The sequence below is a fragment of the Nicotiana tabacum genome, chromosome 4 (assembly GCF_000715075.1).
Source record: "Nicotiana tabacum cultivar K326 chromosome 4, ASM71507v2, whole genome shotgun sequence".
Lineage (NCBI taxonomy): Eukaryota > Viridiplantae > Streptophyta > Magnoliopsida > Solanales > Solanaceae > Nicotiana > Nicotiana tabacum.
Genome location: NC_134083.1, coordinates 79,098,512 through 79,170,600, shown reverse-complemented (window position 1 = coordinate 79,170,600; position 72,089 = coordinate 79,098,512). Strand labels below are relative to the sequence as shown.

General features: G+C 38.1%; 1 protein-coding gene and 1 pseudogene across 4 annotated transcripts; one reads left to right on the top strand and one right to left on the bottom strand.

Annotated features, from left to right (window-relative positions):
• The first annotated feature begins 37,172 nt into the window (after nt 1-37,172).
• Nucleotides 37,173-65,256, top strand: LOC107762027 (polycomb group protein EMBRYONIC FLOWER 2). 4 transcript variants are annotated; one of them, XM_075252066.1, is made up of 22 exons: nt 37,173-37,455; nt 44,020-44,102; nt 44,231-44,399; nt 44,860-44,915; nt 46,086-46,203; nt 46,288-46,447; nt 46,529-46,570; nt 47,659-47,798; nt 50,255-50,317; nt 50,427-50,548; nt 51,354-51,418; nt 52,189-52,241; nt 52,387-52,440; nt 52,526-52,585; nt 53,012-53,058; nt 53,161-53,282; nt 57,246-57,432; nt 58,506-58,554; nt 61,103-61,186; nt 63,100-63,179; nt 64,283-64,372; nt 64,875-65,256. In XM_075252066.1, the coding sequence occupies exons 2-22, from the start codon at nt 44,068-44,070 to the stop codon at nt 64,996-64,998; spliced, it is 1,920 nt and encodes a 639-aa protein (XP_075108167.1). In that variant the 5' UTR covers nt 37,173-37,455; nt 44,020-44,067; the 3' UTR covers nt 64,999-65,256. The 4 variants fall into 4 exon arrangements, with proteins under 4 accessions (XP_075108167.1, XP_075108168.1, XP_075108169.1 ...); XM_075252067.1 differs by having other exon boundaries at nt 64,862-65,256; XM_075252068.1 differs by lacking the exon at nt 44,020-44,102 and having other exon boundaries at nt 37,284-37,455.
• Nucleotides 65,257-65,535: 279 nt separating this feature from the next.
• On the bottom strand, nt 65,536-66,999 carry LOC107762028 (acyltransferase Pun1-like; annotated as a pseudogene).
• Between the last annotated feature and the right edge of the window lie 5,090 nt (nt 67,000-72,089).

Here is a 72,089-nt window from a genome sequence, read left to right as displayed (position 1 = left end):
TGGGAGTAGATTAAGATATCATCAATAAACACAACCACAAAGGAATCCAAGTAGGGTTTGAACACCCGGTTCATCAAATCCATGAATGCTGCTGGGGCATTTGTCAGCCCAAATGACATCATTAGAAATTCATAATGCCCATACCGAGTCCGAAAAGCTATCTTAGGAACATCGGATGCCCTAATCCTCAACTGATGGTAGCCAGATCTCAAATCAATCTTTGAAAACACCTTGGCACCCTGAAGCGGATCAAATAAATCATCAATCCTCGGCAATGGATATTTGTTCTTGATGGTGACTTTGTTCAACTGCCGATAATCTATACACATCCTCATCGATCCATATTTCTTCTTCACAAACAACACAGGTGCACCCCAGGGTAAGACACTAGGTCTAATGAAGCCCTTATCCAGCAAATCTTGCAACTGCTCCTTCAATTCTTTCAACTCTAGCGAGGCCATGCGATATGGCAGAATGAAAATAGGCTGAGTGCCCAAAGCCAAATCAATGCAGAAATCAATATCCCTGTCGGGTGGCATCCCCGGCAGGTCTGCAAGGAACACCTTTGGAAACTCACGAACAACCGGCACCGAATCTATGGAAGGAACCTCCGTACTAGAATCACGGACATAAGTCAAATAAGCTAGACACCCCTTCTCGACCATATGCCTAGCCTTCACATAAGAGATAACCCTGCTGGCAGAATGGCCAAGATTCCCTCTCCACTCTAATCAAGGCAACCCCTGCAAGGCTAAGGTCACCGTCTTGGCGTGACAATCTAATATAGCATGATAAGGTGACAACCAATCCATAACCCGTATGACATCAAAATCAACCATGTCGAGAAGTAGAAGATCTACATGAGTCTCAAGACTCCCAATGGTGACCACACACGAATGATAAACACGATCTACAATAATAGCATCTCCCACTGGTGTGGACACATACACAGGAGCACTCAAAGAATCACGGGACATAACCAAATAGGAAGCAAAATAGGATGACACATAGGAGTAAGTAGATCCCGGATCAAATAGAACTGAAGTATCTCTACTGCAAACTGAAACAATACCTGTCATAACAACGTCAGATGACTCAGCCTTAGGTCTGGCTGGGAAAGCATAACACAGGGGTTGGGCCCCACCACCCTGAACTACGTCCCTGGGACGGCCTCTAGCTGGCTGGTCTCCACCTCTAACGGACTGACCTTCACCTCTAACTGTCTGGCCCCTACCTCTGGCTGGCTGAGTAGGTGGTGCAGCAACTGGTGCCAGAACCATGGCACGAGAACTCTGATGTTGTGAGCTGCCCGTTGCCCGAGGGGAAAATCTAGCAATGTGCCTCGGATCACCACAAGTATAACATAACCTCGGCTGCTGTGACTGCTGACCCTGAAACTGACCCTGTCAACCTGAATAACCACCCTGATAACTCTGGAATGGAGGTGCGCTAATAGGGGCTAGTGGTGCACTGTAGGCTAGCTGGTCGGAATAATGCATCTGAGGGCCACGACCACCTGAGGCACCGTGGGATGCATGGAGCGCTGAATGAAAAAGCCTGGGAGGATGGTCTTTGCCAAAAGTACTCCTGCCTCTAGATGAGGCACCGCTGGACTCACCGGAATGACGAGGTCTCTTGTCAGACCCCTGACCTCCCTGAGTAAGAACCATTTCGACTCGTTTGGCGATATTAGCAGCTGCCTGAAAAGAAATGTCACTCCAGTCTCCTTAGCCATCTGCAATCTGATAGGCTGAGCAAGTCCATCAATAAACTTCCTCACCCCTCTCTCTCTCTCTCTCTCTCTCTCGGTGGGAAGCAAAAGAATAGCAAGATGGGCCAAATCCACAAAACGGGTCTCAGACTGAGTAATAGTCATACTGCCCTGCTGGAGATGCTCAAACTGACAGTGACGCTCCTCTCTCAATATGATAGGCAGAAACTTCTCTATGAAGAGCTGAGAGAACTGGTCCCAAGTAAGAGTAAGTGACCCAGCTAGTCTGGTTAACAAGTAATCTCTCCACCATTTTTTGGCGGAACCAGTCATCTAAAATGCAGCAAAATCGACCCCATTGGTTTCCACTATACCCATGTTCCGTAGAACCTCGTGACAGCTGTCAAGATACTCTTGGGGATCCTCTGAAGGAGCACCACTGAAGTGAACATGAAAGAGCTTGGTAAACCTGTCCAATCTCCATAAAGCCTCAGAAGACATAGTTGGCCCATCTCCGACCTGTGCCGCAATAACTGGCAGAACTAATCTGGCTGAGCTGCTGGAGCCTGATACTAGGTATCTATCTGCTCCGGAGCAGGAGTAGTGGGAGTCTGGGCTCCTCCTCCAGCGTGAGAGACTGCTGATGCCATGGGAAAGCGTCCTGAAGTACTGGGGTAGCAATGAACCCCTCCGGACCTGAGCTGGTCCGGCAGGAACAGTTTGGGCTGGAACCTCCTTATCAATCGCTATCTGAGGCTCCACTGCTGGGGCTACTGCTAGGGCCCTAGGCTGAGCCCTGCCCCTACCTCGACCTCTGGCACGACCTCGACCTCTGCCCCGCGTAGGAGATGCCACTGGAGGCTCTGGCTGCTGCTCAGCTGAGGAAGCGGTACGTGTTCTCTCCATCTGTGAGAGAATAAGAGTAGAAGAGTTCAATCAGTATTGAGAAAGCAAAATTGCACGACAGAGAAGAATAGAAGCGAAACTTGTTCCTAAACTTCATAGCCTCTGGAAGATAAGCACATACGTCTCTGTACCGATCCTACAGACTCTACTAAGCTTGCTCGTGAATCGTGAGACCTAGGCAACCTAGTGCTCTGATACCAACTGTCATGACCTGAAATTCCCTCCGTCGGGACCGTGATAGTGCCTAACATTTCACTTGTAGGCAAGCCAACGTTAGAGAATCATTAAACCAATCCTTATTCCATTAAGTAAATAACAACAATTAGCTAAGATGAAATATGGTGAGTGCGGAATAATATATAAAAAAACTGCATTAATTTCTACCACCCGGATCTGGAGTCACAATTCGCGAGCATTCTAGAATTTACTACAAGTAATAGTCTGAAAGAAATATAACTGTTTGAATGAAAGAAATAATAGAACATAATTGATAGATGGGGACTTCAAGGTCTGTGAACGCCGACAGATCTACCTTGAGTCTCCGGACAACGGACCAATAGCAAAATCTCGATCAACCCGAGCCGGTATCAAAATCTGCACAGAAAGTGCAGAGTGCAATATCAGTACAACCGACCCATATACTGGTAAGTGTCGAGTCTAACCTCGACGAAGTAGTGATGAGGCTAAGGCAAGGCACCTACAAATCAACATGTACAATTTAATAGTGTATACACAAATAACAGGAATGAAGAACTAAACAGGAAATGTTGAGAGAGGAACATACTGATGGGAATACAAGATAAAGAACTACAACAGAATGATCACCAGAGCAGTCAATATACCATGAATCAACAAGAATAGTGAATATAGTAATGAAAAATGCACGACATCACCCTTTGTGCTTTTACTCTCAATCTCACCATAAAATTAATAGAAACAACATGGCATCACCCTTCGTGCATTAACTCTCATATCATGGCATGACATCACCCTTTGTGCATTAACACTCACAATATGGCACGTCATCACTCTTCGTGCATTAACACTCACAATATGGCACAGCATCACCCTTCGTGCATTAACACTCTCCCTTACCATAATGCAATGCATAAATAACAACAGGGAGATAGAGTAATAAGTACAAACCTTACTTCAACATTTGGTTCCAAAATATCAATCTCAACTTTGAAATAAAAATTCAATTATCACCAGAAATTCCGTAAACATGATAAGAACGATAAATTGAACAACACTAGTATAACACGTAGCAATTTGCCATAGGAAAGAGGCAATATAAGAAAAACAGAGAAACATGAAAAACAGGTAAATTGGCGGCGCATAAGAACTTGTCACCTCACATATATGCCGCTCACATGAATTTCACTTAGCAAGTAATCTAAGGTTCCTAATTTCCTCAAGTCAGGGTTAGACACAACACTTATCTCGCTCCGAAGGCCACTTAATTCTCAATCACAGCTTTTTTTTTGGAATTCACCTCCAAACCACTCATATCTATTCAAAAATGACTCAATAATATCAAATATTGCTAAAGGAATCAATTATATTGCAGAAATTAAATTTTTCAAATTTTCCTCCAAAAAGTCGAAAAATCGACCCCGGGCCCGCTTGGTCAAAATTCGAGGTTCGGACCAAAATCCATTTACCCATTTACCCCCGAGCCCGAATATATAATTGATTTTGGAATCTGACCTCAAATTGAGGTCTAAATCCCCAAATTTCTGAAATTCTTAGTTTCTTCCCTAACCCCTAATTCTACCATGAAAACTCTAGATTTTAGGTTGATAATTCAAGAAATATAATGGGTAATTGAAAGAAAATGGTTTAGAGTCACCAACAACCTAGGGAAGAAATGACTCTTGAAAAATCGCCTCTCACCGTTTGATTTTTGAGAAAAATGAGTTTTTGGCTAAAATCCCGTTTTTGGATTCTGTTAAGTGCTGGGCGACAGTGTTCATCGCGTTCGCAAAGGGTACTGGCTGCCAAGCCTTCGCGTTCGCGAGGCATGGCTCGCGTTCGTGATGAAGGAACGACCAATTACCCCCCCCCCCCCAAGGTCCCCACATGCTTCGCGTTCGCGAAGGGTAAGTCCACCATCACTTAGCGTTCGCGACCAGGCCTTCGTGTTCGTGAAGAAGAAGTCTCAGGCTCATCAGTTTACTCTTCGCGTTCGCGAGAGGACCTTCGCGAACGCGAAGAAGGATATGCCAGACACCAGAATCTGTAGAAAACCAGATTTTTCAAAGTCCAAAATATCCCGTGGCCTATCCGAAACTCACCCGAGCCCTCGTGGCTCCAAACCAAATATGCACACAAGTCAAAAAACGTCATACGAACTTGCTCGCGCGATTAAATCGCCAAAATAACACCTAAAACTACGAATTTAGCACCAAATCAAATGAGACTCTCAAGAACACTTTAAAATTACTATTTGCTCAACTGGACGTCCGTATCACGTCAAATCAACTCCGTTTCTCACCAAATTTCACAGACATGTCTTAAATATCATAATGAACCTGTACCGGGCTCCGGAACCAAAATATGGACCCGGTACTAACAATGCCAAACATCGATCAATTCTTAAAAATAATTAATTTTTAGACTTTTAATTTTCATCAAAAATTCATAACTTGAGTCAGGGACCTTCGAATTCGATTCCGGGCATACGCACAGGTTCCATAATTCGATACAGACCCACCGAGACCATCAAAATATGAATTCGGGCCCGTTTACCAAAAATGTTGGACGAAGTCAACTAAAATTAACTTTTTAAGGTAAAAATTCTTATTTTCATTAGTTTTCAACATAAAAGCTTTGTGAAAACCTGCCCGGACTGTGCACGTAAAATCGAGGAGGGTAAAAATGAGATTTTTAAGGCTTAAGATCGCAGATTCGAGTTTTAAATCATAAGATGACCTTTTGGGTCATCACATGTCTCCTCATGGTGCGTCTGGTTTTACATGTCCGTGTCTTCTCACCACAACCCCATAGAACTCCAAACCAACGTTATGATTTAACTAGATAATTTGCCCGCGCTTCGCACAATTATAAAGGACCTTATTGAAATTACGAAATAATATTTCATAACGCATAAACAAAGAAATAAATTCTTGTAAAATCTCAAATATTGAGAATACTCCACACATAATTAAAAGGACCATAACACCCAACATGAGGAAGGAAATTGGGATAACATGGAAACATATTCATCCAATATAAATTTCCATCTAAAAAAGTGAAACATCTAGTGGCGTGAATGTGTGTGTGAATATATGTATACTACTTATTTAAGTTATAAATATGAAGTACACAAGATCTGACAAAGAAAAATATGAATTGCCTTCTCAATGTTTATTTATCTTTTATAATAATCAAGCAGCAATTTATTCTATTTTCTCTATTAAAATTATAAAACCTTCTACTTCATGATGTGATGGAACATCGTATTCGCATTCTCAAGAACTTCATTGATACGAAGTTCTCCAAAAATCAATTTCAATTCAAATTAATGATGAGTATACATAAGCAGGAGATCCAAACTTGTATTTGAGTGTCATTTGACTCATTTTTTAAATATGTACATATCAATTTCACCATAATTTGCAAGTGAGAATATTAAAGCTTAAATTTTTTCATGCATTAAATCCCCCTATCAAAACAAAGATAATATTATTCAAGAAAAAACATAAATATTGAGAGATAAAAATACATATACTTCATGCACCGCTTACACATACGAATATTCTGCTAATCGATTTGTTAATTCTTAGGAGTAGAATTACACACCGACAAAAATTCGTCGTGATATTCCGATCAATTTTTGTAGCCTTTTAAATACATGACCGGATAATATTTATATGATAAGCGGAGCTCTTCAATAAACCAGAATACCAAGGTAGATCACAAGGAAAAAGGAAAACAGACAGATCTGCATATACAAAATAACTGATGATGAATTCTCCTAATTATTTTTTCAAAATTTCATTACTGCAAAATGCCTAAAATCAAATAGATAATCATCAGTTAGTCAATTAATTTTTAAGAGAAATGCTAATAGAGTAATAGTTAACATATTCAGCAATAAAGAAATATACTTGATCAGTTTAAAAACTAAAGCATGTAAAATATAGAATCAAATAAAAAAAACAAAAGAAAGGAAAGTAAATAGATAGAGTTATTGAAATTCTCAATCTCTCCTACCCACGGCTGACGGATGTAATCCCTTGTCCTCCTATACTACTAAAAATAAGTAGAGAGAGCGTGCATCATTGTTAATCTTTTGTTAATAAGAATGCCCAAAAGCACTTTTCAAGATGTTCCACACCTTTCCGCATCATATAATATTTATTTATAATTAATAGGATGAACACACGTTCATGAGCCTAGTAGTATAGAAGAAAAATGAGGGAAAGAGAGAGAGATTTTATAGGAAAAAACAAAAATTATAACACAACATTATGGACGAATACGTAGGGTAAATTATAACACGTTTAAAACGGTTGTTTTTGGGAGATATGTGAAGCGGTGCATTACTTGTTTCTTTATCTATTAAAGTGATGCAGTTAAAGCTTTAATTATTTAGATGAATTGTTTGAAACGGTGCTTTAGCTGTAATTAAACCTTAATTTTTTAAATTTAATAATTGAGTATTGTAATAAAATGAGAGAAAAAAATTCAAAAAATTTAAAAATTAGATAAATACATTTTCTAGTTGATGAGAGGTGCTTAGTAGGTTAGCAAAACCCTCTATATATATATATATATATATATATATATATATATATATATATATATATATATATATAGAGAGAGAGAGAGAGAGAGAGAGAGAGAGTTTGTTTAAAAATAAAATTTACTTCTAGTTTGAATCATTTAGTACTAGTACCATTTAAGACATTAACAACTTTTGTGTTTTAATCTCAAATAAGATGGGTAAGTTATTTCTCTCTTCTTATGTTAGTTTACAATGCATACACTCAATCTTACTTGTACTTATCCCAAAATACTTATTCTCTAGAGTACTTTTTCATAATTCTTTGGTTGACAATCTAACCGGTACGATCAATTAGCACAATATCATCTGCAAATAGCATATACCATGCAATCTCATCTTGTAGAGTGTTGGATAGCTCATTTATAACTTATAAATAAATTGGGTTTCAATGAAACTGTCTAGTATGAACTCCGGTTATGAGAAACTCGTTTATATCTCATGATATTGATCTAACAGCAATGATAATTCTTTCATACATGTCTTAATGGAACATGTAAACATCTACTATATATATATATATGAAATTATTTTTAACCTTATATGTATACTGTGATTTTCGGTGATGGGGTTCGGCTGAATCACCTTCCACACCTAGCTCCACCCCTTCGTAGAATGTCGTGATGACACCTAACCTCTATTACTAGGTAAGGCTAACAATTAATAATAACTGAATAGATATAATTAACAAGTTATTGAAAATAACTGAATAATTAATAAAAACCTCCCGAAGACAGAATCTCACAATACACATTCCAAAACTGGTGGAACTGAGTTTGGTAATAAGAAAGATATGTTACGTTGGTACTCGGTTGAGTAAGGCACCGGGTGCCCGTCGCGACCCATCGGTTTGGGTCGTGACAAAAGTGGTATCAGAGCAGTTCTGTCCTAGGGAGTCTACAAGCCGTGTCTAGTAGAGTCTTGTTTATGGGTGTGTTGTGCACCGCACTTATAAGCAGGAGGCTACATGGCATTTAGGACTGTCACTCTTTCTTCTTACTCTAGATCGTGTGGTAGAGCTCAGTTGTAAGAACTCAATTTCCTAAACACTATCTTATTCATAATACGCCGATGCCTACATCCAGAAATACGGCTGGTAAGAGATATAGCTGTAGAAGAGTTGAGTTAGAGGGACTCGATTTTTGCATCATGCTTATGATGGATAAACATGAGGTATTCAGCAGATCATGTATGTACTATGACGTGTAAGCCTATTGATAAAGAGCCTTAAGGAAAGAATATTTATCTATCTTTATGGTGAAAGACAATGAGAGATTGGTCGCATAATTGGTTACAAAATAGCCAAAATAACTGCCTGTGTATGCGGTCCACATAACCATTATGCGGTCGCATAATCCACCGCATAATTGCTTCCATTTGGCCCAAATAACGGTCTCCCTATGCGGCCATTATGCGGTCCGCAGATTGATTCTGCGGTTGCATAATGGACCGCAGAAATGCATATTTTCGCCAAAAATTTTCTTTTACTTTCCGATGCATTGTTCAACCCAAAAAGTCCGAGCCGTAAGAATTTCTATAATCCTCAAACACGTAAGCCTAGTCCGGCACCATGAAACATTATTTTCTTTGCAAATTTTACCAGGCCTTACACTTAAGTACTTTAAAAAATTTTCGGGGTGTTACATTCTCATTCATGGCCTCCTCTCCACATAGGTATAATTCATATTCACAACTTGAAGCATTATTATAATACTTGCACCTCTGGTGTATACATAATCCGGTGAGAGCTTCATACTGACTTCTTATAAGGCTGGTACTTTTCTAACTGCTTCCTTAGAGAGCCATTATAGAATATGATTGTTGCATTATCTCTCTTGCACCTCTGATATTAAGAGTGATTCTGTCATGTTCTTAAACGCAATTTCTATCATTTTCTAGGTCCAATAATTATACTCCTGATTTATTTCGTTGTTGTAACTCTTTAGTTTCCTCTTCCTTCTGATCAACCTTTATATAGGCTTAAGCTATTTTCCGATCTGCGTCTCATGATATGAGTTATTAATTTAGCCTTTCGTGGACGCTATGGAATATCCATGATATAATCCTTTAACAATTCAATCCTTTTTCTATACCCTGGGCTCAATTCCTTATTTTTAACATATACTGGAGTCTTCTATGTCTGTATGATTGTCAACATACATGTTGCATGTATAAAAACTCTAAACTCGTGCGTTCATAACATAACTAACTCTGGATTATCAATCGAATGATTCTTTCAGTTCCTTCTCAGCATTCTTTAAATGTAAGAAATTCCTTTTCCTGGTCTTCCTACCCCCTTATTGTGTGCATACTTAGCTTACCTTAGTGCCAACACATATTGAATTTCATACAACTCATGTGATCTTGAATATCACTTCTGATTTTTTTCTTCCCGTTCATTAGCCACGGTAGGTGCCCCTTTATTATGGAATGCATACAACGTTGTTGTGAAATTGTTGTTATAAGATCAATTTCTCTTTAGGTCACTAAGCTTAGGTCGAAGCCTTCTTCCTTACTTCCTCAGCTATTCTTTCATTGTAGTACTTAGGGAGGACCCTCTGACTCTTGTAAAGCTACGAGCTTATTACATCGTATACTCGACGGACCTTTTGATATCCTTTCTTGCCTATAATTATCTGTAGTTATTTACCTCCATGCCCTTATGCTTGTAAGGCTGATTCTGAACTGATATTTTGAAAGTCTTCCCGGTGGCATTCTCTTTTATTTTCGTAATATTCATACGGTACCTTTAACTACCCCAACTCCTATCTGAATATTTCTCAAGGATTCATGATGTCATATCTATGAGACTGAATTCCCATGTTGGGGTTCACTATGTTTATCTTGCACGATCTGTTGATTTGTCTGTAACCTCTTATCTAGCCATAACTAGACTCTTCCTAAATCCACTACTAACAGCTCGCTGGTCCATTTTCATATCTGTATTTCGCGCAATCCCTCTTGGGTTATTCCCTTTGTCTTAACTTACGTCTTGCACTGGATCCTTATTTATGAATAATATCTCGGGTAGGAACCCTTACTTACTTTCCTTGACGTCATGTTTGCATAATGTTCTGGAATCGTAGCCTATCTGTAGGCTTTGAATAAGTGCAATCTCATCCCTTTTTTCATTTTTGTCGCATTCTTCCTTTACCATTCCATAATTACTAGAATCGCTTAATTCTGACTTAATGTCACATCACTCCATATTCCCTCCTTTAGTTGAGTACTAAGAATTGGAGCTACGACGATCTACTTATAGATGTTTTACCTTTTCATCTTTAGCATCTTTTCACTTCATCGATGATCCTTACTCTCCTCGCGGTAATCCTTCTTGCTTGCTTTAGGGAAGCATCTTCCTGAATGACCTTTAAAGATTATTCTTCTGTCGTCCATTCTATTATTGCAGGAATGCAATCTCTGAAATTCTCATGGTGCCGACTATTATCAAATCACTCATTCCCTAATTCATGTTTAGTTTATCTTGTTCACTAGTCTATACTGATTTCTATTACTCTGGGGTCTAACTCTTCCTTATGGTAATCACGTTAGAGTCACAAACTTATATCTTGAAGTGAGGATATGACTTTATGGCCTATACTCTTTTGTTGTCTTAAGGCATGTCACCTCTCGTCTCTTCCTCCACTTGATTATAGATTCTGCAATACTGTCATCTTTTGATCTACCGTTGTTATCCATGTTTCATATCTTACTCTTAATGCTTCATGAGCTCTCTTCTTATTTCCTGCTAATATTTCTGTCTATAACTTTATTCTGAAAACTTTAACAAGATATTCTTTTGCTTTTAGCTCCCCTTTGCTCCATCCACTGGCTCTTCGGGTTGCCTAGCATTATCTCTCTACTAGGGACGGGAGCCATACTAAGATAATATTTATCCTTTCCAGGCTTCCAGTGCCTATCTTTGTAGCACTCATATCTAGCTGTACTATTTTAGAGTGCGCCATTTAGGTGTCTCATAAGGAGATCTATTAGCACCTTTGTAATATCCTTCGGAAATGTCAACCAACTCTACCAATCCATCCACTATTTTGGGTTACTCTATCCCCAGATGGATCCTGATAACTCGTCCTTCTCTTAAACTATGTCTGTTAGCTCCCATAGGGCATAACTGAGATCGGTGTGGCCGATTGTACATACATCTGTCACTGTTGAAGGTAACTCAAAATGCTTATATCTCCCTTCCTGAATAATGATAATCTTTATTAACTGGGTACCTCGTATCTTTCTTCATCTTGCTTCTTTTACTCCTTAAAGCTTGTATTTATCCTGGTTTGCATAACCATTATGCGGTCGCATATGCGACCGCAGAACCTGTTCTGGAGCTTCATTTTTTGATTTTTAAAACCCGACCCTATTTCGTTAAATATACTCTTTGGGTCATTTTTGAGCTATTATCTGATATTTTAGAGTGAGAGAGGGTGCCCTAGAGTGAGAAGCTATTCTCCAATAATTGTTCTTCAATTCTTGCCCAAGTTTTGGAAGATTGAGAAGGGAAACTCACTAGGTCTTCATCCTAGAGGTAAGATTCTACACCCTAACCCTCAATTTCGAATTTTGTGTGAAAATGGATAATAAGCAAGATAATTTCTGGGCAAGAGGGTTGGTTATTTTACATGCATGTATTATTAAAGGGTGTAGAAAGATTGTTGAGTTAAAAATGGTAAAGGTTGGGTTGTGGGATGATGGAATCCTCCATAAAAGGATCTTGAAACCTTAATGCACATCTAGTGTTTGATAAAATGCTCAAATGAGCTAGAACCATGATCATCTTCGTAATTGTGGTTCAATTTGTTATATTTCTAAAATAGATTGAAGTTGCTAAGAATTCCGGAATATTTTAGAGTTTAAGGAAGCTCAAGTGAGGTATGTTGGCTAAACTCTTCTTTAAGAGTTGGAATTCTCATTATCTTTGTGAGTTTCGAGAGATGGCCTCACTTATCAGTTGTGATTGCCTATGACCAGAGAGAGAGTGTCTAGTACTACTTTTGATGAGGTTGTCGGCATTGCTCGGCAGATTGAGATTGTTCGCGGTTAGGAGAGGGTTGAGAGGGAGGCCAAGAGGCCTCGTGGACAGGGTGGATTTAGTGGTACTCCTTCCCGGGGTCAGTTCCAGCACGGTAGAGGCGGTCCATTCATACATGCTCAGACGGCTCGCCCAGTGCACCGAGGTGCATCATTCGGTCATGGCCCCCATGGTTATTAGCAGGGCCAAACATCATTCGGTGCGCTACCAGCTCAGAGTTCGCCTCATGCACCATCAGCTCAGGGTTCATCTGTGTTAGGACCTTCTGGCGGTTATTCTAGTGCTCGGGGTTCCCTTCAGTCCCTAGTAGCCGGTAGAGGTTGCTTTGAGTGTGGGGATTTGGGTCATATCAAGAGGTATTGTCCCCGCCTGACAGGAGGTTCATCTCAGCAGAGGAGTCAGCCTTCGATTTCAGCACCAGTTCCTCTACCACCCGCCCAGCCAACTAGGGGTGAAGCCCAGTCAGCTAGGGGTCGCCCGAGAGGGGAAGGCAGATCAGGGGGTGGCCAGGCCCGTTTCTATGCTCTCCCTGCCAAACCATATGCTAATGCTTTATATGTTGTGATTACAGGTATTGTCTCAGTTTGTCACAGAGATGCCTTTGTATTATTCGACCCTGGTTCCACTTATTCATATGTTTCCTCGTATTTCGCTAATTTTCTGGATATGCCCCATGAGTCTTTAGTTTCATCTGTTCATGTATCTACTCCTGTGGGTGATACTATTTTTGTGGACCACGCATATCGGTCATGTGTGGTGACCATTGGGAGTCTGGAGACTAGAGTGGATCTTTTGCTGCTTAGTGTGGTCGATTTTGATGTGATATTGGGTATAGATTGGTTGTCTCCATGTCATGATGTTCAAGATTGTCACGCTAAGACTGTGACGTTGGCGATGCCGGGGTTGCCAAGGGTTGAGTGGAGCGGTTCTATAGACTATGTTCCCTGTAGAGTGATTTCATACTTGAAGACTCAGCGGATGGTTGAGAAGGGTTGCTTATCTTATTTGGCTTTTGTGAGGGATGTTAGTGCAGAGGTCCCTGTTATTGATTCTGTTCCTGTGGTACGTGATTTTCTGAATATGTTTCCTGCAGACCTGCAGGGCATGCCGCCTGACAGGGATATTGACTTTGGTATTAATTTGATGTCGGACACTCAGCCCATTTCTATCCCACAGTATCGTATGGCACCGGCGGAGTTGAAGGAGTTGAAGGGACAGCTTCAGGAACTCCTTGATAAGGGGTTTATTCGGCCTAGTGTGTTACCTTGGGGTGCGCCGGTCTTATTAGTGAAGAAGAAGGATGGTTACATGAGGTTGTGCATTAATTACAGGCAGTTAAACAAGGCCATAGTCAAGAACAAGTATCCTTCGCCTCGTATTGATGATCTATTTGACCAGCTTCAGGGAGCGAGGGTGTTCTGCAAGATTGATTTTAGGATGGGTATCACCAGTTGAAGATTTGGGATTTGAATATTCTTAAGACAGCTTTTAGGACCCGATATGGCCATTATGAGTTCTTAGTGATGTCTTTTGGGCTGACCTATGCCCCAGCAGCATTCATGCATTTGATGAATAGTGTATTTCAGCCCTATTTGGACTCATTTGTTATTGTGTTCATTGATGACATCCCGGTGTACTCTCGTAGCTAAGAGGAGCATGCTCAGCATTTGAGAATTGTATTGCAGAGTTTGAGGGAGGAGAAACTTTATGCAAAGTTCTCCAAGTGTGAGTTTTGGCTAAGTTCAGTAGCATTCTTGGGGCACGTGGTGTCTAGTGAGGGTATTCAGGTGGATCCGAAAAATATAGAGGCGGTACAGAGTTATCCTAGACCATCCTCAGCCACGGAGATTAGGAGCTTTCTTGGTTTGGCGTGTATTACCGTCGTTTGTGGAGGGATTTTCATCTATTACATCGCCCTTGACCAAATTGACCCAAAAGGGTGCTCCATTCAGGTGGTCGAATGAGTGTGAAGAGAGCTTCCAGAAGCTCAAGACTGCTTTAACCACAGCTCCAGTTCTAGTTCTGCCATCAGCTTCAGGTTCTTACACCGTGTATTATGATGCTTCGAGGTTAGGTATTGGATGTGTTCTGATGCAGGAGAGTAGGGTGATTGCCTATGCCTCACACCAGTTGAAGACCCATGAGAAGAACTATCATGTCCACGACCTTGAGTTAGCAGCTATTGTGCATGCCTTAAAGATTTGGTGGCACTATTTGTACGGGGTTCATTGTGAGATCTATACTGATCACAGGAGTTTGCAGCACCTATTCAAGCAAAAGGATCTTAATTTGCGCTAGCGGAGATGGTTGGAGCTTCTCAAGGACTATGATATCACTATTTTGTACCATCCGGGGAAGGCCAATGTAGTGGACAATACTTTGAGTCGCCGGGCGGAGAGTTTGGGGAGTTTAGCATATCTTCCAGCATCAGAGATGACCTTTGGCATTGGATGTTCAGGCCTTAGCTGACCAGCTTATCAGATTGGATATTTCGGAGCCGAGTCGGGTATTGGCTTATGTGGTCTCCAGGTCTTCTCTTTATGACCATATCAAGGAGCGTCAGTATAATGACCCCCACCTGCTCGTTCTTTAGGACAGGGTTCAGCGAGGTGATGCTAGATATGTGACTATTGGTGATGACGGCATACTAAGTATGCAGGGCAATATGTGTACCCCATGTGGGTGGGTTCCGGGAGTTGATCTTTGAGGAGGCCCACAGCTCGCGGTATTCCATCCATCCGGGTGCCGCGAAGATGTACCAGGATTCGAGGAAGCACTATTGGTGGAGCGGATGAAGAAGGATATAGTTGGGTTTGTGGCTCGGTGTCTCAACTATCATCAGGTTAAGTATGAACATCAGAGACCGGATGGCTTGCTTCAGAGGTTAGAGATCCTAGAGTGGAAGTGGAAGCAGATCACCATAGACTTCGTAGTTGGGCTCCCACAGAATCCGAGGAAGTTCGATGCTATTTGGGTTATTATGGATCGGCTAACCAAGTCCGCGCACTTCATTCCAGTTGGTACTACTTACTCTTCAGAGCGGTTGACTGAGATTTACATCCGACAGATTGTTCGCCTGCATGGTGTCCCACTTTCCATCATTTCAGATAGGGTCACTCAGTTTACATCACAGTTTTGGAGGGCCGTGTAGCGAGAGTTGGGTACTCAGGTTGAGTTGAGCACAACCTTTCACCCTCAAACAGACGGACAGTCCGAGCACACTATCCAGATATTGGAGGACATGTTATGGGCTTGTGTCATAGATTTTGGGGGTTCATGGGACCAGTTTCTGCCGCTTGTGGATTTTGCATAAAACAACAATTATCAGTCGAGCATTCAGATGGCTCCATACAAGGCTTTATATGGGAGGAGGTATAGATCTCCAGTAGGATAGTTCGAGCCGGGTGGGGCTAGGCTCTTGGGTACAGACTTGGTCCAGGATGCATTAGACAAGGTGAAATCAATTCAGGAGCGGCTTCGCATGGCGCAGTCTAGGCAGAAGAGCTATGCGTGTCATGACCCAAACCGATGGGCCGCAACGGGCACCCGGTACCTTACTCGACCGAGTAACAACGTAATGTATCTTTCTTATTACATCATCATATACACGTGACATACGGGCCTAATAGGCCAACATCATTATTTATAAACTCAAAACATAGGCCGACAAGGCCGTACAATCTTTCACATACACGACATATGTCTAAAAGCCTCTAAGAGTAAATAAATATCATAAAGGTCGGTACAGGACCCCGCCATACTAATCAGTACATGTCCTAATCATACTGACTACATAAGCAATTCTGGAACAAATGGAGTGCACCAACATCATCCGCTGAGTTGATCGCCTACTTGGAGGACTCTCGACCTGTCTATAGAAACATGCGGGCATGAAACGCAGCGTCCCCAGGCAAAAGGGACGTCAGTACAAATAATGTACCGAGTATGTAAGGAATGAAAATCAGTAAACAATAGACATGAGAGAAACATGGAGTAAAAGACTCAACATGTATATCTGAATAGCTCTGTGCATCATTTAATATTACCAACGTCATGCATATGCGTATAAATATCATATCGTGCATAGGTATATGTGTTCATAACATCATCAAGCCTCTCAGGGCATCCCATCATATCATCTCGGCCACTGTGGACAAATAATCAACGTATACCAGCTGATCAGGTGGTGGTGCATATATAACGCCATAACCTTTTCCCGTATCCCATATACCTATAATATACGCATATATAACGCCATCTAATCATGGGTAAATGTACATGTATAAATGCATAAAATGCATAAGAAATACGGTAATGAGATTTTCTCGGAATGTCATAAAATCAATATGCCTTTCATATAAACTTTATAAAATACGTATTTTTCTGAGACCCATGAACAGAAGATATCATAATAATTCACATAGGGAATCAATAATATAGACACCCCTAATATTTCTATGAATAGAGTCATTTATGAAAATTGTGCATTTGCTCGTTTCGTTCGTGTCGTATAGATCATTCCAAAAAGAGAGAAGGGATAGCCTTAACATACTTGTACCGATTCTCTTGACAATCCGTCTAACACACGTCAATTGCAACAACACGTAACGGTGGATCGAAGTAGGAAAAGGTCCGTATGATATTCTTGAAAAAGATTGTACCGTACTCCACTAGAATCGCAAAATCCCATTTCTATAACATTACGTAGTCTCATATGAGTTTTGTAGCAAAACCACGTTGCCAACATCTAAACTTTTATGAAAGAGTTTGCTGAAGCTTTTCCACCATTACTTAGCACCATAACCTCTGATTTTTTATGTATGGAGATGTCTTCTTTGAGAAATACGTTACTAAGCCAATATATCTTAGTACATGATGTAAGAAAGGCTTTTAAGATTATGCCCTTATGGGCCCCACATTAGGATGACTAAGATTTGACCTAAAGGCCCCTATTTGCCACCAATTTTTAATGACTAAGAGTCACTACATGGGCTGCCACGTTAAGGAGGGGTCAAACTTATCCAACATTTTATAATTACTTAATTAATCTCCCACCCAAAATCATTAATAACCCGATTATCTACATAATTAAGAATTATCTCAATTTACTTAAAACACTACTCACTTTTAATACACATTACACACCTTTCTATTATGGTCATGTGGTACCTTGTATGACACTAGTCCATAAATACGGGGTATTGTAGCTTGGACATTTTATCTCAAAATGTCAAACTTCGACGAAAATTCATTTTCTTCGATTTGCTTACCCTCTCACCTTCACGAATTTACTCATCACTTGTTTGAAATAGCATAATGCTTATAATCTCAAAATAATTCCATTCCCGAATTACGTCGATTAACTTACGACGAAACTTTAACGTACGAAAATGCGGGATGTAACATCTCATTTCTGAGCTTATATCAATTTACTTATGGCGTACTTTTTACGTACGAAAACATGGGGTGTAATATCATTCCCCCCTTTGGAACATTCGTCCTCGAATGTTGACTGATGCATTTATCATAATCTATAGCTCTTGTGAATACTTTAATACTCTTCTTGCCATCTAGGCAATTGTTCTATGAATAAATCCAAAGTCCAGAGTATTCCCACCTGTAGGTCTCTTTCTCATACCATGGTCTGTGGTCAGAATTCTTCCAATCTCGTAACTCTTGCTACCTTCTGTCATGCAGCTTGTACAACTTTTTCTTTATATGTGCGCCTATGCGACTCTTCCCTCCAGCTGTTAGCCAATCTCTAGGCCTTAATTTGTAAACATATACAGAGCTTCACAAGATGTCCCTCTAGGCATCTATAGGTATACTGAAGTACTTTGTTGAACTTGCGAATATTGTTATACCTTATTTCACAGATCTGTTATCCATCTGTATGACTTTACTGCATCAAGGTAGGTCATATTATACCGTAACTCTTACTTCGATTTATCGTTACTGAGGTCTGCTACCAAACTCCAGGTTACTCTCATTGCTTATCCTATATGTATAAATCTAAGTCCTTTAACACTTCTTCATTACTGTTCATCTTAAGATTGAAGGCCTAATCTTATCTCATACTTTGTAACTTGTATCCATCCATTGTTGATTCACCTCAATGTTGATCTACAATCTACCACTTGAAGACTTGAAGCTTCTTACGTAATACATTACCGTTAGGGCCCACGTCTCATCGGGGAACATCTGAAATAATTGGACCAATCCACCTAGGGCGATGCCATATTTCCATAATGCATCCCAATATGACTCACCTTACATGGGTATTTTAATCCCGTACAATTCATGAAATCCACTTCAAGTCATTACTCAATCGAAGGCCCCAACGTCATCCGTTATATATCACAATTACACCCTTATTCTACTACCAGGGCAGCATTTTACCTCTTCTAAACGCTATTAGTATTAGACTCCTTTGAGTTCATTCCGGCTATACTGAACTTTCTATAACTTAGAGAAACCATAAACTCTCTTGTTTTCATGGGCTTAATCCTGAGAACTTATCCATTTTCGTCACCTTCTCACTTTCCGTTTTCTTATCCTTATTCTTGTCTTTCTAAAACCTTGTCGCTCTACCATACTTTATCATATGATTTACACATATCCATTTATACTACTCGCAACCTTCCTTCAACTTTCTTGCACCATAGATTTCCTTGTGTCATTCTGGGATATCAATCGAGACATCACATCGTTTCTAACTCTTCTTTACTCTTTTTGCTAGACTTCTCGATACCTAAAAACCATAGGTTGGAAGATATGCCACTGACTATGCCGTTATCATTCCTAGATACTGAATCCGAGCGCTTCTAGCCTTCTATCTGAAATTATAGATTATTCACAACCTTCTCCACCTAAGTATCTCATACGTTGTTCACCTTTACCTTACTTACCTTAAAATCTCGCATCACATCTTCTATTTCTTTTATGACCTCCCTTCCACATAGGTATGAATCACATCCACAACTTGAATCTCCATTATAATACTTGCACCTTTGGTGCATATACAATTCGGTGGGAGCTTCATATTGACTTCTTATGAGGCTGGTACTTCTTCTAAGTGGCTTTATCGTAAAGCCGTTATAGAATATGGTTTTTGTACTATCTCTCTTGTGCCTCTGATATTAGAGTAAGTCTGCAATGTTCTTGATCATGATTTCTATAATTTTCTCGGTTTAATAATCAGACTCCTGATTCATTTGGTTGATGTAACTCTTTAGTTTCCTCTTCCTGCTTATCAACCTTCATGTAGGCTTGAGTTATCTTCCGATCTGCGGCTCCTGGTATTAATTATTACTTTAGCCTTCCATGGGTGCTATAGAATATCCATGATACAATCTTCTAATAATTCAATCCTTTGTTTATACCTTGGGCCCAATTCTTTCTTTTAACTTATACTGAAGTCTTCTACGGCTGTATAAATGTCAGTATATATGCTGCATGGATAATATTCCAAAATCGTAAGTACGTTCATGATGTAACTAACTCTGGATCACTGATCGAATAATTCCTTTCGTCCTTCTCATCTTTCTTTAAACGTAGGTAATTACTTTTCCTGGTCTTTATGGCCCCCCCCCCCCTTGTTGCGTGCATACTTAACTTATCTTAGTGCCCATACATATTGGAATTCCATACCACTCATATGATCTTGAATATCACTTTTTATTTTTTTTTACTTCCTGCCCCTTAGCCACGGTAGGTGCAACTTTCTTATGGAGTGCATACAACGTTGTTGTGAGACTGTTGTTATAAGATCACTTCCTCTTTAGGTCACTGAGCTTAGGTCGAAGCCTTCTTCCTTACTTCCCCAGCTAATCTTTCATTGTAGTACTTAGGGAGGACCTTCTGATTCTTGCAAGGCTGCGAGCTTATTATATCGTATACTCGACGAAATTTTTGATGTCCTTCCTCGCCTATAATTATCCGTAGTTACTTACCTCCACGCCCTTGTACTTGTAGGGTTACTTCTGAGCTGATATTTTGATTGTCTTCCCAGTGGCACTTTCTTTTATCTCTGTAACACTCATACGGTACCTTTAACTACCCCAACTCCTATCTTAATATTTCTCAAGGTTACGATATCATATCTACGAGACTGAATTCCCCATGTTGGGGTTTACTATGTTTATCTTGCACGATATGTTGATTTGTGTGTATCTTCTTATCTAACCATAACTAGGCTCTTCCTAAATCAACTACCAACTACTCGTTGGCCCATTTTCATATCAACATTCCGCGTAATCTTTCTTGGGTTATTCCCTTTGTCTTAACTTACGTCTCGCACTAACTCTTTATTTATCAATAACATCTTGGGCAGAAACCCTTACTTCCTCTCCTTGACGTCGTGCTTGCATAATGTTCTGGGATCGTAGCATATCTGTATAATTTGGGTAACTGCAAGCTCATTCCTTTTTCATTTTTCTTTCAGATTCTTCCTTTCACATTCCATAATTACTAAAACCATTTAATTCTGACTTCATGCCACATCACTCCATATTCCCCCCTTTAGGGGAGTGCTAAGAGTTGGAGCTACGAAGATCTACCTATAGATGTTTTATCTCTTCATATTTGGCGTCTTTCCATATCATCGATGATCCTTACTTTCCTCGCGGTAATCCTTCTGTACCAAGGATAACGAAATTCCTTACTCGCGAGGGTGACACTTAGTGTAACTGGCACATACAGTCCCTTAAGCTTAACTTTGCTCATCTTGCTTTCTTTAGGGAAGCGTCTTCTTGAATGACCTTCAAAGTGTATTCTTTTGTCGTCCATTCTATTATCGTCGGGATGCAATCTCTGAAATTCTCATAATGCCGACTATTACTCAGTCCCTAGTTCATGTTTAGTTTATCTTGTTCATCAGTCTATGTTGATTTCTTATTACTCTGGGGTCTAATTTTTTTTTCCTTTTGGTAATCACATTGGAGTCATGAACATATTTCTCGAAATGAGGATATGACTTTATGGCCTATATTCTTTTGTTGTCTCAAGGCCTGTCACCTCTCGGTTTTTCCTTCACTTGACTATAGACTATGTAATACTGTTATCTTTTTTATCTACCGGTGTCATCCATGTATCACATCTTACTCATAATGCTTCATTAACTCTCTTATTATTTCCCGCTAACATTTATGTCTATCACTTTATTCTAAAAACTCGAACAAGACATTCTTTTGCTTTAGCTCCCCTTGCTTCATCTACTGACCCATCGGGTTGACTAACATTCTTTCTCTACTAGGGACGGGAGTCACACTAAGATAATATTTATCCATTCCAGGCTTCCAGTGTCTATCTTTGTAGTGCTTATATCTAGTTGTACTATTTTAGAGTGCACCATCTGGGCGTCTCACAAGGAGATCTATTAGCACATTTGTAATATCCTTCGGAAATGTCAGCTAACGCTAACAATCCATCCACCATTTTGGGTTACCTTAACCCCAGCTAGATCTTGATATCCTGCCTTCTCTTATACTACTTCTGTTAGCCCCCATAGGACATAAACGAGATGGGTGTGGCCAATTGTACATACCTCTGTTATTGTTGAAGGTAACTCAAAAGGCTTGTATTCCTCTGCGATAATCTTCATTAGCTGGGTAGCTCGTACCCTTTTTCGTCTTGCTTCTTTTACTTGCTGAAACTTGTGTCTACCTTACGATTCTCTTATTCTTTTTTACCGTAAGAGTGGATAGACATTCTTGCCTTAGGGATCCTTATCAAGAAGTTCACACATCTTAGTACACACATGATCTGTTGAATACCTTATATTTATCCATCATAAGCATGATGTAAATATTGAGTTCCTCTGACTCAACTTTTCCATAGCTATATCTCTTACCAACTGTCTTTATAGATGTAGGCATAGTCCTATTCTGAATAATATAGAGCTTAGAAAATTGAGTTCTTACAACTAAGCTCTACCACACAATCTAGAGTAAGAAGAAAGAGTGACAGCCCTAAATGCCCTGTAGCCTCCTGCTTATAAGTGTGGTGCACAACACACCCATAAATAAGACTCTACTAGACACGACTTTTAGACTCCCTAGGACAGAACTGCTCTGATACCACTTTTGTCACGACCCAAACCGATGGGCCGCGATGGGCACCCGGTACCTTACTCAACCGAGTACCAACATAATGTATCTTTCTTATTACATCATCATATACACGTGACATACGGGCCTAATAGGCCAACATCATCATTTATAAACTCAAAACGTAGGCCGACAATGTCGTACAATATTTCACGTATACGACATATGTCTACAAGCCTCTAAGAGTACATAAATATCATAAAGGTCGGGATAGGTCCCCGCCATACTAATCAGTACATGTCCTAATCATACTAACCACATAAACAACTCTAGAACAAATGGAGTGCACCAACATCTTCCGCTGAGCTGATCGCCTACTTGGAGGACTCTCGACCTGTCTATCGAGACCTGCGTGTATGAAATGCAGCATCCCCAGGAAAAAGGGATGTCAGTACAAATAATGTACCGAGTATGTAAGGAATGAAAATCAGTAAACAATAGACATGAGAGAAACATGGAGTAAAAGACTCAACATGTATATCTGAATAGCTCTATGCATCATTGAATATTATAATGTCATGTATATGCGTATAAATGCTATGCATATAAATGCTATATCATGCATAGGTATATGTGTTCATAACATCATCAAGCCTCTCAGGGCATCCTATCATATCATCTCGGCCACTGTGGGTAAATCATCAACTTATACCAGCTGATCAGGTGGTGGTGCGTATATAACGCCATAACCTTTTCCCGTATCCCATATACCTATAATATACGCGTATATAACGCCATCTAATCATGGGTCAATGTACATGTATAAATGCATAAAATGCATAAGAAATACGTTAATAAGATTTTCTCGGAATGTCATAAAATCAATATGCCTTTCGGATAAACTTTATCAAATACGTATTTTTCTGAGACCCATGAACAGAAGATATAATAATAATTCACATGGGGAATCAATAATATAGACACCCCTAATATTTCTATGAATAGAGTTATTTATGGAAATTGTGCACTTGCTCGTTTCGTTCGTGTCGTATAGATCATACCAAAAAGAGAGAAGGGGTAGCCTTAACATACATGTACCGATTCTCTTGATAATTTGTCTAACACACGTCAATTGTAACAACATATAACGGCGGATCGAAGTAGGAAAAGATTTGTATGATATTCTTGAGAAAGATTGTACCGTACTCCATTAGAATCGCAAAATCCATTTCTCTAACATTACGTAGTCTCGTATGATTTTTGTAGCAAAACCACGTTGCCAACATCTAAACTTTTATGAAACAGTTTGCTGAAACTTTTCCACCATTACTTAGCACCATAACCTCTGATTTTTGATGTATGGAGATGTCTTCTTTGAGAAATACGTTACTAAGCCAATCTATCTTACTACATGATGTAAGAAAGGCTTTTAAGATTATGCCCTTGTGGGCCCCACAATAGGATGACTAAGCTTTGGCCTAAAGGCCCCTATTTGCCACCAATTTTTAATGACTAAGAGTCACTACATGGGCTGCTATGTTAAGGAGGGGTCAAACTTATCCAACATTTTATAATTACTTAATTAATCTCCCACCCAAAATCATTAATAACCCGATTATCCACATAATTAAGAATTATCTCAATTTACTTAAAACACTACTCACTTTTAATACACTTTACATACACTTCTATTATGGTCATGTGGTACCTTGTATGACACTAGTCCATAAATACGAGGTATTGTAGCTTGGACCTTATTTTATCTCAAAATGTCAAACTTCGACGAAAATTTATTTTCTTCGATTTGCTTACCCTTTCACCTTCACGAATTTACTCATCACTTGTTTGAAATAGCATAATGCTTATAATCTCAAAATAATCCCGTTCCTGAATTACGTCAATTAACTTACGACAAAACTTTAACGTACGAAAATGTGGGATGTAACATCTCATTTCCGAGCTTATATTAATTTACTTATGGCGTACTTTTTACGTACAAAAATATGGGGTGTAACAATGAGGACAGGAAGCTCCGTGATGTGTCTTTCATGGTTGGGGAGAAGGTGTTGCTGAAGGTATCACCCATGAAGTGTGTTATGAGATTTGGGAAGAGGGGCAAGTTGAGCCCCCGGTTCATTGGGCCTTTTGAGGTGCTTCAGAGGATAGGGGAGGTGGCTTACAAGCTTGCCTTACCACCCAACTTGTCGAGTGTGCAACCAGTGTTTCATGTTTTTATGCTCCGGAAGTATATTGGCGATCTGTCTCATGTTTTGGACTACAGCACGGTTCAGTTGGATGGTGATATGACTTATGATGTGGAGCCGGTGGCCATTTTGGATCGGTAGGTTCGGAAGTTGAGGTCAAAGGATATAGCTTCAGTGAAGGTGTAGTGGAGAGGTTAGCCTGTGGAGGAGGCCACCAGGGAGACCAGGCGAGATATGCGGAGCAGATACCCACACCTATTTGAGACTCCAAGTATGTTTCTAGACCCGTTCGAGGACGAAAGGTTGTTTAAGAGGGGGAGGATGTAACGACCCGACCGGTCGCTTCGAGAGTTATAGCCCCGTTCTCCCCATATCTGCTTCCTTTTGTGCTTTTCAACTATATTATGATATATCGGGTTAGTTGGTTTGGGTCCGTAGTGGTTTCGGAGTAAATTGAGACACTTAGTCTCTTTAGTATAAACTTAAGTTGGAAAAGTCAACCGGATGTTGACTAATGTGTAAATGATCTCGAATTTGAATTTCGATGGTTCTGTTAGCTCCGTTAGGTGATTTTGTACTTAGGAGCGCTTTCGGAATGTGATTTGGAGGTCCGTAGTTGAATGTGGCTTGAATTGGCAAAAATAGAAACTTTGGCGATTTTGGTCGGTAGTGAAAAATTTGATATCGGGGTCGGAATGAATTTCCGAAAGTTAGGGTAGGTTTGTGGTGTCATTTGTGATGTGTGTGTAAAATTTGAGGTCATTCGGACGTGGTTTGGTAGGTTTCGGCGTCTTTTGCGGAATTTGGAAGTTTAGAAGTTCTTAGGCTTGAATTCGAGGGTAATTTGGTCTGTTGATGTTGTTTTGAGTGATTTGAAGGCTCAACTATGTTCGTATGTTGTTATATGACTTGTTGGTATATTTGGTTGAGGTCCCGAGAGCCTTGGGAAGTGTTTCGGATGCTCAACGGAAGGAAGTTTTGGACTTAAGCTTGGCAAATTTTTCTGGTGTTCTAGTGTTTTCGCACCTACGGTGGGACTTAAGCTTAGGAAGTCGCAGATGCGGGCAAGGCTAGGTTAGATTGGAATCGCAGATGTGAGAAGGGGGACGCATCTGCGAGCCCGCAGATGCGAGGCTGAGACGCAAATACGGAAGAGAGGAGTTTGGTAATTTCCGCAGAAGCGGGGGAAAATGCGCAGGTGCGCGTCCGCAGGTGCGAGACCTGGGATACAGGTGCGGGGCCAGTGCGTTAAGTGAGTTTCCACAGAAGCGGAGTTCCCAACCGCATAAGCGGCTCCGTAGGTGCGGATATTGGATCGCATGTGCGGTTTTGCTCGGCAGAAAGTATAAATAGAGGACTTCGAAATTTTTCCTCATTTTCACAATTTGGAACACAGACTATGGATCTTTTGGAGTGATTTTTGGAAGGAAATTCGAGGGTTATCACTGAAGTAAGATCCTTGAGCCTAATTATCCATAGGTATGGTATTTTCACGTTGATTTCTCATCTAATTAGTAGGGTTTTGAAGTGAAAATTGGGGGTTAGGGCTTGGGACTTTGGAGAGTGTAATTTGGGGATTTAAGGGATCAAACGATATTGGATTTTGATAAATTTCATATGGTTAGACTCATGAGTGAATGGGCTTTCGGGTTTTGTAATTTTTGTTGGATTTCGAGACGTGGGCCTGGGGGGCTGGGTTTGAGTCGATTTCGGATTTTGGCTATAATTTGGTATTTTTCTTGTGGAATTGGTTCCTTTGCCTATATTGATCGTATACTATTGCTTGTGGCTAGATTCGAGGCGTTTGGAGACCGATTTGAGAGGCAAGGGCATCGCGGAGTAGGATTTTGCTTGGTTTGAGGTAAGTAATATTTTCAAACTTGGTTCTGAGGGTTCGAGACCCAAATTATATGCAATGTGATTGGTATTGAGGTGACACATATGCCAAGTGACGGGCGTGCGGGCGTGCACCGTGAGAATTATGACCTGGGTGATTCCATGGCACTGTTTAGTGACACTATCCTGTTGATATCCATGTTTTCATCATGTGATAAAGTAGTTGAGCTGTAAATCATGCTAAATATCATGTTTAGGCTTTGTGCCGGTATTGTTTGGACCCTTAGCGGTCGTTTCTTGCAGTCATCTCACTAGTGTCATTTACTATTTCATACTCAGTAATGATTATGCATTTTCATATCATACCTTGGTCTCAGTTATTTATTGACTCATCATATCATTGTTCCGGGTTTTTTCATGACATTGTGAGCCTGTGGTGAGACTGGAGAGGTTAATGGCTGAGTGAGGTCGAGTGCCTGGTTATGAGTGATAGTTATAGGATCGGGTTGCACGCCACAACAGTTATTTTAATGATTATGATAACGCTTGGGTTGTAGGAGCCCCTCCGGAGTCTGTAACACACCCCGAGTGAGCGCGGATGATATTATTGAGGGATGGATTTCCCTGGACATGGATTTGTCCAAAGTACTTGATACCTGTAGATGGATTTCTCCACAAGGTTGGATTGCCCTTTTTCCTCAGTACTAGTGACTTATAGTCAGAGTTGTATATATTTCGGGATGGATTTCTCTGGGCCAGATGGCCATATACAGTACCGAGTGGTTGGATACTTGAGAGTGGAGCACATGGTGCATTTCATACAGTCTGTGTATTGGCATGGAGAGATAGCTGAGTTGGTGTACTCGCGTTACTTCTTGCACCTCGTGTGTAGATCCAGGCGATACCGGTCGTAGCGACAATTGCTGATTGAGAATTCTAGCATTTTGGAGACTATCAAGGTAGCCGCACAACGTTCGTGGGCCTTGACTCTCCTTCTTTATCTTTGTCGTACTTTCAGTTTATATCTCTAGACACTGTAATAGACTGGATTTATGATCTAGACGCTCATGTGCTCAGTGACACCCTGGTTTTAGGCTGGATTGTATCACTTGGGGATTTTTTTATGTTTCAAATAGTTTTTCTTTAATGTTAAATGCTTCCGTTAACGTTTTCAACTTATTGTTATTGGTGTTGGGTTGTTGAGTTGAGGCTGGCCTATTTCCATGATAGGCGCCATCACAATAGTTGATTTTGGGTCGTGAAAATTATATACCAGATAATGATAGGATCGGGCTAGATGACACGACATTTCTGTAAATATCCTTCTAGGGAATCATGCGTATTAATTGTACAAAGGGCTAGTGTATCTGGGAGTTTTCCTAATTTGAATTATGGCGACCCATCTGGTGAGATCCATTATATATATATATATATATATATATATATATATATATATATATATATATATATATATATATATATATATACACACACGGGGGAGGAGGTGACTGCTAATCGAGAGTTGAGTTTATTGTTGAGAGGAAGATTGTACCACATATTTATATTTGTTTAATTCGCGTATTTATTCTGCCCCATATCTATTTTACTTCTTACTGTATTTTCCTTATGGGACCACTAGTAAGCGTCGATGTCAACCCCTCGTCACTACTTCTCTGGGGTTAGGCTAGATACTTACTGGGTACACGTTGCTTACGTACTCATACTACACTTGCTGCACATTTTTGTGCAGGTACATATATGTCTAGAGGCCATGTGAGAGCAGAGGCATGTATACATGCGGGGACCTAGGTGAGTTGTATTCTATTTGTCGACTCGCAGCCAACAATATCTCCTTATTATTTATATTTTTCCTCTCCAATTTGTATTTCGGACAACTGTTATATTTTGTTTTATATTCCTAGTTAATGCTCATGCACTTGTGACACCGAGTTTTGGGATGAATATGGGTTGTTCTGTATTGAATTTGTTTAAAGTATTATTATTTACTTTGTAAATCCCCATTCTTTACTATTTAAATTGAAGGAAAAATATGATTTAAAAAATAATAAAATGAGAACCCAGTTAAGTAATTATTGTTGGCTTGCCTGACAGTGGTGTCAGGCTCCATCACGACCTTTATGGATTTTGGGTCGTGACAGCTTGGTATCAGAGCATTAGGTTCACTTAGGTCTCACGAGTCATGAGCGAGTCTAGTAGCTTATTGCGGATCGGTACAGAGACGTCTGTACTTATCTTCGAGAGGCTACAGGGCTGTTAGGAGCACTTCTCTTCTTGATTCCTCATCGTGCGAATTGATTCCTTTGAGGCTTATTCCTTCGTTTCCTTCCTATTTAATCTTATGCGACGTGAAGCGCTTATTATAAATTGGGAATCGAGGAAGTTTAATGGTACTACAAATGTTGTTCAGGGTGTTTCTCCCTGCGTATTTGATTGAGCTATTGCCGTTTCAGCTCAGTATCAGTATCTACTTGTGAGGTTTCTGGTTATCTGCATATTGTGAGTTATTACGACTAAGGAAAGAAAACGTCAGTGGTAGTTCGAGCAAATGATTGGAGGAATGTGTGTTATACTTAGGCTTTATCGGTTCATGTTCAGTTTTGAGAAGACTCAGGGTTTATGCTTCGTGTGGAGGTGATGTACAAGGAAAGTGATCCAGCCGGGTGCTTCTTTAAGAGGGTGTTCATGTGCTAGCAGGGCCTTGGAGTTGATTATAGTCGAGACCAAGTCAGGGTGAGTGACTTTCAACAACGGTCTTAGTGGATTCAAAAATTTAAGTGCGGTGCCTAAGGATTTCGAGCCAGTAGTATGGTTATGTATTTGATCTTTTGCAGTGGATTATGAAAGGTGTCTTGGAGTGTTCTACATTATTGTCGGTTTGCGGTGTGACATTTGAGGAATGGAAGAAAATAACTTCGGATTCATAGAGGGGTTTTCAGAATGGGTGTACCAGTTGAAGATGCAATTATGTGCATAAGGAGGGTATGAGATGGTTCGTAGGTTTTGGAGACAACGTGGTCTATGAAATAAGGTCACTCAGGATGAGTGCGGATTTGGGTTCATGATGTTTTGAATGGATCTATCATTATTTCTACGGCAAGTCGCGAGTAAATTAGAAGAAATGACTCGGTTAGTAATGGTTGAATCAGCACGGTTATGGCAGTGGCCAGTTTCTCCAGCGTTAAGTTATACATTTAATTTGTGGTTGTACACTTGGGCTTGAGCACCACCACAACTTGGTTGATTTGGGAGGTATTTGATTCGTATGGCTTTGTTATGTAAATGGATTTCAGGAAGAGTTATGGCAGTTTAGATTACGACATGAGGTTGTATTTTCTGCGGTTTGGGAATTAGGTTGCGTGTTGCATTGGTTCTTCCGAAATGAGCTACGTAAAAGGTTTCTATATAATGAAGTGTTTATCCTATTAGTGGATCATGGGTTATTATGGAATTCTGGTACTCTCACGTGTTGGCATGTTAGGTGCAGCGAGCGGCATGGAAAATTGGAAGCTGAGGATCAAGGTTGCGGTTCGGTGTTGAAACAAATGTCACGAGCTCAGATGATCAGGGAAGAATTCGGATGTTTAGAGTAAGTTGGTATTGTCTTTAGCGTCATCTGAGATCGATGTCCTGTGTAAGAGGCTTTGTGTACTGATTTGCGGCTTCTTGATTTGCTTTACAACATTAGTGTGACCGGTGGTATAGATGTGCAGACTTGTTACCTGATGCGGAGGGTCGTGGGAGTGTATCCCATAGGAATATTGTATAAGTGTGACATGTAGTCACTTGATTGGTTAAAGATTTAAAACCAATTATGGAGATTGTGGTACTATCGCTAATATGAGAATTTATGCCTGAAGGGCGCTCGGTTCATTTGGTTGTCGGATGTGGAAGTTTGTTCCGAATTTGACGGGTATTCTTATGTGTCGTGAATAGGTCATTGTGGGTCCTCGAGGGGCTATTTAGCCAATCATGGTATGATCAGAATCAGTTTGAGGTCCATGGATGGATCTAAATGTGAATGTGGGCTCTATATCAGGCCGAATATGCTTATCTCAGCATAGCGTTGTTTTCGGAAGGGTCTTCGGGCCTTGGATGTTATTTCTGTCGTCAGCTATTCCATGTAATATATATTATACCAAGTGGGCTATAAGGTGGTTTGATTATTCATACTCGTATTGAGATCCCGTATGGTTTGTGGTATTATGTGAGCAGGATGGCTCTCGAGATGCATGTCATATATTGCACCTTAGTGGTGCTTGAGTTTTGTAGCGTGTGACGCTACCCGTCTCCCTAGGATTTGTATTATTCACTTGGCGTGCTTATGGTTGATATTCGGGCATTTCGTGTGTATGAGTGTTACGACTCGATGTGTGTTTTATTTAGATTATTATGTGTGGATCGGGTGGCACGCCGCCACATGTACATGGTTGGATAGGGTGGCACGCCGCCACAGATATGTTGGTTGGATCGAGTGGCACGCCGCCACAGATATGTTGATTGGATCGGGTGGCACGCCGCCACGGGTATCATGGTTGGATCGGGTTGCACGCCGCAACGATATCATGTGTGGATCGGGTTGCATGCCGCAACAATGTGTTATTGAGTACAGTTTCCCATATCTATTATTGCGTATTTTGCTTCTCATTTCCTGAGGAAGGTTTATAACATCCTTTCGGTTGTTTAATTAGTTACGTGGGTTGAGTAGTTCTTTCCAGAGTTCGTTTTTCCTTATGTATCGCCTTCGAGTCTATAGCTTGTTGGCACATTGTGGCATCATACAAGATTTTTGGCAGTGTTTGAGGTGGCTTATTGCTTGAGAAGCTTGTACTGGGTGAGACGAAATTATTGGACCTGGGATTAGTGCGATCAGATTTATATGAAGCATATTAAAGAGTAAATATTGTAATTCGGTCCAGAATGAGGTAATGGTTCTTGTCGGGAGGAAAGACTCCATAAATTGTGATTCAGCAGGTGGTTATGAGTTCTACACATCTTCTCTGTCGTGGCAGTATTGCAAGAGTTGGAATAGGACTTACATGGGTCATGAGGTGTGTTGTGAGCATCAGATTCGTGGGATTTCAGCTGTTATTATAGGGGATGTTATTATGGCCATGTGAATTATGCAGTGCATGGTGTGGATTTCGCGAGGGTATGCAAATATGTATTGGTGCATCGTGTAGTGATTAATATGGTAGCATGGGTAGGTGCAAGAGGTATTAAATAGCGATTTCAAACAACTCCAAAGCAGTTCTTAGCACGTTCGCGGACGAACGTATGTTTAAGTGGGAGAGAATGTAATGAACCGACCGGTCATTTTGAGCTCTACTACGTCATTCAGCGGTTTGAGACCCAGAGCAGCTTCACTTCAGGTATTATGACTTGTACGCGTGGTCGGAATTTAATTTCGGGATGTTCGGAGTTGATTTGAAAAAAATAATCTAATTTCAGAAGCTTTAAGTTGGAGGAATTGATTAAGGGGTGATTTTTGCGTAAACGACCTCAGAATCGGGATTTGAAGGTTCCAACAGGTTTGTATGATGATTTTGGACTTGGACGTATGTCCGGATCGGATTTTGGATGACCCGGGAACGTTTCAGCACATATTGTAGAAGTTGCCATTTTGGAAGGATTTCATAAATTTGGGTTGGAGTGCATTTCAATACTATCGATGTCCGTTGGGATTTTTAAGTTTGGGAATAGCTCCGTATGGTGATTCCGGTATTGGGAGCGCGTCTGGATGTGGATTTGGAAGTCCGTAGGTCATTTGGTGAAAGTTGGAACTTAGACGGTTTTTTTTAGAAGTTTGACCGGAAGTGAACTTTTTGATATCGGGGTCGGATTCTGATTCCGGAAGTTGGAGTAGGTCCGTAATGTCAATTATAACTTGTGCGCAAAATTTGATGTCAATCTGAGTCGTCTAAGTACGTTTCGGCGCATTTTTAGTGAATAGAAAAACTTGAAGTTCATAAGTTTGATTCAATTGGTTTTGGGGTGCGATTCTTAGTTTTAATGTTGTTTCGGATGTTCCGAAAGTTTGATCAAGTCCGCTATATGATTCTAAACTTGTTGGTATGTTCAGGCGGGGCCCCGGGTGGCCCCGAGTGTCAATCGGACGAGGCTCGGACCAAGTCGGAAGCTTGGAATAACAACTGAAGCTCCCAAGTCTATCATAATCGCACCTGCACTTGGTCAGCCGCAGGTGCGGGCTCGTAGGTCTGAGCCACGAGCTGCAAAAGCGAGAAATGGAGGGCAGCCCAGAATCTGCATATGCGAAAGATTGGGCGCACCTAAGTGAGCGCAGGTGCGAGAGACATGGTTGTAGGTGCGACTAGGCTCGCGGAAGCGGCCCTCCTTGTTCGCAAATGCGTACCCATCCAGATGAGGGAAAGGTGCACCTGCGAGGCATTTGCCGCAGGTGCGGGACCGTAGGTGCAGCCCAAAGCACCGTAGGTGCGAAAGTCGTTGGGCAGTGAGGGTTCATTTGATGCGGGACTTAGGCCATTTTTATCATATTTTCATTCACTCTTAGGCGATTTGAGATCTTTCAAGGAGAGCATTTTGACCTAGCTTTGTAAGGTAAGTAATTTCTACTTAATGTGAGTTTAATACATAGATTATGGGTAGATTTTAGCATGAAAATTGGTAAAAATTATGGAATTTTGATAGAAAAACTAGAAAATGGTATTTTTGGATTTTGACCACGAATTTGGATATGGAATTGGAAATAAATTATATAGTTGAGTTCGTGAGGTTATGGGTAATAGTTATCTTCACAAAATTTCAGAATCTGGCCACGTGGGCCCGATGGTTGCTTTATTGATTTTCCAACGGAATTGGAAATTGTTATAAATTGATTAATTATGAGTATTAGAGTACATTTTGATTGGGTTGCATCTTAATTGACTAGTTTGGAGCGACGAGCACCAGTTTGAGGTGTTAGAGAGGCTTTGGAGTCGGTTATGGAATTTCGGAGCGAGGTAAGTCTCATGTTTAACTCTGTGAGGAGGAAACTACCCCTAGGTGTTGTAATTGATATTTGCTACTTGTTGCGGGGGCTACGTATGCACGAGATGATGAGAGTCCATACATAGCTATATTCATGTTATTGTCCGGGTAGACTCAGGTTCATGCCATGCTATAACTATACTATTTGAGTTGTCTCTTGCCTATTAAGTTCCTTATTACATGCAAAAATTTGAGACTAGACTTGTGTAGAGCGGTAGACTCATTATTGTAGAGATTGGATGAACTTTATGACATGTCACAGAATAATTGTACTCCTTTTATGAATTTTTCCCGCGTTACGTGTTCTCATCGAAGGGCTTTCCCCAAAACTTTCCTAAAACTCATATGTCCCTTCGTGAGTGGGGTCAAGGACCCGTCAAAGCTTTCTTATTCTAATAGGAGCGGGCCGTTCGCCTCAGCATGATAGATATATCTATGGTTCTTGCCGTTCAACCCTCGGCAGTGCACACACTTTATGGGATCGGGTCGTTCGCCTCGACAGGATTATGTACCACACTCTCATGGGAGCGGGCCGTTCGCCTCGGCAATATATATATAATAGATGTATCTATGGTTATATACCAGATTATGATGGGATCGGGTCGTACGCCTCGGCATTTATGTAAAAATCCTTTTAGGGAATCGTGCGTATTAATTGTACAAAGGGCCAGTGTATCTGGGAGTTTTTGTGATTTGAATTATGGCGAACCATCTGGTGAGGTCCATTATAGATATATATGCACTCCGGGGGAGGAGGTGACTGCTAATCGAGAGTTGAGTTTATTGTTGAGAGGAAGATTGTACCACATATTTATATTTGTTTAATTTGCGTATTTATTCTGCCCCATATCTGTTTTACTTCTTACTGTATTTGCCTTGTTGGACCACTAGTAAGCGTCGATGTCGACCCCTCGTCACTACTTCTCTAGAGTTAGGCTAGATACTTACTGGGTACACGTTGCTTACGTACTCATACTACACTTGCTGCACATTTTTGTGCAGGTACATATATGTCTAGAGGCCATGTGAGAGCAGCTGCATGTATACATGCGGGGACCTAGGTGAGCTGCATTCCATTTGTCGACTCGCACCTAACAGAGTCTCCTTCAGAGTATTTACATTTTTCTTGTCCAATTTGTATTCCGGACAACTGCTGTATTTTATTTTATATTCTTAGTTAATGCTCATGCACTTGTGACACCGGATTTTGGGATGAAGATGAGTTGTTCTGTATTGAATTTGTTAAAAGTATTACTTATTTACTTTGTAAATCCCCATTCTTTACTACTTAAGTTGAAGGAAAAATATGATTTCAAAAATAATAAAATGAGAACCCAGTTAAGTAATTATTGTTGGCTTGCCTGACAATGGTGTCCGGTTCCATCACGACCTTTATGGATTTTGGGTCATGACAATTGTGGCGAGAATGAACTTTTCAAGCAATCTAACGTGAGTACTTCATTTGGATATTCATTTTTGAAAAAAGAAGAAACATCTCAACTTATATGTTCAAAACCGAAAATTTAAAATATCCAAGCCGATTAATCTAAAATCGAATTTAAAAAATTTGATCCAATTCGAGCTTATTTGGATTAGATTTGAATTGTCATTTTTTCAATCCGAAAATCGAAAGTTTCATATTCGATCTGAACTGCCCGAACGCCCATCCCTATTTGCAAATGACATAAGGGGATGTAACGGAAAGGTGGAGAAATATGTTAGTAGTTGCTCCCTTCGAGAAAGTTCAATGGATTAGGTAAAGTGAATAATTGTGTTCTTTTACTTCCCTCTTAATGACACCAAATAAGTAGAAGGAAGAATTAATAATTCCACAATGATATTCTGCCAAATTTTTAAAATCAGCTTATTTCGAAAAGTGTCTTTTAAAAAAATATTTTTTGTAAGAAACAGTTTGTATTTGATTAATTAATTTAAAAAATATTTTTGAGTAACAATTTATGTATTGCCAATCTTTTAAAAAGTTATTTTGGGAAGAAACTATTTCTTTTGCTTCTCAAAATAGGTTTTGCTTCTACTCAAAAATATTATTTTCATTTTAAAAGCTTAACCAAATCGCTTAACTTTAGGAAAAAAAAAATACTTTTGGCAAAATAAAATAAGATAAAGCACTATTGACTCAAAAAAAAGCTTTGCCAAATATGCTATTTAAGTAGAAAAACTCCTATCCCTTGTTCTAGGGTCACACTGTAATGCAATTTATAGTGTATTTTCGTACTATTTGGTGGATACAAATGTGATCATTAATAGAAGTAGATAATGTACTAGAAAAATATTAAAGTTCTAGGTTTAATTGCAATTCTTGGTAGGTTCAGTTCTAATTGCAACTCTTGGTGTGAGCTTTTATGCCCTAGATTAATTACTTGGCAGGACTAATTTGATTACTTGTACTTCTGAATTGAACAAACTATCCTATAAAATATTGAGATTCACCTAATTTGATCGGACATCGTCATTATATAATTTCTTTTAGAAAAGAATGATAAAGATAATATGTATATATTTGTTTATTTATTTGTCGCTTTGGTCAATAAATTTGATTAAAAATAATTATTGCTTTAGAAAATTTAAGACATTAATTCTTTCTTTATCAAATCCACCTTTGTCAAATATTTGATCTATATAATTTATTAAAAAATCTCACGAATCTATCAGTTTTCAGAATTTAAGCAAAGGCAGTGAGCAATGTAGTCAATTAACACTTTTGATTAATACTAGTATTAAATAATAGGGAAAAGGCCAAATATACCCCTCTACTTTCAAAAATTATTCACATATACCCTTCGTTATACTATGAGTCAAAATATATCCCTGTTACTATACTTTGGGTTCAAATATACCCCTCATTTAAACGGAGTGACACGTGTCATCGTCCTATTGGCCAATTCTAAATATCTTATAATTAATTAAAAAGACCAATACCTATTACCCATACCCGAAAAATAATTTTCTAAAGCAAAATTTTTTGTAAAAAATTGAAAAAACTGAAAAAAACGAAAATATTTTTTCCCCCAGTTTTTACAAAAATATTGCTTTAAAAAAACTGAAAAATATTTTCTAAAGCAATATTTTTGTAAAAACTGAAAAAAAAACTGAAATTATTTTTCAGTTTTTACAAAAAAATATTTTTCAGTTTTTCAGTTTTTTTTAAAGCAATATTTTTGTAAAAACTGATTTTTTTTTTCAGTTTTTTGCAAAAATAATTTTATTTTTTCAAAAATATTGCATTAAAAAATATTTTTCAGTTTTTTTTAAAGTAATTTTTTTTGTAAAAAGTGAAAAATAAAATATTTTCGTTTTTTTCAGTTTTTAGTAAAAATAATTTTATTTTTTTCCAAATTTTACAAAAAAAGTTGCTTTAGAAAATTATTTTTCGGGTATGGGTAATGGGATGAGTCTTTTTAATTAATTATAAGATATTTAGAATTGGCTAATAGGACAATGACACGTGTCACTCCGTTTAAATGAGTGTTATATTTGAATCCAAAGTATAGCGACAATGGTATATTTGGACTCATAGTATAATAAAGGATATATGTGAATAATTTTCGAGAGTAGAGGGATATATTTAGCCATTTTCCCTAAATAATACAACAATAATAAAATGTGCCCGTTTTATTTTTCTGGGTGGTCAAATTAGTCACAACTCACACATTGTTCTTGTTCCCTTGTTAAAAGTTTTGACCCATGCCCAAAAACGCCTCTGGTTGAGTGGTCAAACAAATCGAAACCGAATACGGATCCAATAAAATCCGACCGATTTTAGGTCCGCCAATTTCAAACGACGCCATCGTTCCTTCTTTTCGGCGATTCAATTGAACGGAGCCACCATCCACCACCAGCTGCGAACTCGTTTTCTCTGGCGAAATCGAACAGTAAGTTTCATTCTCTCCTCTCCTCATTTTCTCTTCTCTGTCTCTAATCCCTAATTCCTTTATCTGATTGTTCGGAACATTGCAATCAACGTGTGTGTGTGTATATATATATATATATATATATATATATATATATATATATATATATATATATATATATATATATATATATATATATATATCATTATTTTTTTAGGAACTATCATTGATTGGTGAATTCTTTGCATATGCTAAGCTTTGGTGAGCTAAGTTACTGGGTAGGTGTGCTTGTAGGGGTAGCAAGAATCGGAGGTGTGCGCTAGCTGGCTCGAACACCACCAATATAGAGAAGAAAAAAGTTGAAGACAGTCCTAGGTTTTATGTGAAAAAAAGATAACTTTTTTATTGATAATGAATGTAAATTTATTCGAACCTGATAAGCACTTTAGTAACTGTTCAACTGCAAATTGATTATAGCTTTTGATTGATTTGCAAAATTTGAAGAAATAGTCTTTAATGATAAAGAATAAAGTATCTCTAATTAGTTCATGTGAGTGAAGGGTGAAAACCAGCTTCGTTATATGAATTCAGACACTCATCTTTAAAATCAGGAACTAATTGAGAAGCAGGGAATCTAGAAAAGTATTAGATGTTAGAGGGGTTTTCAGACCTACAGAAGGTTCTCTAAATTGTCCTCCAGCAGGATCAGATTGTTAGAGAGAACAAAGTATCTTGCCTCCATGCATGTTTTGGAGGCTGACCTGAACTAGGCGAAGTTGTTGTTCAGTTTGATCAAAGTTTTTCAACAAATTCAGCAATTATTTGTGCTGGAATTGATATATTTAATGAGCTATTGATTGATTTACGCTAGATTGATAATTCCATTGGGTTAAGTTTGCGCAGAAGTAGTTTGCTCTGCTTCAAGGAAATGGAATTGCTAACTGTTGAGAAATTTGGTCTGGTGTCAGGTGGGGTGGGACATCGCTGGCAGACTCTTCTTTCAAGAAAGGTAGTGGGGACTAAGCAGGGGAGAGAGTGAAGGGCATATCTGCATTAGTTTAGGAAGAATATTTGGGGTTGTGCGGTGGGAGGGAGAGGGAAACAGAAATTGGGAAGGTTAGAAGACTTGACTGGTTATCAGATGCTAAAAATTAAAATTTGTTTGAACTGTGACCTCGGCGAAAAAAGATAGCTTTCATTAACCCATGAATCAACGTTGCGCGAACATCTTTGTGATCTCCATAATTTTCTTTTCCTCCCTTTTGGTGTTTGATCACTATATGAAAAAAATCAATTTCTCTTCTTGATATGTTTTTTTTTTTGATTTTGCACCGGGTGTCCGAGTCTCTTTGAGCCCCGACTAATCCCGGGGGTGCACAGGCCCTCGGCAAGGAGTTTCCCGCAAGTGCACCACGGTTAATTCAGGTTTTACCCAGTCCGATGGCCCTCAGAAATTGTTTGCACCCAGTGGGTTTCGAACTTGAGACCTTGAAAGGGAGCAAACCCCAAGGCTCAAGTCAATTGCCACCAGGCCAACCCCTGAGGGTTGAAACCAATGAGCATCTTTTCTTACATTGTGTTATTACTAGACAACTTTGGTAGCTCTTTATAGCACTAGCTGGTATTGTTAGGGAGAGAATGATTCCTGATCTTTTTGAGCAATTAATACTGTTAAAGTATCACATTTATTTGCTAATTCATCGCAGTTGACCGTTATGGGCAACTTATTCTTCCTTCAGTTGAACACTACTTTTGAACGGTTCCTGTATTTCGCTTAAAGCATTTGCACATGAGTTCCAATGGTGTATTGCTGTGTTCCCCCTTTCTTTATAAAATCAAAGAACAAAGTTTTATCTTGCTATAGCCACAAGTGTAGTCCCTTTCGCTTGATGAAGAAACTGCACACCAGTTGCCATGTTAAGCTCCGTTCACATGTTCTGCTTGGTAGTTCCAGTCGGTTCCTATTGGTTTTCTGCTTATCAAGGTTCCTAACATGTAATGTCATATTCTTCATTGTATCCTTTTCTTAATATGGTTATTGGGTTGCAGCTTGAAATGTGGCTATTTGTTTTCATAAAATGGTATAGTGAGACTTCATGATTATGCTTTTTCAAATGAAATGAGAACAATTCTTCTGGATATCTCTCTCTTTCACTTTCCCCGCCCCCAATCGAAGAAAAGAGAGAAGTAGGCTTCATTTGTTTGCACTTAATGGAGGTCTGAATCTTAATCATTCAGATCTCAGACATTAAGTGCGTTTGTTTTTAAGTCTGAATCTTAATCGTTCAAATCTTAATTATTAAGTGTGTTTATTTTATTTATTTCACAACCACTTAATGGGTCTGATATGTCTAAATGATTAAGATCTATAACAAAGACTTAATTCCATTAAGATGCTATTATCCACATTCGCTACTAACCGCCGCCACCGTCCACCACCATACTTAATCACAACCACAACCACCCTCCACCACCATCCTCAATCACTGCTGTCATCGTCCACCATTACCGCTACCCCCACCCCCACCATTGTCGACTATCACGACCGATCACCCCATCTTTATCAACTACCACCACCCAACACCCTCAACACCACCACTAAATCAACCTCAACCACTCACCCACCTCAACTACCACCACCAACCACCACCACCACCATCATCAACTATAGCCGTCATTACCCGCCATTTTAGAAATATTATGTTGATAGAACATTAGATTAATTAGTATTTTATTTGAATTTCGTATTTATTAACTTTCAAATAAAAATAAATTTTGTACATTTAGATGTTAAAAAACAAACAGTCTTAATTATTTAGTATTCAGATCTTAATACACATCTTGATATTCATATGTGCATTCTGATTCAGATATTTTAAACTTAATACATATCTTAAAATTCAGATGTGCATCAGACTCACACGTCTAATATTAAAAAAACAAATGAGGCTAGACTCATGTACAACATGAAGGAGAAATCTGAATTAGATATTTGTAACACCCTAATTTTTATAAAATATTATATACATTAATTGACTATTTTATTTAAATATGTATATGTTGTTTAAAAGTTTTTCACCCTTTCTTTAAATTTAAGTTTTCATGTTATTTAAAAGCTATTTTGTTAAAAGAATTAATTTTCTTTGTTTAATTCATATATGTATTTGTATTTAGTTCATTAGATACTTTAGAATTTCTAGCTTAGTTAACTTATGAAAAATTATTTACTAGTGACAGACCTTTAAGGAGATGTAGAGATCTTTTGAGGGCCAATAAGGAGAATAGAAAGAAAAAAAATCTTATGGGGGCTAGTATATATATTTTAAGAGAGTAATGACTCTACATATTAAAGGTGAAATGGGATTATAGTGTAAATTTGTAAAGTATAATAGAAAGAACTTTCTATGATTTTTCTTTCCTATTCGTTTGATATCTCAAAGTCTTCTCCTCCTTCCTCTATCAAACATCATTGAAGAGCTCAACACATACACATGCAGCTCTTTTTTTATCACTAAAACCCAAGTTTTAAAACATTAAAACCTATTTGCTTACCTATTGAAGGAAGATTCGGATTTTACCTTCAAGAATCAAGATGGGTTGAGCTTATTTTTGAAACCCTAGGTTCTAAATTTTGTGGAGAAACTCTCTAAGCTTCTTACTCTATCTATATGTGAATTAATACATCTTTAGCATGGTGAATTTTAGTAATTTAAAATCAGAATATAATCCCGTTTTTGATCGGACAGCAGTTAGTATTTTGGGCATAACTTTTTCTCTAAAAATCGGATTGGGGCGAGTCAAAAGGCTGTAAAAAGATAAGAGATATATCTGCAATTGTTGTAGAGACCAAAACGTCCAGTTCTGTGGTTTACTGCCTAAAAAATCTGCTGCAATACAGGGCAGAGCTGCTGCCCAGGTTTTCTCCTTAAGAATTGTGAATTGTGGAGACCCATTTAGGCCCAGGGGTTGGCCTGGTGGCAATTGACTTGAGCCATGGGGTTTGCTCCCTTTCAAGGTCTCAAGTTCGAAACCCACTGGGTGCAAACAATTTCTGAGGGCCATCGGACTGGGTAAAACCTGAATTAACCGTGGTGCACTTGCGGGAAACTCCTTGCCGAGGGCCTGTGCACCCCCGGGATTAGTCGGGGCTCAAAGAGACTCGGACACCCGGTGCAAATCAAAAAAAAATTTAGTTTATATGTTCTTAAACTCCAGACCTTAAGTAAATATTTGATTATGTATACAAAGGACATTCGTATAAGCTAAGAAGGTTGGCTTAATGGCTTGACTTGCTTTGAGGATCTATACTTAATACTTGGTTGAGCTTTAGAAACTTGAATTTTCATTCGCTTTATTTTGTTGGAGTACTTGAATAGCTTGAGCCTTGGTAAAAATTTCCTTTACTTTAAGTTGTTATATTGGTTGTTCCTATATAGTACCTTACGTGCTATGACTAATTTAGAAGGTATGTTTTGGGACATTTTAATTATTTGTCTACCATTGAGGGTGAATTTTTGTAGGTGAGTTAAAGAGATATTAGAATTGGTATTGATTGAAGTATTTGTAAAACTCATTAGCTCGCCCATATATACGAATTGCTTGAACATTATTGTATTCTCATTGGGACTTTGTCCTTCTTGTGATAGTGACTTTGTCACTAATATTGGCATTGCCTCTTGATATTATTCGGATCTTGCCCCATTTTGACTTTGGATTCACTTTTCATCTTACTATGAACTTTTGTCCATTTTAAGTATGAGTGAGAAAGCCACATTCAATATGGTTCTTGATTCTCTTGATTATTGGGTTTTGACTCTACTTGATTGGGGACCTCGGTCCTTCTTGTTATTTTTCATGCTTGATGTGATTGCAAGACGTATATGTTGGGCGAAAGTGACTAATTAACTAATTGATCGATTTATTGAATTAACTTGAGAAGCTTTCTTGATACTTTGGATATGAATGTTAGCATTTTTGACTACTACTTGGTTAGATATTCATTCTCTACAAACATTGTATCCTCATTATGAACTTGATGAAGATTTGATGAACTTTTATTTATGAATTTCTTTGTTGTACTTTTGTTGATACATAACTAACTTATTAATATGAACAACAACAACAACAACAACAACCCAGTATAATCCCACTAGTGGGGTCTGGGGAGGGTAGTGTGTACGCAGACCTTACCCCTACCCTGGGGTAGAGAGGCTGTTTCCAAATGACCCTCGGCATCCTTCCCTCCAAGAACTCCCCACCTTGCTCTTGGGGTGACTCAAACTCACAACCTCTTGATTGGAAGTGGAGGGTGCTTACCATCAGAGCAACTCACCTTATTAACATGAAGAATTAGCTAATTTTATATTTATAAGTTTCATATAATCTATATATTATAGGAATTGGAGAATTTAATGGCTCCAAGCCTAAAGTTATGTGGCAATAAGTTCTATGGTTAGCGATAGTTTGTTACTATCATAAGCGATGTACCGAAAGAGACTTGAGGATGGTCATACAAGTAGACTCTTTGGAAGCTTAGATGAAGATCATAATTGCGTAAGCATAGAAATATGCATGCATGCATGGCAGGAACTTTTCGAGACTTGTACATGATCCATAAGATACTTAGATATGTACTTCTGAATGAATATGGGGTCATGATTCTATTATTTTGGTAACTTGATTTTGTGAATGATTTGACCATCTTGGCGTTGTCTTTGCCCAAATCTTGTGCTATGTTTAATTTGGTACTTGCATTGACCTAGAGACTTAACTAGTTTGTATTTGAGATTAAAAGTTAAATTTCATGCTTAGAATAAGTCTTGAATGTTGTAGTATGAGGAATATTCCTCTACTAGTTATCAGTGTTGTCAAAGGCTTATTTAAGGCACGCTTAAGATCCGAAGCTCAAAACAGCTCAGGAAGGGCGCTTCGCCTCGCTTAAGATGTGCTTCAATGTAGGCAAGACACTAAGGCATGTGCCCTATTGGCCATGGGTTCTATCTTGAATGGAAGGTACTAAAGGACAAATATAATTTGCAAATAAGTATAGTAGTTGTTGAGGAAAATATTATAAATGAATTTATTTCTTTTTTTTTTTTGAACTACAGATAATTATTTTTATTTTTTCCTTCATTGCGCCTTTTTTTACTAAAGCCCGCACTTTGGTTGCGCTTTGCGCTTAAAGCCTCAATAGACCTGGAGCGTTTTTAGAACTTTTCTCCTCTGACAACACTGCTAGTTATTTAATACAACCTAAGGTGTTGATTTAATTCAAATAGGTGCTGCTCACTCTTTTTAAAAGTAATATTCTCGTACTTTTAAGAATATTATGAGATTTTACTATGTTGAAATGTCGTATTTTGTACCTCGTTCATGTGGGCCTATTTCCGCTAATAGATTATGATAATTATATATTTAAATTAGTTTCAGATAATAATTGCTAGTAGCTTAGCTTAGTTTTTTTGTATAAGTGGCAACCTCCCTAGGGGGTGCTACAATATTACCATTATCTTTCCTTTCCTTGTTGCCCATTATGTCATGTACTTTATGATTCTTTGCTCACATGTTTTTAATTTCTGAATTTAGTGAAGTTGAAAGAACTATGAATATACATTTGAATACTGTCTGACAAGGATGCCAGGCATACCTTTAGTGGCTCGTGAAACCACGTAAGATATTCCCTGTGCCCTGCATTTGAGGTCTTATAGTTATGTTTGTCAATAATTACATTTTAAAATACACCAATGCACTTACTGAAACATGGATATTGATTGTTATAATATAATTTGTGGAACAGGCATTACACTTGCTACTGCAGTTACTCTACAGTTACGGACTCAATGTGCAGGCAAGATTCTGCTACACATTTGTCTGCAGAGGAGAAGATTGCTGCTGAAGAAAGCCTTTCAACTTATTGCAAACCTGTTGAACTCTACAACATTCTCCAACGCCGTGCCGTTAGAAATGTAATGTACTTAAAGACCATTTTTACCTATTCCTCAAGGCTAACATTTTTGGCATTAGTTTCCTTGTTGATATAAATGGTCTTGGAAAGATTGTTGATTTTATTGTTTTGGTTTATATGCATCAAACATTCATTTTAAATAAGCACATCTTGTTTAAGTTGAAGTGTTTCCGGTAATACTCAAGACTATTGTCATTCTTCTCAGAGCTGATGTTTCATATATACGTATCTTTTGTCAGTTCAAGCATTCTTGACAAAAGCATACTCAAGATTATTATCTTTCTCTCACCCATGATTTTGAGGGGACGTTTTTGGTCCTGACTCCCTCCCATTTTTGCTGGCTGCCAACTGTTAAGAGTTTTAATGTAATTGGTCTCGTCAGTTTTATGATGTGCTAATTATACATTCATCATTGGCATTTCGTGCAAGATGTTTCTAACAGAATGTAGAATCTCATGCAGCCTTCCTTCCTTCAAAGATGTTTACAATACAAAATTCAAGCAAAGCACAAAAGGAGGTATATTTTGATTGTGATTGCTTTCACTCCCAAATTACCCCTTATGCAAGGTTATGTCTCATATGCTCTATACTAGAGGCTCTGAGGTACTTCTGATTGTCCTGTAATATAGTCTATGCTGATTTGGAAGTGAAGCTCTAAATTTGTGGGGAGACATGCCTTCCTTTACTTGATTCTATTGGGAATGTTTGTTTGAATTATTTCGCAATTATCGTTGCTGTTTACTCATTATTACTGTATTAAATTTAAAGAATTTGTATAGATGATCACGAAATGATTCAGTGGTCTATATCAAACAAGTCCCAAGTGATAATATAAGTCTTCACAACCTGATTCAGTGTTCATACTTCGTAGCACTACACTTGACTCTTTGGTAAACATTTTTCTTTCAAACATTTGTTCATGGGTACTTACACCTTATAGGTGCAAAGTAATTTCTTAGAAGACAGACCTAATTACTGTGGCCAACTTTGTCTAAGTCGAAGGCAAAGTCTACTGATTACTGTTTGAAATAGCTGATGAAACACAATTTAGTTCAGTCTGTAGTTGGCGATCAATATGATACATGTTATTCATCATATCACCTTATAATATCATCCACTGTTTTAAAGCAAAAAGCGTAAAAAAGCAACGAGGTCCATGAGGCTTGAGGCGAAAAGCGAAGTGAAGTGCTTGCTTTTTTAAGTGAAACACACAATTTCATAAGATTAAAAAATGCAAAATGTATATTAATTTTATACTATAATAAGCAAATTTCAATTAAAATAACTAGTTTGAGCAACCAATATACAATACCTTGACTTCTTTTAACAATAAAAATAAAATAAAATAAAATATACCTTTACTTATCGCAAAATAAAGCCAATTCCTTAAAGGTGAAATTCAAATACCTCTATTAATAAAATACCTTACTTATCTAAAAAATCTAAGTCCTTAAAGGTGAAATTCAAAGAATCAGCTGCTTCTTGGTAGGATCACTTTGTGGGTAATTGTTTGAAGCCCACGCTTCACTGAAACACATGGCTTCACCATGAAATGATAACCCCTTGCTTCACATCACTTCATCGCATTAAGCAACCAAGCGATGACTTTTAATAACATTGATTTCATCAGTGTATATATACTTGCAATTAGATTGCTTTGGTTTACCACTGTGGCTAAATTTTTTAGGATTCAAATGGCAATATCTGTACCAGCAACTGTGAACGATGAATCACAGGTCCAGAATGTTTTTCCTCTGTGTGTAATTTTGGCAAGGCCAGTATCAAATGCTGCAGGTGCTGAGGCAGTAAGTTCTTATTTTGTGCAAATGCGTCCAGTTAGTAGTAATCTTGTATGCTGTTGGGTACCTCGCTAATGCCATTGGTTACAGCATTCTGCTGTCTATCAATTTAGGCGGGCATGCATATCAACTTCTTTCACTGGAGTTGATGGAATAAATCGAGCTCAAGCAAAATTCTTTCTCCCTGAAATGGATAAACTTTCAGCTGAAATAAGGGCTGGCTCTCTTGTCATCCTGTTTGTCAGCTTTGGTGGGTATAAAGTGTTTTCTGAAACTTTATTTGTTGAGATTCATTATGAGGGCCAACTATAAAAGGTTTCTTCCTTTGCAGCTGAACTTGCTAGAGATCATTTGGATACATCTTCATTTCCATGTAAGTAGCATGGAAGTTGGAAAGATCCTTATTTTGTGCAGTTACCGGTATCAAATAAGCTTTATGATTGCTGGCATTTGTCAAACTCAGCAATTTTTCATTTTGTTCTCTCTTTTGGTATTCATATTGATGCTTTAGAATAAGTTAAGCATATATTGAAAGTCTAACGATCTATAATGTGCCAAATCTAGAAGCATGTTTCTTCAGTTTTGAGTGACCTATTTCACAAGCCTGAAGTAAAAGAAAGAAGACTATAATGAAATGACATAGTATTTGCAGTATGGTAACCTAGGTCTATAGTATTTCTTTCCTATTCTTGTCTTTCTTAGAAAGCATTTCCTTCTGGATCTTCATACTTAACTGATTGAGGAAAGTTCAGAGTATCCTTCTACTTGTCCCTTTATGCCCTTATAAAGTGATTCTCCTTCACATCCACTAACACCGTCTCTTTAATTTTCCCTTCTTCTCTTTTCTATCTCTGTGGACCTGACAAGATTTGGACGTCTTTTAATTCAATGCTGGTGGTTCTAGCACATTTAGGACCTTGAAACATGATTTGATGATATTATTCCTAAAGTCTACAGCAACAATTGTGTGAAACCAGTCAAATTCAAAAGGAACACTGGAAACTTTTTATATCTCAATCTTATGGCAGCACAGGCCAGCTTAAGAAACAACCATAAACCTAAACATGATTATGAATTCATGTTTGTCGTTTGATGTTTAAAATATATAATACAAAGTTTGAATGTTATATCTGGAATGTTGTCAACAAATGGATCTCAACGAAGTCCACAGACTTTTCTCAGCACTTGGAACATGCACTCATTGCTTAGCTCCATTAGCTCATGAAAAGAAAAACCACATAATGGTTGTTGTTATGTCAAATTCCGTTGTATTAGGCTTTCTGCAATCTTTATTGTCTTTTGCTGCTTTATACTTTTTCATTATGTCTGATAACCTCCTTTTTTCTTATTTAGTTGGTTTGAATGTTGGGATGTTTTCCCTCCATCAAGAACAACTTTTCTTCAGGTTTCTCACGGTCCATCTTCTTTCTTGTTCTAATCTTATTTTCAAAATTGTGATAGTGAATCTTGAAGGGCACTGCTTGTTGGGAAGAATGCCGATGGAATTACTTCATCTATTGTGGGAAAAGTCTCCCAATTTGAGTTTAGGGGAGAGAGCTGAGATGTTGTCAACTGTTGACTTGAGCCCTTGTTTTATGAAGGTACACTAGCAGAAGTTTCTAATAGAAGTATGTAGTACTTGTTTAATATTGCTTAGTGACTTATTGTGAACCAACATCTCATTGACAATCTGGAAGAGTGATCGAGTTGATAACTAATTTTTCTCTCCTTCAAAACTTGCATTCTTAGTTTAACAAAACTTGTGGTTTTTGGAAATTTTCTTCAACCAAATACCATTAGAGCATCACCTCAATAAATTGAGGTCTAGCCACTGGTGAGGGTGTTGCGATTGCCCTAACTCAGTTCAATATGCCTCCTTTTTCTTTAACAATACCGAAATAGATTTAAAACCAGCTTCTCGGATTAAAAACACGACAAATCTTCCATACAAATGTTGAATCTGGATATGATCTATCTCCATTATTTGCTCACTTGACTACATCGGAAGCTCTGAATCAATGTGCCTTCTCTGAGGCGTTACTCTATTTGGAGTTGGCTTTTGTTAGTTAAGGCAGATATTTTTTCTCTTCCTCATGTTGCTCCTTTATATTATCTTTAGTAATTCCGGAAGTGAAAACGAGCAATTTCTGGTCCTCTATTATTTTAATCATAAGTGTAGGGCTTGATAACCAAGTCATCGGTTCTTCACATATCTGGTAGAGAGGATGCTTCTTCTAGGTAGACTGTTTTCACTTAGTGTTTCATGATGTAGAATCCGTTCATAGTGGGCATTGCAAGATGTTCTGCAGAGGCTAGTTCTTCTGGACAAATGATACTGAAAGGGCATTGCTGAAGTACTTCTGATTGATTTGCGCATGAAGTTATTCTGGTATTGATATTATGGTCACACGTAATGAAATAAGTAATAGTGATGCGTAATCACACATAATTTGTTGCCGATAATTTTTTTCATATATTTTTTCCTGATAAAAAGGAACTTTATCTTCTTTTAATATGTGGAGTGCAAGTCAGTGACGTGACCCATGAAGCGGACGTGGATGTGAGACTTGATACACAAGTCATCCCCAATAGAGGAAATTTCAAGTGCCTTGGGTCTATAATCCAAGGAAATAGGGAGATTGACGAGTATGTTACACATCGTAGTGGAGCGGGGTGGATGAAATGGAAGCTCGTATCCGGTGTTTTGTGTGATAAGATTGTGCCACCAAAACTTAAAAGTAAGTTCTATAGAGTGGTGGTCAGACCAACTATGTTGTATGAGACAGATTGTTGGCAGAGTGTTGGCCAGTCAAGAATTTCCATGTCCAGAAGATGAAAGTAGCAGAAATAAGGATGTTGAGATGGATGTGCGGTCATACCAGGATTGATTAGAAATGAAGATATTCGGGTTAAGATGGGAGTGGTCCCCGTGGAAGACAAGATGCGGGAAGCGAGACTGAGATGGTTTGATCATGTGAAGAGGAGGCATAGATGCCCCAGTAAGGAGGTGTGAGAGGTTGGCCTTGGTGGGTCTGATAAGAGGTAGAGGTAAGCCAAAAAAGTATTGGGGAGAGGTGATTAGGCAGGACATGACGCTGCTTTAGTTACCGAGGATATGACCCTTGATAGAAGAATGTGGAGGTCGAGAATTAGGGTAGAGGGTTAGTAGGTAGTCTAGCGTTTTTCTTTTTCATACCAGTAGTGTTAGTGTTAATCTTGTATTTTCTTATTCTTAGATTTCTATTACTACCTGTAGTAATAGAATAGATAGTCCCCCCGTTTCAATTTATGTGAACCTATTTCCTTTTTAGTCCGTGCCAAAAAGAATGACCCCTTTCCATATTTGGAAACAATTTACCTTTATGCAATGATTTGTATACACACAAAGTATATGTGTCTCATTTTACACCACAAGTTCAAAAATCTTTTCTTTTTTCTTAAACTCTGTGCCCAGTCAAATAGGCTACCTCCCTCTGGTCCTTAAGAAGTGACCTTTTGGCCTTTTTATTTTGGTCCAAAATAAGTGTCCTCTTTACAAAATCAAGAAGAAATTAACTTTATTTTTCCAAATTTGGTCTTATTTACATATCCCAATGTGTTCAGTTAACAATATACAAATTTTAATTAATGGTAATTTAGTCAAAACACCTTTTGTTTCTTTCTAGGAGTTAATATTTTTTTAAGGGGTGTTCCAAAGGTCAAAAGGTCACTTATTATGGACCGGAAGGAGTATCACTTTTGTTTACTTATAAAAAAAAGAGATTTCTATTACTACCTGCAGTATCTTTCGCTTCGGTTTCTTGTTATCTTCCTGTTGTTACTGAACAACGTGTCTATCTTCTGAAGGTAGGGGTAAGGTCTGCATACACACTACCCTCCCCAGACCCCACTAGTGGGATTACACTGGCTTTGTTGTTGTTTCTTGCCAAGAGATCCTTGATTTCTTCCTTGAGGAAAAAGAAACAATTACTACCCCCCAACAATCCCAAAAAAAAGGAAGAAAAAAATAACCAAGAGGAACCATCTTCTCTGATGGTTATTGTGTCTTCATCTGCAGACAAACTGTTTGGACAAAGACATACATATTTCCTTGCAGTATCCTTGCAGTTCTGTGGCTCTGGTAGGCCATTTTGTACTCAGTGCTTATGTCTTTGAGGATTGTAGTAAAAGATTTTTCATCTCTTTGCTTATATAATTGATTTTCTTGAATAATGGTTGGATTATGAAAGGCAACAATACAGCAGCTGCAAGTCAAAATTGCTGCAGAAGAAGCTGGTGCTGGAGAAAAATCAGCTTATGATTCATTCTCCTATGATGACATTCCTACGACTTCATTGCCTCGAATAATACGGTGAAGTTACCCATTTCTGGTCTCTTTTTTGCATTGCATTTCTATTTTGTCGTGTATTGCCCTTCTTGTATTTCTGTTTATGCAATGCTCCTTTCACCTAGCTGTACAAGAAATTATCAGTACTACTGTTGTTGACACCGATATTTCCAACATTGTCCAGCATTGTGTTAACTCTTCCCCCCTGCACCTATTTGCATTCAGTTTATTGCTTATTTAAGCCCGTGCCCCTAGGTAGATTTGGCTCTTTAGATCAGGTCAGCATTCAGGGCCATACTGCTCTAGCAAAAGTTACTGACAGATCCCACAATTGTACTGTTGTATATCTACCTTGTTAGAGCAGGATTAACTTTTCCTTTTATATTCCCAGCAAGTTTTGTGCATGTCTGGTAGACCTTATCATTCTTACCCATTTTTGCTACCTTCACTCGTTTGTAATTGACTCAACATATTCACCCAAATTGATCAAGCCTGTTGATCCTTCTTGTTTCCCAATGTGAATGTAGTGACGCAACTCAATATCATAAAATTGCTAAATATCGAACCATGCTCTCTGTGGTTTTGAAAGATTGCTGATTTTTGTCTTTTCTGCTGCATGTCCCTTTTCAAAATTTTCTTTTCTCTTTAGCAAACAACATATCCTTACCTATAAAAGAAAAAAAAAGTTCTTTTCTTTTCTTTCCTTTTGTTTAAAGAGAATTTTGGAAGTGGCTACTTAGCTTTCTACTAAGTTAAAGAGATTCAAAAAATTTCATGTGCATTGTGAGGTAGACATGTAGCTAATCCTTTTACTTATTGCGCTTTCTAGGTTGAGGACAGGAAATGTTGTCTTCAACTATAGGTACTATAACAACAAGTTGCAGAGAACAGAAGGTAAAACTTCATTTTATTGTAAAGCTATGGCTTGTTTGACTTCATATTTAGCTGGTTTCATTTTATTTATCGTGATATTGCTACTGATATCTTTGGTTTGCTCTGGGTGGTTAGTTTCTTGTGCTTTTGAACTTAGCTCAGACTCTATGTTGGTTAGTTTTGTTTTATAAAGGGTTTCTGTTATTTTGATGGATTTAAAATGATTAAAGCAGGCTTCTTTTCCAGTTAAAAGATCAGCTCCATTTTGTTGTTCTCTTCAAAATAAAATGTTCTTGCCTAAACTGCATCCTGAACTCACTGGTATTTTGTTACTTGGACGTCTCACTTTACTTTGATGTACCCTCCCTTCCTTTACTGACATGAATCCTTTATGTTGTTGGGTCATGTAAAATGCAGGCTAACATCAAATTTTGAGTACTATCTCTTAGTCACAATGTTAGAGTCGGGGCATAATAAAGCAAAATAGTGCACAGCATATGTCGTTTTGAAATTAATTGTAGGAGCAAGCAGCTAAAGGTCTCCAACTTACTAGTCGGACTTTAGTCTTTCCTATGTCAAACTGATCTGTTTGAATTGTCAGCATTCTACATATATCAAGATATATTCAGCCCTTGGTGTGCATGCAGTTAATGGCTTTTAGAATGGTGAAATTGATGAAATTTGCATTACTTTCTTCTATAGGAGCGGTATTCTTTTCCATGATTAAATTCCTTCCATACACAACTTATGCAGTTCAAGCTACTTAGTTGCTATTTTTTCTAAACTTGCAGTGACTGAGGACTTCACATGTCCTCTCTGCTTGGTAAAATGTGCCAGCTTTAAGGTAAAGATTGGGATAATCTTCTTTTGTTTCTTTAACAAAACTAAGCTATACTGTATCCACCCTGAAATGTTTGGGCGAGAAATTTGATTTAGATTGATTAAATAAGTAGTTTAATATTTTTGTATCTTTGCTTTTCTGGTTTTAGGGTTTGAGATATCACTTATGCTCATCTCACGATTTGTTCAACTTTGAATTTTGGGTTGGTAAACTTCAGCAAGCTTCAAATTATCTTTTAATTGTGGATTTTGTCTGAGCTGTCAAATTTAACCTCGTATCTTTTGTAGGTAAATGAAGAATATCAAGCTGTAAATGTATCTGTGAGAAGTGACATGTGGAGATCTGAGGTCAGCTCTTTTTCTTTTAATTCAGAGGTGAATCGTATATGGTCTGTTTCATCTGCTCTGAGCACCTCTGCTAAACTGCAAAGTAGTTGCTTGATATGACTGTAGGAGATGGATGCTTATCTCTTATTTTAGGTATTTTGATTTCTGTAATCGTGTCTGCAATTGATCTTCTAGGAAGCTTTACTGTTCTTGATAAAAAGAAAAGCCATAGAGTTTAATGGTGAATTTCCTTAAGAAGGTCATGTCTTTTATTTGCATGATACCTGGTTAGATTCTAACGTTCTCTAAAACTTTGTGAGGCAAAGGTTTGAGAAGTCAGTTCTCTATTATTTAATTCATTTCAGATACTTGAAATTGCTTGACTAATCTTACTAGTCATGCTTTTTCTAATGTGCGAATTAATTTTCTTTCTGGACTGCTGTTCAGATTGTTGCTAATGGCGTTGATCCTAAGCAACAAACATTCTTCTTTTGGTATGTAACTATCATGCTCCTTCAGTTTGTATTGTAGCTATTTGATGTTATTTCAGAAGTATGTTATGATATTCTACTGGTTTACCTGTAATTTGTGTTCAGTTCAAAGCCACTAAGACGGAGGAAACGACAGGATTTAGTTCAAAATTCAAAGTATGTGCACCCACTTGTTTTAGATTCAGAGTTCCCTACATCAACGAATGGGATCAATGACAAGATTAATGGTAATGATCACCCATTGTGTTCCTTGGATTATTCAATTTGTTGTTAGTTCTGTGTTCCTTGTAAATGTGGTAGATCATGGTTTCTTAATGGATACATGTAAATGAATATTACTTGTTTTCAAAGTATCACCGACATCTTTTTTGTACGTGAAAGGTGCATATTTGCTGTCTGAAGGTGCAAATTTGTTTGGTTCTTGTAGATAAGAAACTTCCTAGATGATCTTTCCTTGCATACTTTGCAATAAAATTAAAATTGTCTTGTCTATGGCAAAATGGTAGCAGATGTTCCCTTTATACACTCGTCGCTCAGTGAATACATAGCATACTACCTTGGTGGAATTTGTGTGCTACTGGCCCTCAGGGCATGGTTGGCATGTGGGCTGGGCCAGACCCAATTCAACACATTAAGCGAAGGCACATTGAGCCAGTGTGCCGAGTCGAGTTGGTCTTCCCTTTGTGTGCCGGGTTGTGGGCCAGCTCTTTGGGCCAAAGTTGAGCACACTCCATTCCACGACCTCTTAAGGATGTGGGTTGAGTGTCAGGCTAAGTTGGCGGGGTTAATGTATTGGAAATGTGTGTTGGGGATTTTTTTTACAACCTTTTAATTTTAATACAAAGGTGAATTGAAGAACTGGATTTGGAATTTTGGTATTTGGATACATTTCCTCAAAGGCTCAAAGTTTTAAATTTATTAAGTTTAAACTTGCAAATTGCTTACTAACTTTAATGTTTAAACTTGCAAATTACTTACTAACTTACATTCTACCACAATAGTTTTCTACTTTAAACTTTAAAGTTTGATGAGGTAAAAAATGAGAAACTACTAAACTGAAGTTAAAGTATTGGATTTTGTATTTGGACACAAATTTTGAAAAACAAATCCTCAAAAGCTCAATTAGCCTTAGATTTTTAAGTATAACTTTGAGATTTGAAATTTTCAAGTTCAATACAAATTGCAATTTTGTATTTTGATTTTTGAACTTTAAACTTGCAATTACAACAAGACTCGAGAGTTTCTACTGAAGTAAAAGAAATAAAGAGTAACTTCAAAGTACAATAGATGAATGAAAAATATCAAAAGTTTCTTAAAGAATTAGACATCTCCTCAATATCAATACAAGGAGGATTAGTTGGTATTAGACTATCTTGATTATCGCTTCTCGCCACTTTGGTCAGATGACATTGTCATGACGTCTTCATGTGCTTCGTCATCCGGTCTAGGGCTGTTCAAAATCGAACAGTAAATTAGTTTATTGGTATCCGATTATCGGCTGAACGTTTGGGAAACGGTTTCGAATTTTCTAGTTAACGGTTTGTAGTAGCGGTTTGCTCACTTTCCTTATTGGTTTAGCTGTTAACGCATTAAGAATTATTAGATTTATATTTCTACCCTCATGTATATAAAATATCTTAAAAAACCCTAAAGCCCTTCGCTCAGCTCCACTGCTCCAAGCCTCCAGCCTCCGGCCTCCAGTCCACTGTCCACGTACATTCTCCAATCTCCATTCCAACTTCCAGTATCAGATAAGTTTCTTTGTCCACGATTAACCAAGGTGACGAATTAAGAAAAATCCCCTCTTTGTTCCATTGAGCTCGACTTCCCTAGAATACATCTTTCTTTTTTTAATTATAAAACAAGGGAAGATGCACCATCAATTAGAAAGAATCAGTGGTGCTCAGCCATTAGCCAACCAGGGCCCAGGTTCTTAGCTTTTCTTCTTCAGTTTGTGTTTTTAATCTTGTATACTCTAAACCAGAATCTAAAGCTAATTAATTTAAACCTTGAATGTGATTTGGAATATCATTCAATCCAAAATGGCATTCCAATTATTTCTCCTTTTGAATCTTTGGTCGTTGGAATACATATCTTGTGTGCATTACCGATAACTGCTAAATCAAAACTGAACCGACCAATATCTTATTGGTTCAGTTAGCGGTTTGGTACATTTAAAAATTGATAACTGCTAAGCCGAACTGTTTAGCGCATATCTCCAATTGAACTGCCCGGTAAGCACCCCTACTCCAGTTGCTTTTCTTCTATGCCTTCATTTCTTGAATTTTTTCGCTCTAACCCAATCGCTGAAACAGACTAGCGTTTTCAATGTTGGCCCAACCAATGAGTGTTTGTTGTCTCAAAATTACATCCTTGTTTGGCTAAAAGCACTTTCTGACGCCATGGTTGAAACTAAAAGCACATCCCGAGCCATTTTGGAAAGAATAAGAAATTGTTTTAAGTTATCCTTCCACCATTTCAAAATGTTAAGAAGAGTTGGGTGTATTTTGTTTTTTGTACAATAGGGCCAAAGTGTAACTTTCTAAGTAGGGGGTTAAAAATATAATTTTTTGGTAGGGGTGGGGATGTTTTGGGGGTTGAGGTGCTGATTTAGCCGTTTAGGCCATTAAGCAATGGCCAACTTTGAAAGTTGTCCATTTCCAATGAACATATTTTGACCAAGGAAACAAAATTGGTGGGTTAGTGTGCCGGGCTACCAGTTTTTCTATATGTGGGCCGGTCCTGGTTCCGAGCCAAAGTGTACCAGCCCACTCCAGCCCCCTAACCTGTACCAGCGCACCCTAACCCCCTTCCTATATGTGGGCCGGGTCGGTCCGGTTCTTTTGTGTGCCGGTAGTGTGCCTAGCTGACTCGACTCGGCCTATTAGCCACCCATACCTCGTGTATTTCTCAGTTATCAATGAAAAAATATCTTGGTGGAATAATGATTATATAAATTTCATACCAAGTGCACACATGCTTGTATGCATCTATAAATATTAAAAATTAAATTAAAATCAGAGTAATAGTAGTTGAAAGAAAACAAAAGTGTTTGGTAATGGAAAGACAATAGGAGGGTGAAAGCAAAATGGAAAAAAATAAACCATTGAATGTTATGATCATGTGAACCCAGTCTCTCTCCTTGTTATTAGGGTGGGAGGGTTACGAGGGAGTAATAGATAGGTTTAAGCTACATCAATCACCTCCTTCTCCCCTATAGTACTTGCCGACAGAGTGAAGATCTTTTATGTACCTAAACGCGCTTATATAGAATTTTAGCTTTTGCATTTATGTATATGTGATTTATTTGTTCCAATGTTTTAACCGTTGGAACTGTAGCGTGCCCCAGTGCAAGGTGAATGCCAATCATCTTGCGGCATAGGTGGGGCGTACCATGAGACGCATGGCCCAACTGCTTGAGCGTGTCCCAGATGTGCCCAGGTCTGCTGACAAAGTATTTTCCACTTTGGCCCGACCCCTCTGGGCTATCGCAAGGCTTTTGGGCCTCACGTTTTTGTCCCTTTTGGGCTTTAACCCAAAAGGGGTCTCCACAGTTGAATCTTGAACTCACCCTCACGTGGCTCCTAACTTTCCCTCCCATTTTGATGAGGCGATGTGGGGTTTGCCTAAGACAAATTTCACAGCGAACCCCTTTCGAGTTCAACGCGAGCGGTCCATGGGTTGTTACAACTTGAGTTCTGTTCAATTTCCCCTCGAAATTTTCCTAAGTAACTCTGGACTCAAACAACAATTCATAATCCAAAATGCATAGGTTTGAATATCTGCCAAGTCAATTTTAGTCCTAATGTCCATTCATTTGCTAACTCAGATTCTTGCTTTGCGAAGTTAATTACCCAATTGCTTGATGGAAGAGGAGAAATTTGCCAAGTTACTAAGTGGCATAATCTAACGTATAATCTGAAATATTGGTGTCTTTATGCCAGCCCAACTGTTGAATGCCATTAACTTCTGTTTAACTATTGTTCCAGCGATATTGACTTTCTGTTATTTGTGTTATTTGAGAGGAGGGAGGGAAGGGGGTAGTGTACTGTTCTTTTCATACAACTTGTAGCAAGTTGTAAGATAAGGCTTATTCCTCTAGCACTTTGCATGATTATTGAAGAAGAATTTCATGAAATAACTGCTGTCATTCTGCTCATGTGTGGACACTTTTGTTGAAAATTTATCAGGCATTGCTGAGGCTGTAGAGTGTGATCCATCAAGTCCCAATGGTGCAGGCGTTTCCTCTGCAACTGGTCACTTGTATCCAGATCCTGACTCTGTGCAATCAGTACCAGGAAGCACCCTTGCACCCCCAGCACTGCTTCAGTTTGCCAAGTCAAGAAAGTTATCAGTTGAGCGCTCTGATCCCAGAAAGTATGTTCGAAGGCACAGTGTCGAGTAGCATTTTTTATTTAACTAAATTATTTTGGGTGGAAAAGATTTCACTGCAGAAGAGCTTCAGTACGGTGTCCAATAAATCATCAATTAGCTGATTTTGTTTGCTGCAGTAGGCATTAGTCCCTTGAACTTCACTGTGGACTATTGGCTGTCTAATGTGGAGCTATTATTTCCCTTTTATTACTGTACCCCATTGGGCCTACTGCAGTTATGGTGCTTGTTTTTGGGAGGTGGGGTGTAAACATGCTCCCATGTTTTGTAAATTTGAGGTTTTGATGTCTGTAATTTTGAGAATTTTAGGAAATTCTTGTGAGTTGTGAAAGATACTTCCTCCCCCTTTAGTTTTTTCTCAATAATTCAATGGTGCCCCATACCTTCAAATTCTGTCTTGGCCTCTAGTTTAGTGACCAGTAGGTTCACTGTATCCAACTTGGACCTACGTCAGTTATGAAGTTGTATCTATGAAGGATATACTAGCCCTCTAGTGTTTCAAAAAATCCAAGGGTGCCCCCATCTTCAAATATGGTCTTTGCCTTAGGTCTAGTGCCTAATAGTGCCTGGTTATGGTGGTTTTCTGTTCTGCCTTTTAGATAGCCTCAATCTTAACTTTATTAGAAACCTAGACCATGATCACGATTTTAGTATTGGCAAGACGGACTGGTTCTCGACTATCCTTTCTGTAGTTTGATGGTACACTCGTGTTTTGAGTTTCTCGTTGACTGCGCTTTACTTCCCATTTGATGGATGCGTCGAACCCTTTCCCTCTCTTTCTCTGTCAGCTGTTAAATCCTATTTGAGCTTATATCCTACAAAATTAGGACTGGTTCCTATCTAGGTTAAGAATGCTAAAAATTGATTGTATTGAGACTGTCCAGTGATGCTTTTCTGTATTATCTGTATTTTTGTGTTTCTTGGTTTTGCTTAATGTCTTTGATGTGATACTAATTGCGAGAAAATTGACTACACAATTTTCTGTATTATGGTTTACCTTTCTAGTTCGTAGATAAGATTGTCTGGCTTTTAATACAATGCTGTTTTTTCTTTTACAGTCGTGCACTCCTGCAAAAAAGGCAATTCTTTCATTCTCATAGAGCCCAGGTAATCAATTTCTTACCTTGTGCTCTGGGATCTTGGAATTTCTTTTTGGTTCCTCATAAAGCAACTGCTATTCCTACTGATGATGGACTAGAATGTGAAATGCTTAACAATCAGGATTATTTTGTATTTACTCAATGTATACAGTTGTCTTAGAGTCTTACAGAGTGGACGTTGCACTTAAAAATTCAGTCAGTGTGCCAATATGTCTGCATTTGGTCTTGCTTGATAGGTTGTATAATTGACCCAAGGCTGAAGCAGAGTATCCTATCAGTGAATGATGGATTACCTCCTTGCAACTATATAGAATCGCCTTCTTAAAAAATATAAATGATGAACAATTTATACTTGGTATAAGAGAGGATCAATTGGCATCTCAAAGTCGTTAACCAACTTGTGGGCGCACTGGATATGAGAACATGGGAGGGTGTTCATTTATCCGGAAGGAAACATGGGATAATTTTTTGATTCACTACAGTCAAGTTTTGAAGGATTATTTGTTTCTAATGTTAGAACTATTTGATCATGTGTGTCATCCGTGATATTGAAAAATGAAGTAGCATAATACATTATTATCTGCCAAAAAAATGAATCAAAAAGAGGAGAATGTGTAGCCATCTTTTATTTTTCCCTGAGAAATTGCATACATATTTTGTTTACGGGTAGCATGCTCCTTGAGTGCTGCTTTATTTATTATGTTTACTTAACTGAAAAAAGGAACCTATTCCGTGAGAACTATTTTGTTCTCTGCATTAAAAACATATTGACCTATCACTTCTGTACAAGATGATTCATACATATAGTTGTAACTAGGAAGCCACACATTCTGCAGCTTGTTTAGATAATTGTATTCTAATTGAAGAAAAAATTTCTGTAGCTTAATTAGTTGAAGTACAACTTGTATTACACATGGTGAATTTGGAAGGACAAAAAAGGAAAATATAGTTCCTGTAAGTTTCCAAGTTTGTCAAATAGATTTGTGATACTCTATACGAGACAGGGTATGTAGCATTATAAATTAATTTCAATCAGGGATATATATGTATCCTTAAGATACTGAAACGATTACCATTATTGGTATCAAACCAATAACGTTTTATACAAGCTAAATCTTCTAATCTATATTTTTCTCTTTATAAAGAGGTTTCTTCATCCAAAAATTGACTCCAGCTTCTTACATTGTTTTTGTCGCTTTGGGAGTTGAAGCATCTGAAAAAAATAACAAGAGTTGAACTTAGGGGATACATAAATTAAGGAAGCCTTGGTGATGCTGAAATTATTTGAAAACTGCATTTAAATATTTCAAATAGTATCAGAAGATATATTTTTTTATACAAGTTAAATAGTATCAGAAGATATATTTTTTGGATTATATATTTGACGAATTGGAGCAATATTTGCGCTGTTTTGTCTGTTTGTGAAATCTGTGGGAACCATTGTAGTTTTGAGTTTAAATTGCCTGTGTGTTGATTAATCGGCTTCCCTTTTACTATCGTGTTTTGGAGGTAACTGAAGGATTTACATGGGTGACAAAAGATCTGAAGCTACCAGCTGGCTCCCTATTCCTGTGGAAAACTACTAATTTTGTCTTCTAATGTATTTGGTGTGAAAGCTTATGAAATATTAAATCAGCACTTGGAACTCAGTGTGCTAAGTAATTCGATATTTAAAATCTTTTATTACGGGATCAGAAATTTCTTAATGGTACCATTGTAAATACTTTACTAAATTTAATCTAAAGCAATCTGACTTGTTACTATATTTGAAGAATAGAAAATCATTAGATGTCGCATATCTCAAATAAAGTTGATGTTTAAAACCAAGAAGTTCAGATATTTAGTTCATAATAATTCTTTGACAATTACGTTGACTGATTTTAAGAATTTTCAAAAGTAAACCTTATAATAAAAAAAGAAATCTCAAATAAATTAGAAGCATAGTAGACATTAACAAGTCCTTAACTTTTTAGATTAGCTGCATATCAATCAATGGAGAGAGTTAAAATTCAGCAACCTAAATTATTCAATGATCAAGACTTCAGTCTCTAGGTTTCAATTTTATCAAAAAGCCCTACCACTGAAGGCTTTGCCACTGCCAAAGTACTGCTATAGTTTGTAGTCATATACTGATGTGTTGGGTTTATTGTTGGAAGCTTCCTACAATATTAAGTTGTAAAAACTCTATCCCTGTTCACTTTTCATGTTTGTCGTTTAATCAGAGATGCGGCAAAATTCACTTGTTTGGGTATCATTCATTGGATATATAAAATTTCACTTGAACAAATCGAAGATCTAAATAATGACAGTTCAATATTGGCTTCCCTTGTGTGTGGTGTCCATTTGAAATAGCCCCAGTTCTTGGGGTCTGGGGGTGAATTATCTTGCTGAATATGACACAAAATTGAATAAATTTTGAAATGTTTGTCTACTTGTAATGAATCTTAAAATCTTCCGAAGAACTGATAGCCAATATATGTCTTTAGAAATCTGGGAAGCAATGAGGAGTCCTTTTAACCATATGTTTGCTAATGAAAATTTTTATTGGGATGAAGCCCATGGCACTGGAGCAAGTTTTATCAGATCGAGACAGCGAGGATGAAGTTGATGATGATGTTGCAGATCTTGAAGATCGAAGGGTATGCAGCATAATTATATAGTTTGCTTCTTTATTTTACTCTGCATCCAAATTAGTTGGCTGACTTTTTGGGATAGTTTTGTCCTAATTGTCTTGACCCTTCAAATAAATGGCAACAACTTGCTCTCTTAACTTATTTGAAGTAACTATATATTAGGCTTACTGTTATATCCTCTTATTAAACTTTCCCACTTTTCATTATCAAAAAAAATTAAACTTTCCCACTTTCATTCGTTGTAACAATTTTTTTAAGTATATTGTGTTAACTTATTTTTTGATAAGGGGTATTAACTGAACTTATTATGCCATTCAAAATTACTCTCTTCATTCTCAAATTGGGTCTTCCAAATTTTGGGCTTGAAAGTAGTGGGATTAATCTATAAAGGGTCTTTTAGTGTGCCAAACAGGACTTAGTAACCGTAATTTGGTTACAGTGACGGGATTATTAGCTGGACTACTTTCCATTTTTTTATACCAGGCTAATGACCGGATTGCACTTCTCCTGCAGTTATGCAGTCCACATTTTCGTCACAAGCAGATCACAATTAGCTCTATGAATACCCTGTGCCACAAGTCGATATTTGAATTGCAAAGTGCTGCATCTATTTTTTCTAATAATTCCATGGGCATTCCACCTTGATTATCACAAATCCTACACACTAACAATTCAATCGTCCAACTAAAAGAACTTACAAGAAAACACGTATAGCAGAAGAAATAAAAATCTAGCAAAAAGAAGAGGGTGGGAGGGAGGGAGAGGGGAGAGAGAAATTACAGCAACAACATTTGGATAAAATTCTGATAAATAAAGGAAAAATGTAGAAAATGAACAATTTGCAGAAAGAGATCATAGTAAAAATGGTGAAAATACTGCAAAGCGCATCCAAAGAAAAAGAAAGAGAGCTAGAAAAGTACGATTATAAATCATAAGACATTTAGAAATAAAGGATTGCTGATGAGAAGTTACAGAAAAACTGAAAAACACCGAATTACAGTAAATTTAATCAGATATTTAAAAGTGGAGATTGCCACTGTGTGACAGTGGAGGGAGATCGTCATCATAGAGGGTAGATGGAGGCAGGCAGACCATCATCAGTATCAATGCAGGTTTTTTTTGGTGGGTGGTGGTGGGCTTGAGGCGGGTCGTTGTCATTGAGGGGCTAGGGCATGAGTAAGGACACTTGGGAAGGGGATAAGGGTAGAGGAGAAAGGTCTGAGCATTTTGCAGAATGTTATTTATTCATGATCCTGGAGGGACATATGTATTACATTTCTCTATATTGTGTCAGTGAGTTATATTGTCCCATGTATACTAGAGTTTTGAAAATTATCAGCAAGCAGTAGCGTCAATATGGCTTGCTGCTGATGCAGTTGTAATTGAATCAAAATCTCATTTAACTTTTGATAAGTGGTAAATTTCATTGATCTAAAGGATATATCCTGTAATTGCTTAAAACTAAAATCAAGGTCTGAGCATTTTGCAGAATGTTATCTATTCATGATCCACCATTTTCCTTAAATCTGATACAGACTAGGCAAATCGCCTTTGATTTTTCTTCATATGAATGAAAATGGTATTTTGAATGGTTTGGATGAATATCGACCACTGAAACCAACTAGGGAAAGGTGTGTTCTGATGTCTTGTTCTGACTGGATGATAAACGTTTTTCGCCCAATACTTGCTTGTCATTTGAAGGAACTGTATAGTCTCAACTTGAATGTTAGGCAGAATCATGGAACTCCTTAAGCTGCTTTAATATAATGCATTTGAGAACTACTAAAGGTTACCCAAATTGTTCCCTCCAACTGATTTCCCTTGGGAACTGCTGCAAAGTTTAGTTAATTCAAGAGGCAAGATTTTGATTGTATAAGTTATTTGAAGAAATCGTTCAACTAACCTGAGACATATTACAGATGCTTGATGATTTCGTGGATGTTACCAAAGATGAGAAGCAAATGATGCATCTGTGGAACTCATTTGTTAGAAAGCAAAGGTACTATCTTATTTTGTATGTGATTTTATTTGCTTGTATGGTTTTTCCTATTATTATTCAGAGTGCTGGGGTATGGAGATGTGTGTATCGTCCGCTCTTTTTTTCTGTTTGGGTGAAGAGGGAGGGCCGGTGAAGTAATAGTAGATGGTGGGTAACTTAGGAATGTAGTAAAAGTGCAACAATCTGCGATTAGCTTCTCCAACCTTCCCCGAAATAGGTGGAGTGATAAGAAGGTAAGTCTCATTTACTTCTTTACCATTGTGCAAAAGAGAAGGGCGGGACAATCGTTTTAGGGAAGTAGATAGACCAGTCCACCTCCCTCCGCTACCTTTCATCTTCGTTTAACCAAAAACAATGTTATATTAGCGAGTAAATGCCATTGGTTACCAGCCAACTTGCTAGTTTCAGTATGAGAGTGACATCACCTTGTACCTTCATCTACTGCCTGGAAAATAGGAAAAGAGAAAGACAAAAGAAGAGTTCCTTGAAAAAGAGAAGGCCGTCCTTTATTTGATGCTTTCAAATAGACATTTTTGAGAACTTCTGGAAAATGCTGCGTCATTTAAGGGTTTTCGAGAAGCAGCTAACCTGTTTCTCTGTTCTTATAAAGTTACACGAACTTCTCACTGAAGTAAATGTGTTTTGAAGTTGGGTCTGTCTTTCTTCCCTCTTCATGCACAAGCAGACTGGTAAAATTATCAGAATAATAATATATTAAGCAAAAAACAAAAGTTGTATAAAGCAACAAAGGGCAACAAGTGTGGTCTTCTCGTGCTGAATTGCATACTTGCTGGTGATAAAGGGATGCCTGTTGGAAAAGTTCGGTTGCTGAATTCCCTTTCTGCTGGATGTAAAGAGCAACAAAGGGAGAATTGATGGTGGAACAAGAGGATTGTGTGGGTCTGGGGGTGAGAAGAGGAGATTAAGTACTATAGAGAAGCTTCTAATTCAAGTTGGGCTACTATGAGTTTGTTTCTTGGCTCATTCCCCTTTAGTTTCAGAAATTTGTTAATTTTGAGTCTCAGTTTATTTAAAGTGCGACCTTTCCTCTTTATTTTCTATATTTTTATATTTGTATAACATCTTTCTTGTTACTGTGGCAGGGTGTTGGCAGATGGTCACATTCCTTGGGCATGTGAGGCTTTTTCAAAGCTGCATGGTGATGAGTTCGCCCGAGCACCGGCCTTGTTGTGGTAATTAATCTTCTTAGTTACTTGTGTCGACATTTCACTGTTATTTCTATCCGATGCTATCCAATCCATACACCTGTATCGTGCCTTTGTTTGGTTCATCTGAGATCCTGTATGTTTCCCAGAAAGAAACTGCTCTGTTTTTTGTTGAACACTACTAATATGTATTAGAATGTTGGTCTATTTCATGATCACGATGCTTATTGGGAATTTCTGAGCTTGTTTATCTTATTTACAGTTTTTTGGGTGGCTCATTTTTCTTTACTCATGCAAACAAATTAATTGTTGGTTTTGTCACATAAATACATGTTTTCTCAGATCTGATGAAGTAGTTATAGTGCCATCAACAAACGTCTAGACATTTTAGTGGCACTGGTTTTCCCTTAAAATTGCCGATTTAGGTTTATCTCAATATGTGATAATTGCTCATCATCTACAGTAGCATGTACTCGTTTTTCCTCATCTCTAGTGTAGCTTTTATGTATAATCCAGTGTTTTATGGCAGCTGCTGGAGATTATTCATGGTCAAACTGTGGAACCATGGTCTTATTGATGCGCGTGGAATCAACAATTGTAACCTAATACTAGAGCAATTCCAAAGCCAAGACAATGATTCTACTAGAAGCTGAATACCCGTGTGACAATATTTCACAATCTAGCAATGGATTTGGTAGTGATACAGCTTTGTGGCTGGATCTTCATCTCCGAATTTTCAACGTCTGTTTTCTTAATGTTATCGTGGCTAGATGACTTTTTTGTCTTTTAAGGGTAAGATACGCTAATTTAATGTTTTATAGAGGTCATACAGTGGCATCTGCCGTTCTAAATTAGAAATTAATGATTCACATTGTTCAAGGGCTCTATTATACCTTCAGTCTGATTCTTTTTCAGTCTCTCTCTCTCTCTCTCTCTTCAGTCTGATACCTTCAGACGATGCTTGTTAACAATCAAATGCTTAGGCAGCTGTGTTTCCATTCACTTCTGCGGCAAGTACAGATACCAAAATGTAAATATTCCTCAAAAGGAGCTTCTTTTGCGCCCCATAAGATGCGATTATGTTCGAGCTCTTTTTGCAATTCTCAGTGGTACATTTTGAATTTACCCCAAAACAAGTGTTTGCTATCCTTTATTCTCTAGTCCTGAAGATGTATTCTATACATTGCATATCAACAAAAGACAACTATGATCCTGTAGGGAACTCAACAGCAAAAGTAGGTCTGCGACAAGCTTATTACCCTAAAAAAATACAAGACACACACAAAAGCATGATGTTGATCCTCTAAAAATTTGGAACTGGAGTAGCAAATTCAAGAAGCTCCACGTCATATTCAAAGACAGACATATCTTGCTATCTCAGTGACACAAATGCATCAATCCCTCCACTTTGGTTACCCACCAAGATGATTAATCTGTTATTTGGGCCATTTGGTATGCTCACTTTTGCAGGCTTTCCCCAGCCAAAACCGATTTAATGAAGTGGAAATTTCACTAAGCTGCTAAAACGAAATGCATTTTCTTGAGTTTTGAAGAATGTTCTCTTTTGATGCTAGCTCAAGAAACTCTTTATAAGAAGTAGATTATCTCTGGCATTATCTCTACTGCAGACATGTTTCTTTTCCTTTTCTCATTTCGGTCACTATATTTGATAATGTCATGTCTTCCTCAGTGAGTATAGATATGAAAGACACTGTCACAATATTTTTGCTCTCGCAAGTCAAAAGTTTGAGTCATGACCCATGGTTGGAGTGGATTACCAGAGTTTGCTTTTACTGCAGCAACGAAACTTTTAAAGAGAAGTGCGCTGACAACTTCATTGCGCGACGGATTTTTGACACTTGATTTAGCAGCTACTGAGGCCTTAAGTTCATCAAGTTTTTGGCCAGAAAAAGTGTACCTTCTGTGAATGCTTTCATCTTTGTTGGATGTGCAAAGTGGGGATAGGAAAGGACCACTAGGTGGCGGAGGAAAGATAGATTCCTCGACATAGTACATACGAGGTTTTGTTAACTGGTTTGGCTCGCGAGATGTCATGGCCCAGTCCTTAAAAAGATTGTAACCACTATTGTCCATCTCCAACTTTGTGGGATATACACATGCTGACAACTATTCCTCCACAATTGAAGTAGCTGATTTGAGCTACAACTAATGCACGATTTGTACAATTAGACCAACGCAACCCTTGTGGAAATATCATCTCTTCAATAGCATTATTATGCCATTGAAGTGATTCAGATATAGGGGAATTGATTTGGACTTGTACAAACTCAGCACCAGCAACATTACAATCCACAATAGTATTATCCTTAAGTCTTCCCGCGTATGGATAATATGACGATAGTGTTTTGGATAATGAGTCTTCAAGAATATAAGATATTTTAGTAGGATCCATTGAAACATCATCTAGTTGTTTTTTGGTGTAGAAAAGTGCAAAGGGAACGTATATGTTACTAAAGGCTTGATCAAGATAGGAGAGCTTGTGCCATCTTTTAGTAGGAGAAGTTAGAGAGGAGGGTTTGATGAGCTTCTCTGAGATTATGGATGCAGAAGGGGTGGGATTAGGAGATGATGAAGCCATCTTATGATTTCTTTCTGCGTTTGATACTTCGATCAATTAGTGGGGAAGCAATGTGTTTTGCTACAAATTATATTCTGCCATTGCCATCGTCTTACACTACTTATATAGGTTGCAATGTTGTATGTGATCTCCTAATTTTTTATTGAATCCGGCTTTTGCAACCTTTTAGCGTAAAATTTTTCTTTTTAGACTCTTACCTTGATTTTTAGACTTTTTATTTCAATTTAGTGGGTTTTATTTAAGAAAATCGAAAACCATAAAAAAAGTCATATTTTTAGTGTAAGTTTTGTTTTCATTTACAAAAGGAAAGAAGAATCATCAAAGAAATATTATTTTCTTTAATTTTAGTAAGTTAACTATTTTAAATTATTCTTTTATAATTTTTAAATTAAAAGTAGCTAATTAGTATTTTATTTTACAATTTTGATTTAGTAAGAATAACATTTTTAAATAATATTCTACCACTTCATCATTCTTACCCACTCCATAAATCACTCACCACCCACTTTCTTGGCAATTTTCATCTAACTACATGACAAAAAATCATAGCTTGCTCACCAAGAATATTACATAAGATAAATACTACACAATCACATATGAAAGAGGGAGGAAGCTTTCTTTTAGGAAAAAGACCAATAATAAAAGATAAAAAAGGGAGTAATTGGAAATGCTACTCAAGCACAAAAAGGGACCCGGGGGGTCGGGGTGGGGTGTGGGGGCAGAAAAAGGCTAAGAAAAAGGGTCTGGGATTTTTCTCCGGACAGATTCAATCTCAATGAGAAGAGCAAAACCTAGAGAGAACCGTTAGTATGCTCTTAGGCACATGTTAATAATCCAATTATCATGGTTATGAATATAGTTAGCGTGGTATAACTATGATACACACATTTAGAGACCGATCCAGAATTTAAATTTTATGGGTATAATTTTTAAGATTTTTAATATTGAACCTATCATATTTTTAAAGTTATGGGTTCATATCTACTATTATTATAATTTTAATAAATTTTTATACATAAGTTTGTATTCCGCGCCGAAGGTACCAGATTCAGATGAATCCAGTAGTAAAGGGCTGGATACGCCCCAACATAAATCCTAATTCAAGTGTGCATTTACGTGATTTGACCAATTAACTTTAAATAATAAGTAATAAAGTGTCATTAACCATAGGTACGCCGTGACATGATTTTTGACACACAAACACAATAAGGGTACCGTTCGCGTGTATTAGTGAAAAATAGACTTGTCACATGGGTCTATTAAACGACGGCATTTGTCAGCATAGTTATGAGAAAAGTGAAGAATTACATGTAAAGATGATATGTGAAACACCCTCGGGATTGAACATACTGGTATCGTGCCTGTTAGTCTAAGAACTGATCATCATAGAATAACCCCACATCAGGTACGATGGAATAGCTCATACTTACAAATGAGGAAAGAATCAATTAATCCCGGATTACATGGGATTTACCGTCATTACGCTATCAGTTACAAATCAATTAAGTAACGTACAATAAATGCAATAAATAGTTGTAACGAGCATAGCAAGGCAATCAATTAAATTGACTCAACATGCACGAGATTTACTCAACAGGCACAAGATTGACTCAACAAGTATGAGATTGACTTAACATGTACGAGATTGACTCTTCATTTACGGAATTAACTCATCAGTTACGGAATTCCAGCATTTACTACGTTGTTACAACTCTTCCAAAAGTAACTGATGGATTGAGTAAATTATCGTAATGGTCCCATAATTCAAGGAGAATGGTTACCTAGATCTAGTTCTATAAATAGACACACTTTATGACCATTGTAATCATCTAATTTTCTTCTCTACAGTAATTTGCATTGTAATTCATAGCATTTTGCTCCCAAGTAAGCCATAGTTCGACTCTTCAAGCTCTGTTCAACTCATCATCTTATCAAAGATCATCCAATAAGAATTATTTCTTTTCTACTTTATTTTTATTATATTATTTGTCATTAAATTTATTTTTTACTTCTCTATCACGTTGTATTAACAAAAATTTACATCTTTCAGATTGAATCGGTTGCTTGTGACCCGTCATATGAAATTAATTGCTTTGACCTTGAAAGTTATTTTTTGGGTTAAATAGTTTGGTTCTGTTATTGGGAATCGAACCCGAGTCTCCTGGGTGAAAGCCAGATATCCTAACCATTAGACGATCAAAAGGCAAGGGGCCAGAAGTACTACCAGGAGTATTATGGGCTTACCGAACCACCGTAAGAATAAGCATGAGAGAAACCCCGTTATAGCTCGTATATGGAACTGCGACTTTAATTCTAGTGGAGATAGGAGAACCGAGCACACGGTACACTCATACAAATGAAGCATCAAACGAAGAAGAACTTATTACGAACTTAGATTTGACGGAAGAGAGAAGGGGGCAACTTTGATTCGGTAGTGGCACAAAAGCAGAGAATTGAACGGTACTACAACAGGAAGGTGAACCTGAGATATTTCAAGATCGGAAACTTTGTTATCAAAAAAGTGTTTCGATCAACACAAGCGACAAATACAAGAAAGCTGAGTCCGAATTGGGAAGTCCCGTACAGGGTTAAAGGCATTGCTGGAAAAGGAGCATACGAGTTGAAAAACATGGATGACAAGGTGGTACCATCCCATTGGAATACAGTTCATTTGAAGACGTATTACTTTTGAAGAAGCTAATACCCACGGTAAGGTATCACATAATTTTGTATTTCGTTCGTTTAAATTTTACTAACCATTTTGGATGATAGGTAAAAAAGCTTACCCATACCAGATGATGACATTAGACTTGAAAGACACGCGAAACACTTAATTATTCCCGGTTTAGGTTACAATAATTCTGATGGCTAGGGTTAAGCAGTCATTATCTAAAACGTTACCTCCGAGTTCTTTGTGTATTTCCTTTTTCAGGAAAATGACCAAAGTAAGGAGTTGATCCAGTGTTCAAGATCTCACGCTTCAATGCTCAAACACTGGGAAAACTATTCATATGGACAAGTACATAAGGAAATAAGGTGTACACCATGAAAGAATAGCTTAGCCAAAGGAAAAACCTTGAAGAAAATGTTAAATTTTCAAGAGAAAGAATGGGCAGTAAAGAGTTGAAGAACTTATAGAAAATTCCCAGGAGCTTTTATGTTAAGGCCATAGATTTAGTCACGGAAAAATATACCTATACTTGTAAACCCGCTATAAAGCAAGCAGTTATGAAAATATTGTACATGAATATTTGTTTGAAGGTTCAAAAATAAAACTTCTTCGAATTACGTCATATTTCATATCTTTGCACCAATATGAAAGTGAGACGTCATCTTAATTAGTGTTGTTAATATAAAAGGGCCTTCTTTTATGAAAAATCCATGCATATTAAATATACGGACTATTAAAGCATTTTTGAATGCAAGTATAAGCTCGAAAACTTAAAGAGCAAAAAAGCATAATATGCTGCGAAATGATATTAATGTCAACATCCCAAAAATAGGGAGGGAAAAACTTCCCTAAAACCACTTTGAAACAAAAAAAGAAGTAATTACAAACACCAAGTCACTTCTAAGACAAAATGTGAAATATACTAAGGAGCATCATCAACGGGAGTAGAGCGATCAACTTGAGAAGACGAAGGTTGGGCATCTGCTTGACCAGGAACGAGTCCATCTCCATCACCTTTGGAACTTTCATCCTCGAATGTTGAGAAGCTTTGACATTGTTGAGTTTTCTCAATTGCTTCCTTAGCTTTGGCAATTTCAGTATTAAGGTCAAAACCCTCCTGGTTAACCTCAGATAAAGTCTCAAGACGAGTATTCAAAAAAGCCCAGCTAACATCAAGTGGTAACTTGCCTTCAAGAGCTTCATAATCGTTTTCCAACTGCTCAATCTCAATCCTCAAGTCTTCTTTCTCAGCTTTTGAAGCTTCATAAAACGCCTTTAAAGGTTCAAGAGAGCCCTCAAGGAACTAGATTTTATCAGAAGAGGCACGAAGATCCTCTTGAGCTTGGGTGAGTATCTGTACCAAATCACCCGCGTACACCTCCTTATGATTTAGAAGTTCTTTCAAGATTCTAATCTCTTTAGTTGCCTTTGAGTGTTGCTCAGCAAAGGAAGATTCCAATCTATCCTTATCCTTTTCAACTTGATTGGAATAGGCCTTCAAAATCGCTAATTCAGTGGTGGTTATCTTCAGTTGTTTCTCCAAAGCCCCATTTTCTTCAGCAAGAACATCCTTTCAAGTTGAAGGCTTTCATACCATTCTTTCCAATTATCAGCTTCGATGCACAATTCAATCACTTGCTGATCAGTCCAGGATATCCTTCTCATGAGTTCTGTACCTGTCAAATTGATCTGTAGAAAGACAAGGAAGAAAAGTTATAAACCTAGAATAAAAGAAAGGAATATGAGGGAATAAGGATATACCTTGAGAGCAGAATGGATGCCATTATTCATTTAGATCAAGGAGCTGCGGGATTTAAGTTTCTCCCTTTCCACGAGGACTATCAATGGTTTCAACCATATAGCAACTCGACTTGATTTATTTAGCAGATTCTCACCATCGGGGACTTTAATCAAAACTTTTTTCATACCTTGTCTACCGCTAGAAGGTCTGTCTTCTTCACAAGAAACGACGGTAGGAATGGCAATAAGAGCAACTGATGGTAAGGTAGCAGAAGAAATGGGAGGTGTAGCAACAGTAGTAACTGGGGTCATTGGAAGAGTGGCAAGTGGTGGCTCTTCAGAAAAGGGGCTAAAATCTTCTTCACCCTCAAATCCTTGGGCAAAGAGTCTATCAACAGGACTTGAGGGTGGATTACTAGAGTGGTCACCATCTTCATCCTCAGAGATGTCCAAGTGAACACTCTCTGGTTCATCAACAAAACTAAAAGGCACAGAGCCCGAAGGTTGATCTTAAGAAACATTGGCTTCATCATCTAAAACCATGCGTCTTCTGACTCGTGGCTTCCTCACTAAGGAACCATCTTCATTACTTTGTTCTTCTTCGGAGTCACGAGTTTCAGCATTCTTTCTCTTAGAAGAAGATGCGCTTAGAATTTGTTCCTATGCAGAGCTAATAGAGAGCCTAGAAGAAGGAACAGAAGCAGGGTTGATGCCACGAATGACATACCCTAGAA

Bases quoted from the DNA above. Each gene is read 5' to 3' on its own strand.
- LOC107762027 (XM_075252066.1), top strand. From the start codon at position 44,068: ATGCCAGGCATACCTTTAGTGGCTCGTGAAACCAC. The intron at 44,103-44,230 runs GTAAGATATTCC...TTTGTGGAACAG, and splicing joins TTAGTGGCTCGTGAAACCAC to GCATTACACTTGCTACTGCA. The intron at 64,373-64,874 runs GTAATTAATCTT...GTTTTATGGCAG, and splicing joins CGAGCACCGGCCTTGTTGTG to CTGCTGGAGATTATTCATGG.